The 66,248-nt window shown below is 37.7% G+C and overlaps 1 protein-coding gene across 1 annotated transcript; it reads left to right on the top strand.

Annotated features, from left to right (window-relative positions):
- The first annotated feature begins 5,627 nt into the window (after positions 1-5,627).
- Positions 5,628-61,721, top strand: LOC113236305. Its single transcript, XM_026472316.1, has 4 exons — positions 5,628-5,838; positions 40,229-40,267; positions 61,004-61,189; positions 61,494-61,721. Exons 3-4 carry the CDS (start codon positions 61,019-61,021, stop codon positions 61,719-61,721), a joined length of 399 nt encoding a protein of 132 aa, XP_026328101.1. The 5' UTR covers positions 5,628-5,838; positions 40,229-40,267; positions 61,004-61,018.
- Positions 61,722-66,248: the final 4,527 nt, after the last annotated feature.

Genomic DNA, 66,248 nt, shown 5'->3' with positions numbered 1-66,248 from the left:
CTATGTTCAGCCAGCAATTCTACTCATAGAGTACAGCCTAGTCTACAGTACCAAGGACGGGAATGAACGCCGCTGCTGCCGCTGTTTCAATACTTTATACAAAAGTACCTACCGACAATAAGACAGTTATTAAAGACTGTTAACACTAGTTGCTATTTAAAGAAATTTCTTACTGCTTACTAGATTAAGTACATACACTGGAGTGCAGGGGTTTGTTTATGTTCACACAAAAAACCAGTTCTACACGTAAGTATTTTATGATTTCTTAAAATACATTTCGTTGACTTAAACTACGTTTACTTTTCAAGCAATCACCAAAATTCAACTGCAAATTCTCATTTGGTGTAACAAACACCGGAAGCCTTGTTTATTTAGCATAATAAAAGGAATTGTCTCAATTTTACGCCTCAACGTGTCAAGTACCGCGAAACTCCAGAAGTTGTAGAGCAAAGTAAAGTTATCGTATTGAGAGTAGAATGTGACCCGAAGGATAAATTTCACCGCAACTCAATAATAGAGCAACAACATCTCTTATATTTTTTTATTACTTAATCGCCGCTGGCCAGAAACGTCGCGGTCGGGCTGAGTCAACACCCTCAACCCTCTTGACCGGCTTGACTCGGGAATAGGTCGCGACACGGCCGCAGCTTTTCATTCCTGACCTCTTTATTGCTCTCAATGAGGAGTGATACTTTATTCAATTCGTAAATAAACGTTTACAGGGGCCTCCTCATTACTCACTACACATTGCTAAAATTGTCGTCATCTTGTAAGTTTTCCTTTCGAACGTCTATAGTGCGCCTACAAAATTTTCAAACAATTTCACAGGTGTACATGTATGGCAACGGAGGTATTTAAGGCTCACTTTTATTAAAATAAAATAGTATTACACACATCGAGATTAAGAGAAAATCTCGTTAAATATAACAGGCCTCGTTTATTTAGGTATTTGATAGGATGAGGAATATGAAATATTGAATATTTATGGAACTGTAATCTTGGGGCTTACTAAACAATTCTATTAAGGCTCACATACGAAATAAACATTCTGAGATAAATAACAGGATGAAGATCGATACCTACAAATCGTAAGTCTTATCGATAACGTATAAACTATACATCGTGCAATATTATTATTTCAATCAACTGGAAAATAATAAGTCATGGGGACATTTATACATAAAATGTGCTAAACATTTTGAATCAACTAAAAGATTTTTTGCCCATATTATATGTACGTATTTTGTACTTTATACTACATATTTCGTTTATCGTTGTATATATTCTCTGGGAATTCGGCACTATGTCTATGAGCGTCTCGGAGTGAATGCGAAGCGGAGGGAATGTATAAACTTCATTAAACCAAGAAATGTAGGTCGCCACTGCACCATGACAGTGGCTATGGTGAAACAATGTCAAATTAGCATTGCATCTCCATACAGGGTGCATTTACAACATGCGACTGCCCTTAGCGTTATTCATTTTTGCGCCCTGCCCTTGTAAAAGCTATTTTCAAGCGAAAGACTAAAGATACAACGAAATGATATGATGTGAGTATGATACGAAGTAACTTTTTGTATTTTTTATTTTGTTTATTTATTCTTCTTATTTTTGAGCGTCATAATTTTATTTTTGTATCTATGTGTTGTAGTGTTATGATAAATGTATATCCTATTCTATTCTATTCTATTCTGATAGATTACAGTGGGATATATCGGCCCACTGCCTTAATATCGTCGCGGCGGCGACAGCACAAGAGCTGGTTCGAGGCCGTGTCGATTTATGACAACGTGCAGATGCAAATGTGTCGCGGAAAATGGGGTCACTATGACGTGACGAGTTGACGTTTTGTTTTAATTATAATGAGAGAGTTTACGCCATAATACAAGCGGAAAGTTTGAAGAAAACCTCTGGTTGTGTTTTGTTGAATTTGAGCTGGTCTCATTAGTTAGTGGTCCCATTATATAATGCGCTGAACACATACGCATCATCTTCAGCTTAGCTCAGTCCACTGCTGGACATAGGCCTCTCCAAATAGATTAATAACAGCATTGACTCGAACCTTAATGGTTTTTAAATGTTGTAAAATTGTGATTGTAATATACCTAAGTAGTTGATTGGAAATAAATTAAAAAAAAAAAAAAAAAATGTGCACCATTTTGCCTGGTTCTCAGTTTGTCGCAACCATCTGTTGCCAGCAACCTTTTGCAGATCGTTATTCGTCATCGTAATATGTCGCTACACCAAACTACACTCAAGAACTCGTTTGCCCCATCTATTATCGGTTCTCCGACAGACATGACCGGTCCACTGCCACTTCAGCTGGCTTGTTCTACCAGCTATGTCGACGGCCTTGGTGAAAACATATGCAATGGGGCGTGACCAAAAAAAAGGCATTTGTTTATCCACAAAACATAGAAATCACAATAATCATAGACTAATAAAGTACAATTAAGTAATGTGGTTAAAAAGGTTACAGAGTCAGCGTTGCCGATTCTCAGTTTTCACCTGCAGATGTTCGCATGAGGCACCAGGCTGATGTGCTGAGTCTACACCAACTAAATATTAATAAGTAAAATGTTTATTGTCGTCTGCTAAAAACTACGTAACCCGGTTTTGGTGGAAATCCCTTTTTACTTTTCAAGCGCAATATCGGGCATTTAAAACTTAAAATATAATTTGCAGATCTTTTAGAATCAGATTTTGATTCATTTATTTCTCAAATATAACATGACAGTTAGAAATTGCACTACATGTCAAAGTATAAAAAATTATATTGAGATCGTCAGACAAAAATGAAATTATAAGAAAAATACAGAATAATTAGAAAGTAACAATTCATTAAGTAATATTGTTGTCATTAAATTACATATCAAATATCATTCTCCATCAAGGATCGTCGTAAGTTGATATAATCATAGATTGTAATTATTTATAGCAATTCTGTTTTTTGTTACTCAAAAGTTCACATTAATGGAGGTTACGAGGTTTACAAATTCAGCAAAGGTTTATACCTAAAAGTTATACCTAAAATTTTAAATTTCGTGCTGCTAGTGGTTTTAATTGGGGACCTCAACTTCTGTACTTCTGTAGGAGCCATTGCTTAGATAGTTTTTTAAATTGTAATCTGGGTTTAAGGCGATCATCACAATGCACCGCGCGTCGCGACGGCGCGCGAGACGCGGAATCACGCGCGCGGTGGCGGAGACGCAGGTCTGCGTCAACGCGCGGTGGCAGCGGTCGAGCGGCCCCGCGCCACTTAAAGTACTCGCTTCGCAGTTGACAGCCGTAGTGATTGTGTATGTAGCCGAGATCTTTCTTTGACAAGAATCAAATCTCAAATCATTTATTGCTTTAAATGTGGTAAGTAGGTCAAATTCTAGATGGTAACGTTTACAGACTAATAATAATAATAATAACGCACACACTCAACATAGCCCGCACTAGGGAAACCCTGTGTCGCGGGTGCCGTGGACACACACATAGACAACCACAAATTACACCCAAACTCACGAGAGAAATAAATGTAGGCCTTACACATATTTCTCCCGGCCTGGGAATCGAACCCAGGACCTCTGCATGGCAGTCCGGTATGGTAACCGTTCGGCCACGGAAGCAGTTGTATAATGTATCACACATTTAGCCATTTCTGACATGCAATATATAAAATATGAGTCAATGCAACATAATGTGTAATGACTAATGTAATAATGCTAAATTAAAAGCTGTGTCTCTAATTAATTACATTTTACGTTATACATACAAATAATAATTTCAAATAATTGTTTTTTTTTACATTTTACAATACCACTTAGAACCTTTTCTTAAATTATTAGTCAAATTATGAAACTACTTTAATTATAAATATGAAAATAGCAATATAATTTACTTATTCAAAATTTCATTTACACTGTAATAAGTTTTTTCTTTCAACCCCTGTTTTAATAAACTCTTAAACCTATTTAGCAGTTGTGATTTTAGTAAATCTGCCAAACTATTATAAACTTTGAGTATTGATAAACTCTGACGTCAGTACTGTACTGAGCTCTGTCCTCGCGGTCGACACGAAGCCGTGGAGCCGTCGGGCGGTGGTCGCAAAAAAAAACAAATGTTCATGTTTTGGCTCGGCTTCCGCTCCCACGGCAGTGCGCGCTACTCTAGCCTGCGTCCCGCACCCCGTCCGCGCCATGCACGATTGAGGACTCACGAGCACTCCAGAAAACCTCAAAGTTTATTGCACCAGTCCTTGCTGTTGTGCCGGTTCACATTAACACTATCAATTCCTACTGGAAAATGGTATTCTCAAAGCTGGATTTATGATCATAGTCCACCACTACGGCTTAATGCGGGATTAATATTTCTTAATGCATTGGGAGAAATATAAATCAAGACGTGAACCAATTCAGAAAGTTCAAATCAACAAGACAAGTCGTAGTAAGCATAAACGTAATAAATAAGTTACATCAGTTTGACGATCGCTGTGTTTTGTTGCGTGTATGTATACTTATATTGAAGTTATGTTCGCTTTTGGGAAGCGAACAGCGGCGCGGCAGTGCGTCGAGAGAGCAATGTGGACAATGTTAAGATTTCGTATATTTGTCGTTATTTATTGTTGTGTTAGTGTCAAGCGACTTCGAATATAGTAGCTGCTCTGAATTATATGCAACATGTAGTGGTGCCATCAAAACACAGCAAACAAGGTTTTGTGCTTTGGTATTTGTTGTGTGTATGTTGAGTGTGTGCGTTATTATTGGTCACAGTTCAGGTGATGATGATATGTCCGTCGTTGTAAGCACAGACTGGAGTAGATGACATCCATACGACTGAATGAAAAGAATGAAATGATTCCCTTCCCCCCCAGCAGGATGCGTGGCTACGACAACGGCTTTCGGAACACCGTATCGAAGGTTGTAGCGTGTCCGATATTAACATTTCACCAAAATTGACGGGCTAAGACGGCTGGGCTGGTGACGCGTGATGTTTGCTTTATTGTTTTATGTAATCTGCTAACATAGTTTTAAGTTTTTAACTGTATCCAACGAAATGGATAAGTGAATGTAATGAATAAATTGATTATTGAATTTAAAAATAAAGGAATCAATAGATAGAATAGTACGAGTGATCTGAAAATCAGATATTATCTGTCCCTAATTTATCTTCTCGCTGCCACCATCTCCATCGACTACTTTTTGCTAGGTAGTTTTAAACTGCTTTAAACAAATATACAAACTTATTTAGAAAAGTATTTTTAGTAGGTTCTGTATTAATAAATAGATTAATATAAATTATACCTTAGGCAGGTAATATTCTTATATTTTTAAAGATGCTAAATCATACATGTGAACTTTAAGATGATCAACATAAAGGATGAAATACTTCCACATAACTTCATTCCATCCCTTTCAAAGAAGTAATATCCAATAAAAAGGCATCAGCTAATCTGCTGCTGCGGAATCCAGGTAGCGATTTGTCATCGTTGGCTCGAGGGATACTACAAGGTACTCACTTTGTTTTGTTTGCAGAAAGCTGGGACGGCCGCCGGCCGGCCGAAGAACTGCAGCTCCACGCATAGGTACCTTCCGACGACAACAGGCAAGTTAGCATAGCAGGCGGTGGATGGTGGTGCGGGTGCGGAGTGCGGCCCAGTGCGGGTGCAGGCATATCGCACGCAGAGACCGCGCGGGGCGCACGTCGTCGTCAACACTCGGCCGTACTCGCATCGAAACTATTCTCGCGGATTCAGTTGCTCCAAATTAATTAATGGTGAGAGTTTGTGTATGACTGTGGAACTGTGCATTTCTTTGGAAACGTAAGAAACAACGCTGCTGTTCATTTTTGGTGAGTTTTGTTCATTTGATTGTTTTGCCGGTATTTAAAGTTATGTTAAATGTTTTGCAAACATAGTATATTATACATATACTATGCATATGTTATACAAATATGTATATTTAAGAAAAAGACTGAAATAATAAGCTCACTAAAGTTTTGTAATTGTTATGGAATTTATTTATTACCACATTTTTTGTGTAATTGAGGGTAGGAATATCTTAATACATATTTCAATTGTGTGTATCAACCTGCATGCGTCCGGACACGGGTCTCTTCTTCATAAACACCTAATCATAATGTATACATACTTAATGAAAACAAATGTAATTTTATTTAGGTTACTACACAAAAGATGTCTAAATATTTCAAAACCCACAACATACGTGTTATGAATTCCCAATTTACAACTAGGGTATTGCATAATCGTTAGCTCACTTAAATGTTAGGTTCATGTGAATTAACTTTAATCTTTTTCCGTCATTACTAATAGCCGGCACTTACAGCTCTGAATATTTAAAGTCCACTGAATTAACTAACGATCGCGTCTAAATCACCAGCCGCTTTCGCGAAATTCCTGCGCCGCGCCGCAGTGACCGCACCAACAACAGCAGACACTGGAAAAATGTTAATTAGATCACACCTCATCAAACTTCGATTTAAATCTTACAAAAATACTGAAATGATACAAAGTTAATTGAACTCGTCTTTTACCTATCTTATCTTGTACCTAGACTATTGCCAATATTCGTTTGTTCAGATAGCACGAAGAAAAACACAACATTCCCTACTATTTTTTCAAAAACTGACTCCCTTTCAATGATAAGACGACTTTGGTATTTTACATAGTGTCTCTTCGTTCGTGGGGTCAAAATTACAGCCGATGCTAGTAATTACTTTCTTTCGCAATGTTTAGTTTTAAAAACAACGTAAATTCCCTTTAAGAATTGTCATTGCATTTTTGTGTGTTGTGAAAACGCCCCAAGAACGAGATGTGCCCTTTTGTTATCGTCCGATGCACTTTTGTTTCATTGTGTCTTTTTTACTTTTGTTGATTAGTAGAGGTACTCGTACATACCTCAATATCTTACTTACAATTTTCTGCAACTCTAATGTTGTATTAACAACTGCCAATGCAACGGATTATGACGAAAATAGCAACAACGAATGAGTGAATAAAGTACGTTTCTATGTGTAATGTTTGACCGGAAACAGATTAACTATGGGTACCTACTTATTTTGTTACTGTCAGTCAACTCTACACGACTTATGTTTCCACAAATAAATAAGTTACGAAATTGTAATTAGTTTCAAGTTATTCATTACAAATAAACACTTTCTATGTATAAACTAGAATATTCGTAAATGGAAGTCCATTGATATCGACAGAACTACAAAAGTGATTAACTAATGACCGAGGAAAATACTAATTGCGATATTACCCAACAACCGACGATCGACCAACGGCACACTGACGATGCCACATTAACCCGAATAATATTAATCTTCACGACGCAAAACACGTCTAATTTGTATGTATGATATGATTATGTGACCCTTGAGCAACCGAAGGTTACCTACTTTTTATTCCATGATTGATTTTTTTTTTAATTTATCGAAGCTTTTATCAGTGCAAAAATTCTACATCACTTCATAACACTGATTTAGGGTCGTATTCCAGAACTCTACTCAATGCTCAAGTCAGAACTTGAGTATGATTTAAAGCACTGCAAATACGATCCTAATGGCAAGGACTTGAGTATGGTTTCTTCGTATGACTTTTTCGCCATTAGGGTCGTATTTCCAATGCTTTAACTCATACTCAAGTCCTGACTTGAGCATCGAGTAGAGTTCTGAAATACGACCCTTAAACTGGCGACTCCTGGATTGTATGTCCTGTGTAATGCATTTGTAACGGATGAACATACTTTTTAAATAGCGGACTTCGCATATCCAGTTGTTTCTAGAAAATGGTATTTATGATAATATTTTACAATGCAAGAGACAGTGCGTCAGTTGCGTCGATTCTTTTTGTAGAGAGAAAAACGTTTCGGTGAATTATTATTTTAAACCAGTTTTGTGATTTATACAAAAAAATAGTCTCACAAATAAATGGTTTATTGCCTTCACGTATCGAAAGGGACGTGCCGTGACCCGTTACAGCGCAGCGGGAGGCTAAAGCCTATAATTTGTAATGAAGTGTTTAGCAATAAGCTGCTTATCTCTTCTTTGTGTTCACTTCCCTCAAAATTACGTCAAGTCCCTAATCAGGATCAACTTTAAATAAACCCGCTTAAGTTACTGATGATCTAATTAACTACAAGATCGTTTAATTAATCTTGATTTCCCGCCTATAATTTCATTGCAATCGTTGCTGCTTGCACTGCTGCGTTCGCGCATTTCTGTCAACGATGACGTGAGGCTATTTGCGAAATTTCCTTTCGCATTAAAATTTGTCGTCGCGTTCGTTCGTCGCGCGCGCATGCTGATCGTGCACTAAATAGTAGGGATTTGATTTTCCTACGGTCATTATAGTACGGGCCACACTTAGCCCAAGCTATTAAAGTATGTCAAACTTTTATTGTACGTAAACACAAAAGAGTGTTAAAAAAATCCATTTTATTGGAAATTGTATGTCACAATTTAAACTGCACCTGTAAAATATATACATATATATGAATATTGTAGTTTTGATTGAATATTTAATTAAGTTTGACGATGTCACTTTGGTGATAGCACATGTCATATGAATTTGCAAAGGTACAAAATGCGAGTTGAATCTTATTTTATTACTATGTGGTTTGACCAAACCACTATTGCGAATTTGCGACTCGCTGCGTTGGAACGAACTCGTTGCAAGTCGCAGGCGCATCGTGTATTGCAGTGGTCAGCGGCAATGGCGAGTGGCACACATGTTAATTGCAACCTCATTGACGTAAACGGTTGAACTACAAAATGCGCCAATTACTTTCCACTACGCGTACAGGTCACTTTATTAACCGATTCGTCGCAAAGCCCGAGTCATCGAAAACGCTAGTAAAATGAATTAACTTATTTAAGTAGCTGCTTTTCTCGCGATCGTCGGTGGCGAAACTTTTGTTCTCCGTTGGAGAAAGGTTGCTTCTTAATCGTGAGGTCGGCGGTTCAAAATCCTGCAGTGGCATATATACCTACGACTATAATTTCTAACTCACGTACATTTGTGAATGTATGGTCACAATATCTTGTGCCAACGCGGTGAGGGAGAGCAGCGGCGTGAGGAAGCCTGTATGTTGAACAACTAGTACTACTTCTAAACTTTAGTAAACTGGCTCTGTGGCCGAACGGTTACCATGCCGGACTGCCACGCAGAGGTCCCAAATTCGATTCCCGGGTCGGGAGAAATATTTGCATGGCCTACATTTATTTCTCTCGTGAGTTTGGGTGTAATTTGTGGTTGTCTATGTGTGTGTCCATGGCACCCGCGACACAGGGTTTCCCTAGTGCGGGGCTATGTTGAGTGTGTGCGTTATTATTATTATTATAGTACACTTTAGTAGCAGTAGCGCTCCTTGTCAAACAATTCGTCCCGGCAGTACTTAACTGCCACCTTACCTATTTCGCCGCCAAGCTGCAATGCTCACATTACTGCGTTCTGGTTTTGAAGGGTAAGGGTGCTGGTGAAATTGCAGGCACATGGGACTTGTCAACTTATGTGTCAGGGTGACGGACGCAGTGGCAGTGCCTCTAAGATCTTCGCGATTTAAAGCTCTGAGTGGCATTGCAACTGTTACGGACAGGCGTGTCGCTTACCACCAGGCGCACGGACTTGTTCGTCCCGTCACTTGGTATTATAAAAGCTTTTCAAAGGTTTTTCACTAATATTTTAAATTGTTTCTTAAAAATTTTAATTATTATTTAATTATTATTAATTGTTTCTTAAATAAAGTGTTTTAATAAATAAAAAAAAAAGGTTCGCCGCCATTGGAAAACGTATGAAGTCCCCAGCCCGCACAGCTGGTGTGGTGATGTTCTTAACCTCTTCTCAGAGAGACTCGTGCCCAGCAGTGGGACGTATAACGAGTTGATGACGTCTCGGGATAACAAATAATGTAAGCGTAATGCAGGATGAATTACAAGTACACAAGAGTTCGCGGAAGCCAAACGCGATGCGTTGGGTACCCGTACCCCTGGCGTAACAGGTTTTTTAGCAAACAGTACGATACGAATAACGTTTTAAACTAGTTAGAATAAAGAGGGTTAATTACTTACATAACGTCAAAGCAACGCGGAGGTAGGCATTTAATTAAAATAAAATGAAAAATTAATGAAAAAAAAACACAGTTTGTGTCGGCCTCGACACCGCGGTTCTTGCTAGTCATTGTTTGTTATAGAACCTTACAACTTCCGTTGATCTGAATATGTGCCGATTTAAATATGACTAAAATAATTTGGGATCTGACATCAAATACCAATTATAGTAAGCTATGTCAATAAAAATTTAAAATATTTTCATATTTGCAACCAGCCGGTGTCACGCTTCGAAACGCATCAAATTCAATTTATTCATTGATATTGTATTAAGTAGGTACTCGGTACAAGCAAAAAAACATCGACCACAAAAAATATGGCTGACTTGATTTCGTTGATCCGCCTGAGGCGGTTGATTGATAAACTTTTTATCCATTCAATAAAATATCAATTTGATTTGTTTTTTTTTGGGTTATGTACTTACTGTCGCGTGCATTTATTATTATTAACAAACACCAAAAAATGTCTACTCCCTTATCAAACAAAAGTCAATTAAATTTGTGTAATATTTCGTTGAAACGTTAATTGTATGAGAAATTTTTACAAGGACAGAATATTATGTTATCATTTAATTTTAATTAAAATGACAGGAGAGGTACATTGCTTGACAACTTGTGCCGAGCCAACCCACACAAGTATCATGGTCATTATGAATATTTGATCATCACTATAAATCGAAGTAAGATTGTTTGGATTCATTTAATGCAAATAGCTTTAACGAGCAATTAGTGCATATTTAAACCTTTGAATTGTTCTCCTGGGGTGAATAAATTAAATTATTAATTAACGTAAATAACCATATCCAGCGCATATTTTGTATAATAACAATACTTTTTGTATTCCGTCTCCATTATTAATGTAACTTAGGTTATGGACTAGATTTTCTTTTAAGTGTTTTAAATTTAGTCATCGTGATAAAATTATTTATCGTTCAGTTTTAATTCAATTAAAGAACTTGCTCTTCGCTGGACGAGATTGCTCTGATAAAAATAAAGGCTGCATCACATCAGCCCACGTCGCGTCAGTCGTCCGTCCGTCAGAAAACATGTAAATGCAGTAGGTGATAAGCCCAGCCGCTGTAACCTCGGCCTTCGCTATTTTATCACAATTTCATTCTATTAATTATGCAATATAAAGATTGAAATCGTTGTACCTAACATGTAATGTACACTTGACACTATGGACTTTGGGCCGTTCTTATCGCAAGCGGCGTAGAGTTGTATTTAATTTAATTGTTATGTATCAAGCTTGACACGCTCTTAACTCTGTAGACTAATGAAGTTTATGTTACGTGATGACAAAGTTGTTTTATAACATCAGAGAGTAACTAACGACACAAAAATCTTCACAACAATAGAGTAAACAAACGCAGGCGACTTTGCTGAATGACAAACGACGGCCCGCCCACGGCGCCGCCCGCGCACTTTCCGCCTTGCACGTGCCGCTTGAGCTGTTAGAAAGAAAATGATCCAAATACAAAACCAAAGCCAGTTACACCATTCAGCCTTTCTTAGTATCAAGTAATCTTTTCCGGATAAGTTTAATGTACTTCGTTTCCCTGCAGCTCCAATCCTTACATATAGACAACCATAGCTCGTTTGAAGTAACGTTTGCTTGAATTACCTAAGCATACACGATATCTTTACCGAGATGGTTACGACCATGAATACGACGTGTAAATATACGAGGACCACAAAAACGATTCCTGTCATGTGGATTATCTAAATTCGTGAATGCGTCGTGCAATTACATTCGTGTACATAAATAAACTGTAACCGCTTCCGCATTGATCTAATCGTTTTCGGAAATAAGTTTTGTTGAAATTGCAGTCTGTTTTGTGCCCGATGACGATGATGCTACGATAATGTGTGCTCTGAGTTGGGACATGTAATTCCGTATAATCGTCGCCGTCGATGCGACGTTTTGCGTCGACATTGAGTCGATTATCGTGTGACCTCCGCCCGTGGGAAATCACGGTACATTATGATATCAGTACTTATACGTAATCACTTGTTTACTGTATGCAGTTAAATACACTCAAGCGACATTAATTAATTTTTAAATATCTATAATTTATTGAGCCACTGGGGTATGTTTTAACAATCATCATCTTCGTCATTCTATTAATTACCTGGAAGGCGAATATTGGACCAAATATGCAATTCCAAAGAATACTGTAGTTCGGTCTACGCTTCTGGACCTCCTGTTTAGAACAAAAGCCGTAGTATCGTTATTATTAGGTTAAGTGTTAATGATTTCTATTTAAAAGTCAGGACAATTACATTTTTATTTTGTTATCTTATCCTAGTACCGAGTAGTCAATTATACTACTAATATAAACTGCCTCTGTGCCCGAACGGTTATCAGGCTGGACTGCCACGCAAGAGGTCTCGGGTTCGATTCTCGAACCGGGAGAAATATTCATATGGCCTACATTTATTTCTTTCGTGAGTTTGGGCGTAATTTGTGGTTGTCACGTGAGAGTCCATGGCACCTGAGACACAGGGCCACCCCAATGCGGGTCTATGAGTGTGTACGTTATTGGTCCACATAATCGAGGAGGTGTTCTACGTTTAGTTGGTCTATTTAAATCTTATTTTTAATCCACATGTTTCATAACCACTTTTAATTTTTTTTTTGTCATTCTAAAATCGTAACATTAATTTTGACCACGTCTGCGCACGCGCCGGAAATCATTCTAAACTGTGGTTCCGCGCATTTTAATGTCATCTTTTCGAACTATTCATTCCCGTGTTATATGTCTTTGACAAAAAGCTAGACAAATGTCGCGTCTCCGGGTTAAAATTGACTTTATCAATGATCTTTATTTCTTTGTGCGTTCGTTTACTGCTATTAACAAAAGCAAGGATTTCACTTCGGAACGTCCATCGGACGGCTAAGTATTACTAGTAGCGGAGTTTTATTTGTATGTAACATTCAATTCAATACAGGCGAAAGAATAAAACGTATTTTAAATGCTCTACCTTTAACTTACCCAGGGTAGATAACATCATGGAAGGCCGCGGCGTGGGCCTGAGTTCCCAGAGACGTTTCCAACGTTTCCCTTTTTTGAAAGTCCAAGCCTTGGCGGAAGTACCTGCCAGCTCTCTGGCCAACGGAGCTTTTTATGTTTTGAATTATCAATTTGTAAACGTTTAATTTTTATTGTTTTTTTACACCACTCGCACGGTTTACTTCATCTAAGTGTGAAACTATCAACTCAGTTTTTGATACTGTTAATTTATAGCTCGGAGTGGTTTCATATCTTTCTTAATGAAATGTTTTATGTCTTCCTCTGCTCTTAGTGTGCTTATGAAACAGTATGGGGGACTATTTTGATAAATGTTTCCTGGAATTAGCAAGTCGTAAATACACAAAACATTAAAAATAAACATACTTGTTTCACTGACATGTGGATCTTGTGCAAACGCAATAGGGTTTATGTGTGTACTTGAATGTTCGTCGACACAAGTTCGTCGACCGATGGCTAGTTCATTGTCTGTGCCCTATTAACGGATTTGGGTCACCGTGTGTGCCGATGCCGTCGCACTGTCTGCGGAGCTTCGCAGATACATACCTACTCACACATTAACTTTTTAAGAAGTTAATTCAGCACTAATATACTATGTTTGAAATAAATTTCTCTTCTCGTTAATAATTAAACCTAGAATACTTTTGCTTTTGGATAGTAAGTACATGTAGCAAGTAGTAAGTGTATCTGTGGTGTAACACGGGTATTTTGAACGCTACATCTGCCGGCGCCGCGTTCTCGCGTGTGCACGTGTCGTCGACTATTCAACATTAATATCTGACTTGACCTACCTCCGCGTCCTGCCGGTCGCCTTGGACCTCATTTACTGTCTATTACTTCGTATCCAGAGTACATAAAATACCTAATTTTGTTGTAGTTATAACCTAAAATATTTGTGCTACAATGAACCACACCGATCGTGATTGTCGAAGTCAAGTCGCGTTGCGACCAGCGACACATCGCAAACTATCCGCTATCTGAGCCGCGTCGCTACGTTATGCGTTACCGTGCCGCAGTCAGCTGTGCAAATGAGTCTTTACAGCGCCCGTTCGATTATTGGTTTAAGTGTTGTGTTTAAGTCTTTCTTCACTCCTTCAAAAACATCACGATAAAGATTTTAAGTGATTGTAATTCAAATTTAGTGCTATTTTATTTAGGGAATATTTTTGCTTATTTCATATAATATACATGTAGGTACTATGCCATAATATAGAGATAAAAATTCGCTTTCTAAATATGTAATGTACCATACTAATGAAAAAACCATCCTCATTTATCTTGACAACTTTAATGATTATTTTCTTATGAAAAAAGCAACAAACTCGATTGAATTCTATACTTGTGCAACGTGCACTCAATCAGAGGTCGCGGTGAATCGGTAATCAGTGTGTTTATTAGATAAGGGCCCGCCCACATGACGTTAAAGTCGCTTTATTTAATATTTAGATATGTTTTATAGATCGTATTGCGTTTCTGTTAAAATTCATGTTAGAAGTTCTATGAAATCGCCCACGAACGTCAATTGTGTGGACGCTGACGAGCTTACGAACAAATGAATCGATCAAGGTGTGTGCTGGTTGACAGCTTGGGAGTGAGTACACATAATCATGAGTGCACGACGAAGGGACCTCAAAAAATAGTAATTTAAAGCCTTTTAAGCGGTTAGGCTAATTGTGAGAAAGCAGAAATATTTGTAAAAATATTTTGTAAATTAATGGTCGAGTCAAGGTATTTAGATATAGTTCTACATCGATGAAAGAAACTTAAATAAGCCTGCGTCTTCTTGACTCTTTGGATGATTGGAATAAACCTTGGTGTGTTTCACTGCGATGAGACCAACTGGACATTTAAGTAGTAAACTATTGTAACCTGTTATGACGCAAACAAATGACTGAAACGAATAATTTTATGTAAAATGTGAGATAGACACGAAGCAAGCAATCGCTAATGATATCGACTCGACTCTGGTCAGCGACTTGTCAAAAGGCACGACTGAGACGTTTCATTTTCGAATTCGGACAGGAAAGCGGTTCACGTTTGACTGTCGTTGTTATAATATAAATGCATAAGGGAATGCATTATACGAATATTCTACAGTGATACTAACTGATTGAACCTTGTACGACCCTGCTATGATATTACTCATCGACCAAATCGTTGTCTAATTTTCATAAATAATATCAAACAGGCTTAGATTACTATTTACTTGAAAGTTTGAAACGATTGTCATTTCCTTTAATCACTATTTAAAGCCGTTTCTTATAAATAGAAACGGTTTTATTCAGGATTAGTAATTAATAAAGATGAGTCTTGCAGACACGTAGTACTGAACTCTGTGAAAGTCGTGTCCTACTGCTGAAGTAAATTGGCGCTATTTATCTCAGGACAGAGTGATCAATCTTGGTTTATATGAAGCCAGTGGCCGATGCGCCCGATTGCCGCTTATCGAATGAAATTGAAAACCAACGTTCGACGTAGCTTTGCGTGCTACCTAGTGAATGGGAGTGATTTTCATAAAGCTCCATAGTTCAAGTACTATGGGAACCTCGAAAAAGTAGCAGTAGAGCTCCTTGTGAAAGAGTTCATGCCGAGACATACTACCCCCTTTACTGTTTCTGCCGCCAAACATGTAATGTTACCATTACTGCGTTCCGGTTATAAAGGGTAAGTGTGGTGGTGAAATTTCAGGTGCATAGGACTTGTCAATTTATGTCTCGGGGTGACGGGCGCAGTAACAGTGCGCCTTACATCTTTGCGATTGAAAGCTTTGAGTGGTTCTGCAACTGTTATGGACAGGTGCGTCGTTTACCACTAGACGCCCGACTTGTTCGTCCCGTCACTTCTTATTATAAAAAAAGTCATCGCAGAGACAGCATCGCAGTAATCCTGCACTTCGACATCGTCTGTTATTAACTTAATGTCTTCTGTAGTGCCCACGCGCATTCGCAGCCTCTTCACCGCACACAAGAACCGCCCACTCTGCTGCGATGTATTGTCTCCCGAGCGCTGAAAAACCACTTGCCGCCCAAATCGATTGGTGTTGCGTTTACATTGACTTAGTTATTTTTTAAAAACCCATTAACATTATTGTTCAGTGGCAATTAAAGATGGTAATTAAAATAATTAAGCGAACAGTCTAAAATTTTATTAAAATTTAGTGCAACAATGTGCAAGCGTCTTCCGTCTTTATTACACAATAACGTAGGTACACACATAATATTATTCAGGAAATATTGCAATGGTATTTGTGTTACATTACCCATCTATTTTATTCTTGAAATCTTGTGCAATCAGCACGCAACATTACTATTTGATTAAAATTGTGTTTGGATGTGTTAATGAGTTCACGTTATAAATTCAATTCAAAAACACTGCTGCACAGCTGCTATAAATAGTTATGTACAAAAGTGACATTTCTATGCACATCAAAAGGGCGAGCTCGTTCCAACGTAGATTAGATTCGTTCTATCTAGTTGTCTACATAATTAAAAAAAAGTAGTAAGCATAGATAGGATATTTTTTTCCATGAAGGAAACATTATTTTATTTTTAAAAGTTAGTAAAACTGCATTTAAAGATTTTTAGAGCGTAAAAGTTACTTGCCTCATTTTTGGGAATAGAACCGACAAAATATGAAAAATAAAACATCCGGAATTTCAAAGACGCCGAACGACAGGGTAAATTGTAAGGATTTGTTCCTTAATAAATAACATTGCATCTTAATTTAAGCGAACACCGTGCAATTGTACGATTCAATAAAAAAGCAACAAACTTGAAAGTGACAATTCATATGTGGTATTTGCTTTCGACAATATTTAAAGTACTTTCCCTGTGTGTGCCTTAGCCGTGGGTACAATATATTCACATAGGTATAGGTGATCAAACTAGCTGCGTTTACTGATCAGTTGTAAACGCAGCACCACTCAAGGCGTGATTAATAAGAAGTGACGTATAATACTAATACGTCTGTGGAACAGCTAGAGTCGTAACATTAGTAATAGTTACGTGCGGATTGGCGCAGCGCTATTGTTGCGTTTGCGCCGGACTTGCAATAATTATGCCACACTTTACTCTTATTATGCCAAATTCAATTACGTGGGCAACGCATTCACCGACCCGACCCATGAATACAATCCTACCATTACTGTTGATTGTAAATAAATCTCCATTAGTAAAATCTAGAATAAGCAGATATTTGGCAGCAAGGTTGTGCAATCGAACACCACACAATGAACCCAGCAGTTATTCTACGGAATCGTTTAGTCTCTCAGTAATATCCTATACTTTGCATTGCATTGGTTTGGTTTAAATACTTGAACCACGAATTACGTTGGGTAATGTTCTTTCGTTTCTGCCTTAGCTAAGATATTTCTCCGATCACCTTTGGGGAACTGCCTTGATAATTTCCAACTTGTCTATCTAATCAATCGTACATCTCTTGCATTCCCTGTTTGATTCGGCCGCGCCCTTCGCTTTGGTTCACTGCTGTGTCACTCACTGGAACTTTAGTTGGACATCGAAGCGTGCACCACCGTACGCACCTCAAGTCGTGTTTTCAACTGCGTGTAGATTCGATACGAGGCCTTGCATTGTGATTAATTAATAGCCATAATAGAATGAAGACTTAAATAACTACGCAAAATATTTTGAACTACTTCGACATTATCAGCTTCGTTCTGCGTTTATTGAATTAGATTGAACGACCGGGATTACCGTCATTGTCTAAACCCCGTAAAATAAAAAACAAAATCGGACTTAACGATTGCTTACCTGCATAAAGTGGATATACCTATCCAAAATGCAGTGCAGTTTATAAGTCTACATAACTCTAGTTTCATATCTAAGAGGTGCATTTATGTCCTCACATGTCGGTTCGTTGATGTAGGATATAGACGAATAATTGAATTAACATCTAATCTAAGACGTGATCTCGGTTTGCTCGATACTCATTAAGTTAACATCCCAGGGTGTTTTTATACATACCATAATATTATGTTACATATTATAACTTATTCCATGGTTAGTGTTGGATAGTCTTTTTTATGTAACAAATCACTTAACGATTTTATTGTTTCCGACTCCGAAAGGCTGAATTATTCTTATGAATTGTTTTTAAATTAAACTTACGGGCTAAGTAGTTAACCTGTCATCAAAGTCCTTTAGCTACGATAATTTGAACTCAGTTTTTATAATTACCTATAGCAATGGATGAATGGAATTTATACCCACATTAGTTTTGAATACGCGATCTAACTGTCACAGTGATTATGCGTCGCATCTGAATATGATATCTTGTTACATTTTTATTTTGGTTTTTTAACCATCCGAGAAAGTTGCCATTGCATTGACCGTGTGCTCTCGATGTCAGTCCAATATGAAATCGGAATTGGAGCCAGGGCGCTTTCTTTGCGTATCTAATAAGACAATTTTTTTTTGTAGTGAGAGGATTCTCACGATATCGTCTCCGTACTTCTCAACCACCACGCGGTTTGTCTTGGAATTTTATGAAGAGTTCTGGGAGCAGTTCTAAGTTAATTAATACCTTCTCCAGACGTCTTAAAGCTGCGAAAGTAACTAGTAACTAAGACATTTTTAGAACCCATTAATCGGTTCCGCTTATAATAGTGCATTTTGTGACAAAGTTAAGGGCATGAAGCGCGGAAAGTGAGCTAGTAGCAGTAGTAGTTAGCTTGCGCGGGGCCACTCCACGGAGTTCCGTAGATCTTCTGGCGCACTAAGTGACGGAGACGGAATGTGCTGGCCCACAGATTGACACGGTGTTTTTCGAAGCATTTTGACAATTGTTTTACTTGTGGATCGCCTACACATATACTTAGATCATTTGATCTTTTGTTGTGCATGCCTGATGCACAGGGAGGACAGCGCCAAGGATCCTCATTCCCCGAAGCAATGTATCGGTGTATATGTCAAGTATAGGCAGAACCGAAATTAGATAATTTGTAATATTAATTTATATGTGATTTCAATTGATATTAATGATAACTAATTTATATGGAACATTTTCCTAAAACTCACACTAAGCACAACTGGAAACATTAAACATTCACTCGTTCACACTTTCTTCAAAGTAGCTTCCCGAGAGCGTCGTGAGTCTTTCATGATTTGTTGCACTTCTTCAAACACTTTAAGCTTTTGTTGTTGAGTGGATTAAGAATATTTTGCCCAACCAACGCTATTGAAAATTTTGACGCAACCGCGTTTGAATACTGCTGCGTTAGCTCTGCAGAGCACGTTCTAACGCTTACGTCTATCACCTTAGGAACTAATCGGATTGGTTATAAAACCCTTACGCAGCAAATTTTGTTACTTGACTCATAATAGAATCAATCGCGGACTGGTTTGGTCCAGTTGATATTTGTTACTTAAATGTTTAGTAAACTAATGTTCTTTCTTGTACTATTGTGAAATTAAATCATAACTTGGAAGCTGTTATTTATTTACAATTATTTATTTACTCGTGTTACGTTGACTATTTATGTATAAACAAAAACCACCATTTCTTGCCACTATTTCAATCGTCCATCAACTTTTCGTCTCAACGAATGGCACTTCCGCTCTACGCCGAGCGAACCGTAACCAGTAGTGAACACCCCATCGCTGTTGCCACTGCGGCGACGGCGCAGCTAAAAATAGCATTTTGTGCATTACCAGAGTTCCTTTAAAGGCAACTTGCTAGTTCATAATGGACGGAGGAAACAGGCGGCACGCTCGCTATGCTCGTTTTTGTAGGGAGGAAATTCGCTACTCTCGCGTTTTGTGGTGAAACAAGCCAGGCGTGTTTCGTTCAAATGTTTGTTTATAAGTTCGTTCAACTAACACTCAGCTCAGTCTTCCCGCATGTGAAGTAGACGCATAAATTACAACACATTTTACCTTACAACTACCGTACATAATCTAGCTTCTGTGTCGAAAGCCAAGATTATCCAATTGGAATTAATTTTACCTAAGCCAATGTTAAAATGTTACGACGTCCGTTAAAATGAGGTTTCGTGCCTATTGTCGATATAAGCTACAAATTAATATCAGTCATTTGCAACCTCACACGCGTAATGTTATCGACGTCTGCGCATTCTCCGTGCGACGCGGCGTCGACGCTGAACTGAATAGCTCCCATATTGTTATCCATTGTTCTTCTTGAGCCATCACTTGAGCTAACAACGACCTATAGCCGACGATGCACTGTGACATTGATTGTGTTATTGAGCGATTAAAACTTCAATGATAAACAATTCGTAAAATCCTACACACTTTTTTCAATCACAAGTATAACGAGTACATATCTACTGTGAATTTACATTTAATATATTCTTTATTGCATCAAATAAATACAACAGAAATATTGATTTAGCATTGGTATCATCACATTTATATCAGTGTAAATAATTCTATAAAAGTGTGTTGCAATTTTAAAGTAATTTAAATTTTCTCCCGGAAGTCGCTGCTTCAGGATACCGTACGTGCTTGAACATACACACATCTATCCGTGCTTCCAGTGTACTTCGAAGTACAAAACTGGCACAGATCACAGTATTGCCCGCATCCTGCGACTATTATGTTGTCGCCCACTCAAATGATTTAAATTGATACTTTATTATCATGTGATTAATGAATTCACTATCTAAAAAAAAAGCAAAGACGTAACAGATACTTGGTACAGATTTAAAACAACACTAGAGAAAGCTTTTTAATAGTCAACTTATGAACACGTTCACTTCAATAATAATTTAAAGGAGGTACGAGTAGGTATATAGGGAATCTTTTACTGTTTTCTTTCTTTCAATACTCGTTAATTTCTTTAAACTCGCATACTTAATTTCACTATTTTTAAACAGCTTCGTATTCGGTGAAGAGTCTCCGATGCCTAATGGGTTTTCCAATTGTTAATTACCAGAAGCTATCTTAAATTCGGACATAAATATATTGTGTGCCACTGCACAATATATTCACCACCCACTTTATTCACCAAAAGTCCTGTAGGCATTTGTTATTTTTAATGTGATATTGCTATCCTATTATATAATAATAAAATATACTTGACAACACATTTTTAGTCTTAACATTTTACTCCGCTTTTAAACTATCTCTTAATTTTTATTTTTGTTTCTATTCCATTTATTTCATTAATTCAACCATAGTTTTTTCCCTAATGCCATTTTTTATTTTTTATTTATTTTAGTATCTATAAATACGTAATTTTAAGATTCAACATGAGAATAGTTAATCTATTATTATTGATACAAGTTACTTTCTGTTACACTCGGCACAAACGGTAATTTATCATTATAGATGTGTAAAACCCTCTTAGTTAAACAGTTGCAATCAATCGAATTCAACTAGATAAAACTTACAATTTGCAGCAAATTTAGGTTCTAGTTAATTAATTCGTTTTAGCCGTCCACATTCGAAACGCTTCGTTTACGAAGCCTCACAATAGCAACACCGGCGCAGCTTTGTATGAAATGTCTAGTGTTGATTGATGCCCACTTGCAACTTATTACGTCTGTGTTCTCGTTTCATCGTAAGGCTTCACAGAGGGCTTCGCAATTTGAATTACTGCAATCTTGATACAAATCTATCAGAATCTTAATTGATATTGGCAAATGGGCTGCGCTGGGCTGTGAATCAACAACAACGAACCATTCTCTCCTTTAAAAAAAATTAAACCCAGTAAACCCAATAATAATAATAAGCAGGCGAGCTTATTTATTATAAATTATGAGTCTCGTTCATAATGAGTCTTATTTTGAAACCGTCGTCGTCTGCGTTTGGCCATAGGTACGCGTGGCGGCAGGCAACGACGACGCACAGTGCTCCCAAATTGATAATTCATAAGAATAATTTATGGAGTATCGAGCAAATTTTTTTTATGTGATAGATAATAACATTCCTAACAACTTTTATTCTTGTATAATTTCTTAAAAAGTTGATAGTTTTGGAAAAAAATTATAATTATTTTTTTGTACGGAAAAATATACATTTTATTTGTTATCTCGATATATACGAAAATGTAATGTGCGTGGGTTACTTAGAGTATAGTAAGTAATCCGTTTACATGTACCTGCGGCTTTACGAGTAAAAAGGTGCAAAATTTTAGATTTGTTATTTATTTTTTAAATGACTTCAAAAAAAGGAAGAGGTTCTCAATTCGACTGTATGTTTTTTTTTGTATGTATGTTACGCGATAACTCCGGTGTTTGTGAACAGATTTTCATGATTCTTTTTTGTTGGAAAGAAGGTACCTCCATAGTGGTCCCATGTAATTTTCAAGAAAATCATCCACCTCTAAGGATGGCTGATCGTGAACATGAAGATTCATTTTTATAAATAGCTCCTAAATTTTATTATAAGGAGCAATTACTCTAATGCTTGATTTTGCTCCAGTAGGGAATGAATCCGGGTTTGCGCACTTTCCGGTAACCGATTTCAATAAAACTTGGTAATTATATGTAATTCCACGGGCTTTTGAGGTCGGTTTTTTAGTACTCTGTACTGTTTAACACAATATACCAGTTTCTACTTAACTTTCGTGTAATTGTTACAACATTCTCTAAATTACACTAAAATTTTTTTTTTTTTAAAAAAAGTACATAAAAAAGTTAGCAATTTTGCCGCAACTTACAAAGCGCAACGGCACATCAGACTACACATTTTTGTTCGAAAATCGCCTCCATTGCAACGGAACAAGATACGTCAATGTGTAGCTTGATGTTCTGGCGTGTGTACATGTAGACGGATTATTTTTTCTATATAGAAAATGATTGGAACTATACTGTAAGTAAGCCACGCACATTATATATTATTTTGAGATATAAAATAAAATGTATATTTCTCCATATAAAAACATAATAATTTTTTTTCTCCGAAACTATCAACTTTCAAGAAATTATACAAGAATAAAAATTGAGGAATGTTATTATCTATGACAAAAATTAGCTCGATACTCCACAAGTTATTCCTATGTCCAAGAATTATCAATTTGGGCCCACTGTGCGACGGCGCGGCTGAGCGGCGGCGGGCGTCTGCGGCAGGAAGGAACAATGCATGCATAATACGAAATATTTATGTTTTGTGTGCAATCTATTACACAAAACTTGAACTCGCGCTTTAGTGGCGGTTGTTTCGAATGTTCGACGAGACATGAGCATAGGATATGTGATTTTTTTTCTAACTAAACCTTTTTGCATCGTTTTGGCTCTTCGTATCAAACATGCAAAAGGTTAGTTGAAATTAAGATATTGAAATGTTAGGCGCACTTAAGGTATTGAAAACACGCTTATGCGTGTAATAATATTATCAATATTGTATACTTCACTAACCCCGGTTACATATATGACATTACCCTGACAGATATACGTAGGTCGGTTCTCGTATGACATAGGTGAGTCAGTTTGTCTGCAGTGTGTCTGGCGAGGCGGGTGGGGGAACACTGCATAGACATTTCTTCTCGTGTAGGGTGCACTTGAGCGACTCAAAGGCAGGGTTCGTCAATTGCGTTGTATGGGAATGATAATCGACGCGAACGGCTAGGTCTGCGTGTGTGCAATGCTGCCGTCAATGCACTATTGCTCTAGCCTAGCGTAACAAACCAATGATGCATTGTAATGTAAAAAAAATATTTTTAAGAAAAGGGTCCAAGGACATTTTTTGGACTTTTTTCGGCGAATAATTTTAAAAGATACATTTAACGTTTGTACATTTACTTTGTACATTTATGCTGAAGAAGTTTGTATTGAATAATTGTATCTAATTATATCCTAGATCATTGTACTATGCAAAACAAGTTTTCTTTAATTTGTTTTATTTTATGTTTTTTATCTAGTTTCCTATGATTTTTATTGTACCTAATTCAATTATAAAACACAGTGGGATCTACAGTTTTGGTTTGACATGATAGTCCTGGCGTCAGTCGTCTTGAAAGGTTGTTGTTACAAGCGGTCAAATGAGCGTGGAAAATTTGACAACGCTATTTGTTATACACTTTATTTACACTTAATTCATGTAAGGTTTTACGCAATTCAAGTACTTTTCACCGACATACTTATATTTACACAAACCGGTGACTAATTTGAAAATATTTTATAATGAAATAATTAAACTCAATCCTATAACCTTTAACAATCGAAACTATATCACAAAGACAAAACAAAACGTCTCTGGACTTTATTGGCCATCATTTTACATGTGTACTGTTTACTTTATGACAATTATATATTTTTCATATTATTCGCTAAAATCGATATTTGTAGAACTTTGTCAACATAATATTTCATCGATGTCGTCACTTCGGTTTCCACAAAATGGAAGAATAACAAGTCGTATTTATTTAGCTGACATTATTATATTTTCTCTTCGTATTGACATCGCACTAGCCTTTTATCGAGGCTCGAGGATGATAGAAACAGCGACTTATGTTTCGCTCAGACACTTTTTCAAGATCAGGCATACAGAACGAAGGAAATTATGGATTATTGTAAAAACAATAAGCCTAGTTCGTGTCCACTACATCAATTTACTGAAATGTAGAGGAAAGACAAACTCGTCAAGCCGCTGCGAAGATGTCAGAAAAACATATTCTACATAATTTAGGTACCTACCTTTTCTAGGACAAGGCTGAAAATGGTTGAGAAAGATGAGACTATTGTTAAAAACACACACAGGTGATGCAGAAGATCCATGGATCATAATGAATGCGAAATAGCGTATTGTTCGTAGAGCGATATTTTGTGTCAAGAGCGGCCGTGGGTTGGTACGGCTGATCAAACTTGCTTGTATGTGGTTCGCGGGAATAACAAATGCCTAGGTCATATAGCACGTGGAGTCTTTGCAGTCTAAATGTAATAACAAGGCTTTCATTCACGTTCAACTTTCATTGGCTTTAAATTTATGTAACTAACCATAAAAGTAATCTTAAACCTAGGTCCGTTACACTGGGCGGTGTGTAATAAAGGCTTATTCTCGTGTCTGTCCGTTAAAACCGGAGGAGCAACACAATTTCGCGAAACCTATCTATATTGTCGAACACACTTGGCACTGTGTGGCTATGGGAGACTAGTGGATCACTAGGATGGCACATAACAACTAACCCGCCGTACGCCGACCTTGATAGCTCTCATTCTTCACTGCGACGTCGTTGCTCTGATCTACTAGTTAAAACTTGTTCGTGATAATTTGTTTAAATAATTACCAATTTGTGTTTTTCATCTAAAAATTTATGAATTAAGGAATTATTCATACGGATACGCTAAGTCTAAAGTCTAATACTTCCAAGCGAAATGTATGCTGCTGCAAATCCCTTTTAAAAATACTATGCAACATGTAAGATAAATAAATTAGACACATTGTAATAAAACAGTACATCTGTATCGCATTTATTACACCCTAATAAATTAGCTCGTAACTTAATGGCTACGTTAACGAAGTAACTTGCTAACGTCTGTCGGTCTCTATCTCGGAGATTGTCAAAACCCTACCAATATTAAGATTTTTGAACTTTCCACTTCCGGATTCCGTCGGCTCCGTAAAGTGCGACGCCGATTCAACAAGCGTTCTGCTCATTTGTCGACACTACTGCATATTCTACATAAACATACATTTTTCTTTGTAGTCAAGGAAATTCGTGTGCCATCGTCAGGGTTTGTGTCGCGATTGAATACACAATTTTACTTTTACAACACGTTACGATGACGTTTAGGTGTTGGGTGGTGTCCATCCGCGATTCCTGACTGTTCCGTATTCAAAAAAAGTATGTTGGAGCCGCTTTGAACTGTAAAAACTTGTTGTAAGTAACCGCAGTTCATAACGTTATGCAAGAAAACGTTCCGAGAAATTATAAACACGTTGTCGGAAAACCAACTTCGACCGTTCAGGTTTAAAATCTCAAAATAGCGTATTCCAAATAAGCTGATGTTTTTAACCACATCACTCCGCGCGTCTAATGTTTGCTTCAACCAATGTACATGAGTTTAACTTTTAAGTTAGTGATTATAGGGACGATTTTGAAACGCATGGTGTGAGACATCCTGACAGTGAATGAGATCAAAGTAGCTTCAAACGATTTGCTCGCTTGGCGAAGTTGCCTATTCCCTTCTTAGTAAGTAAGTACATTTCAAGTATTTCTGGCGATGCCTAGTTTTACAGAGAACGGGAAGGAATGCAAAATATTATGTTGAATTAATACGACAATTTCGCTTTGGTGAATGATGACAAAAACCTGGTAGTAAAGTCCGAGCAGCGTGATTCGGCTCCGCTGTTTCAACTTTTTTGTCTGTGTTGTGATCCTCCCAGAACGCCATGGTCTACAAGAATGTGCTCTCGTATAATTGTTAGTCATACTATTTATTTTCTGGTCGTTAGATAACGACCGACATTAAAATTCAAAAATAAAATTGCTATTACATTAATTTTAGTGTGTACATGCTTTCAAAAGTATTGCCACTGTTGGCTTGACTTCATAAAATATGGCAAGTCAGCAATTGCCGGTGGCCAAGCGCAGGCGCGGGCGCGGGCGCGGCGTCGCCGGCAGGCGCGGTGCTGCGTTATACGACCGTGTTCACGCACGTCTAGACGGAATTGTGTTTACCTGTACATTTTACGGGCCCATAGGGAGCTACGATATGATATTGTACGCTACTATTACAATGCGTTATTCTTACCTATGTATTTATAATACAATGGTAGGTACAAAAGGGAGTCTGCTTACATCGCAATCTTCAAAATTGAAACTTTAAAAATATTGCCTATGTATGTATCGTAACATCATCATTTTTGTTATCCTCTACATCTTTATTTCATGATATTTCAAATACAATTTTTTTTCTAACGATTCACCTTCTACAGTATTTGTTTAACTCCTCTTCAAAATAACAAGAACAATGTCGTTAAGTCGCACATGAACGGTGCGCGGGCGCACTTGGGGGTGCTAAGTTTAGATCGAGCTATGTGAGACACGCGCATACTTGCCTCAATCAATGCTTCACTTACGTCCACTCCTTCGCTGTTCTCTTTGGATTCTCTGTTGGGATTACTGTGTCAGTTCTATTTTATATCACTCACTATCCAGTATAAATCTCATCCTTATGGGCAATAATACTATTCTTGTGGTTTTCTTGCCACTCTCGATCGAGTTCGGGTTAATTTTGAATGTATCCTCGTAACTTAGCATGTCAAATAGTCAATAATGTTGTGGAAATTGCTCTTGTAAATCTGAGGACTTGACGTGTTTCGTCAGCGCACGTTACTTCATGTCGATACCTGACTTTATGCGATGCAAATTGTATCAATTAATATTAATTTCTCAATTAGTTTCGACTGCAGTCATATTTATTTCTTTTATTTTGTCCTGAATGCTCAATTCCTCATTTAGTAACTTTACTTGTATGACTCAACTTGGAATATTTACTGTTTACAACAATAAATTGTGAATATTGTGTACACTTCGCGGTGTTTAAGCCAATTGTATGTGCATACCTACTTGTACCTATGGTTTGAAATCTGTCATTCAACTGTTTCTTGTTTTTCAACATTGTTAAAAGTGGGTGTATCAAAAGGCGTGTCAAATTTCTTTAAACTACTCGTTCACTCATTTCTTTATAAAGGGTTTTTCAACAAGACCTATGTTTTGTAAATCAAAATAAGACTATAAATTTAGATGTCGATGATTTAAATTTTTATAATATTAAAAAGTAAGGTTTGGCAATTATGAATGAAAAATGATATCTGATAAATGTCCACTCGATTCTTTCATCAAAGTATTTAATCACTTTTTGACAAAATGGTGGTTCTATTTCGCTAATAACTCACGAACTTTGAGCTTTAAGGCTGCAATCGATTCGATTGACTCCGCATAGACTCTGTCTTTAACATGACCCCATAAAAAATAATCCAGCGGTCTTAAATCACATGATCGAGCGGGCTACTTAACGGCTGAATTTCGTGAAATTATGCGATCGAGAAATTTCATTTGCGATAAATTAATTGTTTCGGTGGCTGTGTGACTTGTGTGGCACAGTCTTGTTGAACCCACGTGTTAGTGATATCCATATCATCAATAATAGCGTAAATCCATTGACCGTAACCGGATTTTCAGCGAATTTTCGAAAAAAAAAACGGCCCAATGCCAACGGCACAAGTCACACAGCCACCGAAACAATGAATTTAAAAAAAAAAAAAACGAAATTTTCGATTGCAGCCTTAAAACTCAAAGTTCGTGAAGTTATTAACGAAATAGACCCACCATTTTGTCAAAAAGTGATTAAATACTTTGAAGAAAGAATCGACATCTGTAACTGTGGTCGTGGTGGACATTTATCAGATTTCATTTTTCATTCATAATTGCCAAATCTTACTTTTTTAATACTATAAAAATTTAAATCATCGACATCTAAATTTATTGTCTTATTTTGGTGTACAAAACAAAGTTCTTGTTGAAAAACTTTGTACGTTCATGCGACTTCCCAGTGTATGATCCTTCTATGCACAATTATATATAGTTTTGGGTGGGCCAGTTTGCTTTTATTCTATGTGCATGCACAAAATTGATTTTACATTGGGCTCTAGCAAGTAATCTAGAAATTAGAGCATTAAAATATTTTATACTTATGAAGTAATAAGTATACTTAGACTCGAAATTCAAAAAACCAATGAAAACGAGGATTATACGTATATAACAGTAAGTCTTTAAAAACTCCATGAATCAATGATGAGATACGTACAAAAATTATCTCAAGCAATGTTTTTTAGGAGTAAACTTTTTTATTACAACGACAATCGTTGTGACTTATCGTATCGTAAAAAAACATCGAAAATACAGTGATATAAGGATATATGCGTGATAGCCCTTAACGACCGTGTCGACTGTTATTGCTCGTGAGTATCGCCTGCTCTAATTGCCACATCGAAAATGGTCCTTCTAGAAGCTGTATATCATGTGATGTGTGGCTGTGTTATGCATTAAAATAGTTATGTTCGTGGCCATAAAATTCCATGGGAACGGTTAAAATAGTCGTTGAATGAGAACCATATATCACGTCAAATGTTTTATAAATTGTAAAACCTACAAGAACCTGTCAGATTAATTCAATCATAAATAAGGAACAAGCGATAGCCAGTTGATTCAGCGCAATGATTTGGAGAGTTCTAATTTTAAGGTCACATTTAGATAAGTTTAGAACTGTAAATAGCAAAATTAATCCTTTTGATATATTTTGTGAAATACAATTGATACTAATACAGTTAGCTGTAGATATATTTTACAGCTATAAAAAAGCCAACGGCAACCTATCGTTTGGTGATAGAGAACGCTTCCCAGACCCCACTTAAAACTTTACATTCGACAAAATATTACAAGCTTACATCGTCTGTCGTGGGAACATGCTCCATTCCTCTCAAGACGATTATGGATCAATTCCACTTTAAATTTAGCATCGATGAGGGTGGTATTATATTGAATAAACAAATATTTATCATTGAAAATTAAAGGGCGTACCAGATTTTATTTTATTTTAAGTAAGGGTAGAACGAATGACGAGTCCTTTGTAATTCGAACTGCCGCCGGTGGTCCAGTACAACATTACGACAACTTCTTATTATTACACCCAAATTTATGGGACTACATAAAAGTTAAACGCGCGCGATGCTGCTTTTTATGTGACAACTAACTCATTATCCATTACGTGTGATATATCTGCCTCAACCCTTCTCATTGAGAATTTACCCTCCAATAAAATTTGCGGTACTATTTGTAGTTTTTTTATACGTCCTTCCATTAGGCGTAATATTGATTGTTCAAAGTGAAGAATAATTCTCGTCTGCTCTAAGTTTAGGGGAGGACCTGCGCTTTGCGGGCGCCTGCTATCTCTTTCATTCGCGTAGAGAAAGGGGTGGGAGTGAGTGAGAGGTCGATAAGCTAGATTGATTCACGTGGTGCGGATGCTGTGTAGAGTTAATGTTGAAGGGGACCAAGGATTAAGAGTTTATTTTGTTTTTTTTAAAATTATTGCGTACTCGTACAAGATTACGGAAATTCGATTAAACATTCACATTATAAATTAATATTGAAGGTTCACAATGTAGTAAAACGGCAGATCGTGGGAAATTACGTGTCAGATTGTTGTGACATTGGCATAGTTTCACGTTGAAAGCAAGTTTAAACGTTTTCCTTTTTTCGATCACCGATATCGGTGCCGGTTTGGAGCGTTGCAGTAATCTGCATAATTCCAATGCCGAGCTGTGGCAGCGCTTTGAAGCACCGCGAAGCCGCGAGGCCACTGCAGCCACGGGCCGCGAGCTTTGTAGCCACCTGCTGAACTTGACCTTCCTCTGGCGCGATGTGACATGCTGCCGGCCAAGAACACATGGCACTCGCCCGCCGTCGGGAGGCTGGGGTGGCCAACTGCTGGCGCATTTTGTTGATGCTGCAGTTTTCCACTGTGTAGAGTATGTTAGAGTTGTAAAACGCGTTCCACATGTAATTTACTTTATCATTCAAAGACTCGACGTCGTTTAAAGTACTTAAACTTTTTTCATTAACCTGAAATATTTGCTATTACTTTGCTAATATCAGCAAATCTCAACGCATTGACGCATTTTTCCTCCTAAGTTGGTCACACCGCCGAACCGCCGTGCAATGTATCCGCTCTCGTTTCCTTCAGTAATACAGTGCCGCGTAGCGCACTCTGACCACGCATTGCAGCGTGCAGCGTGCACCGTGCACCGTGCATAGCGAGCGCACTGTGTCGCACCGTACGCGCGAGCCGCGAAACAAACGCATCGTTCCGTCCGGTTGTGAACGTGGTTAGTGATTGGTTAGGTTAGTTAGACAATCCAAATCTATAATTCTAAGATATTCATCGTCTCCAATATTATATTTGAGGGCTGCTGGAAAATTCGAGGTGAGGTACGATATATAATTATTGGACTATTACTTTGGAAAAGGTATTTTGTTTGTATTTTGCTGGATTAAATTCGTAACTCGCCGACTTTTGCCTCGCCGACGGCGACGCCGACCAACCATAAGAAGATCAGCTGACTCGAGTATGACTCTAAATTAATAGCGAAATAGAAGTTATATAGATAGTTAAATATTAAAAACTACTTATCAGATAGTAAATTTACTCATGTTTACACAAAAACACATGTTTTTCATGTAAACATTAAATTGGATGCCTCGGTAAAACTATTTTGAATTTTTGTTTTTCAGTAAACTTATACGTAATTTTACTCTTTACTGCGTTATAGCATAACTTGTAAGAAAACCAAACCAACGTATGCCAGATAACCAGCAACAATTTCAGGCGTACTGTGCAAATAAGGAACGTAGAGAAAAGTTTTTTGTTATACAGGGCTTTCAACCGGGTTATCGGATCTTATTAACTTACCTGACAAGGGTTGGTATGTATACTTTTGAACATTATCACTGGTGGGTTATGTTGGGGGTTTAAGGTATGAAATTTAAGTTGTAAAGTTTCAGTTATTAAGTTTCAAAGTGGCCAAGCGTTTTTGGTTTGCTCAATTCCACATTGGCACTTTTAAACTGACAAATAAGTTTCGTCGACGACTAGGTCTTAACGTTAATTACGATTATAAGCTATTGTTTAAGCTCTCATACAAACTGTGGAGGAATTATGCCAATATATTAAAATAACATTTTACAGAAATGGGCACTAATCTTATAATCCCCAGTATATTGTTATTGTTGTTAAGAAATTTAAAGAAACTTGGGACTCATTTAAACTCTAAAATTATCAGCGAAGCCTCACTTGTTCGTTACACCGAACTTGCCCATTTTGCACATGTATATTTTTGATGGGATATTTTCTCCGCACAGATTACAGTGATAAGCGAGTGACGTAGTCCGCGATAACGCTGCATCACCTTTGATTGGCTTGCGCCTTGGAAGTCTCAAGGTAAAGTTTGCTTCTCTTACAACACCAGTGTTTAATCTACATAGCTAACGTCTTGACGTAAAATAAGTGACGTCTCGTGAACTGTTATATATCTAGTTGAAAGTGACTATGCTGCCACTAATTGATTACTATCAAATGATGTCAATTCGACAAAATCTTAAGAAATTGTAAGTGGTTGGCAATTAGTTGAATTGCTCGCGATTGGGAAAGAGATTTCCGGTAAAAAGAATCGCGTATTAGGTAAGTAACCCACTTTTAAAACTGCCGTACACATGCCAGTTGTGTATTTGTCGGAAGTCGTACTACGGATTCAATAATACTCTTTATACTCATAACTCTTTCTTGACAAAAATAAAATGAAAAACCAGAGCCGAACTAATGGGTGGAATGAGCCCTCAATAGAGACCTTCCTGTGAATTCTTCATGTCTAATGATGATAGGGCGTCCTCAGACATGCGTGATATTGACACGACACTTATAGGAAAACCATTTACGAACCATACACAATTTCCCTGAAGAAGCAAAAGGGTGATTAAAACAATGAGATAAGAGAACAGATTATCGAAAATACTGTACAATCAATGTAAAGTTGAACGAGAGCAAAATGTTCAGAAATTGTTTGATTCTGTTTGGGGCAGCTGTTGATGACCCGATCGCGCACGGCGTCCGCTCGACATAATAAATCGCCTGAACAATACCCCACTGGTGGGAATACGACTTACCATGACCGAATGTGGAGTACATAAGCCTATGTACAAAATGTTATGCGAGTTAAAACAACGAGACGCTTGTTCTGATATCGACACGACTTGTGATTTATGATTGTATTATACTAGGGACAGGAAATAGTCATTCGCATTTCGTTCGGTAACGAGCGCATGGAGCTACTTCTTCAAAACACTATTTACGAGACCACATTTTATTATGTCACCAGTAACATATATACTCATGGCGTAGATCTTTTCTTGAAACGTCCCTTCCCCATAGTCAGGTTATAAGTATGTAATAATAATAACGCACACACTCAACATAGCCCCGCACTAGGGAAACCCTGTGTTGCGAGTGCCATGGCCACACACATAGACAACCACAAATTACACCCAAACTCACTAGCGAAATAAATGTAGAAACAAATATTTCTCCCGGCCCGGGAATCGAATGACAACCGTTTGGCCACCGAGGCATGTAATAAGTTCAATGATAACTAGAGCTCCGAATCTCATAACAATATTTGACAGACGTTGTGGAGGTGGAGAGCTAGAAGGTCGGGGTGGAAAGAAACTGAGAGTGTTAAGATGTGGTAAAGTGAGCAATGTAAGTGAGAAGATGAAGATAGGAGAAGATGGAGATACGGAGTTCGGAGTACGGAGAGACTCTTGGTGACTGAGGACAGAGGTACAGAACCGAAGAGCAGCGAGGTTGTAAGAACCAGAGGGCAGGGAGGAATGATGACGAGATGGCGGTGATAGTGCAGTAGTGGATTATATCTCTTTGTACTCGGAGGTGGAGTTCTACTTCATCATGAGCGTCGGCTTTAGTTACTCCTGCCGCTCCAAGCTCCCTTGGTGAAGGTGAGGCACAAAGCCCAGGTAGGAGTAGCGTAAACGTGAAGACCAGGTTTAGCGTGAGGCAATCGGGGATTATTACGATTAGGACGATTACTATTAAAGTAATCTGTGATCATACTTAGGTTTAAATTGTTTTTTTCACACAAAAATTCTTTAAAAAGTGTAGTTCTTTTTTTCTCCCTGTTTCTCCCTGTGGATTCCATAGAACGATGTCTATTTGCTTCTTTGGCAACGTAACGTAAGCTGCAGTCATTAAATAGCCAAATCAAACTGCGATCAAGAATGGCTAATAAAGCAATATTTTCATTGTTAATCGACAAAACACCCACACGCGTCGTATTGAGAGAATCGATTTGATTGATGTTTCGAAATTCGGCTAATAGGTATTGATTGAATCGACGTGGAAAGCCGTGTCGAATTTTATTACAAAATTGCCTGTTGAAATGGTGGCTGATCTTGTGCAGCTCATGCGTTGAATTAAGTTTATCAGTTGCTAAAATTTTACAATTAAGTACCGAACGGGACAAGAGGAAACAAGAGGTTTAAAGGGATTATGAAACACAATACACGATATTTGATTAAAATTAAAAACCGTAATATGATAACCAATTACTTTATTTGCAATTTTCAGTAACTAACAAAGGTAGGAGTAAAACATAATGAAGTAAACGAATGATAGTGAAATTTCAGAATAAGAAAATAAGTAGTGTATATTAAGTGTCGAAATCAAGATTTGTGTTTTTACGAGTAAGTGTGCCAAGAAAAGGAAACTATGGTAGTTGAAACCTCAAAATGCAAGAACCTCGATAATTTTGTGTCGGTCGAGTCGCTCAGCGTGGAATTTGAATTGGCCTCTACTATAGCATCGTCTTGCGATCAACGAAGGCAGCTGGCACCGTGACTAGCGGACCGCTGTTACACACAGGATCATTTGAAACCGGCTTTCACGCTATTTAGCAATACCTAGTTTTCAAAAAATAATAGAGAGGAATATGACCACGGACCCCAGGCTCCTTCGACAATTGATAGCTAATTCATCATAAAAGGTATAAGTACTGTTTTGCTAGACGGGCCGTTAACAACAGCACTCGCGGACTGTCGACATCAAAACCTTTATCCACAAGACATTTGTTTGAATGATTAACGCTGGAACAGGGGTGTACGAATAAGTCACACAAACACATGCTTATGAGCATTATCGGCACCGTCGCCAGTTCGCTTTATATAAATAATGAAACGCTGATCAGTGGGGCGTTAGGCTGTAACTGGGCGCGCGCCTGTGGACGGCGCGGCGACGAGACGTTGGCGGAACGGAGACGACCCGCTCTAACTAGTACTACACTAATTACCAGTCCGCTATATTTGGTACAGTTATTACTATGTCGGATCGTTTCGTTTGGAGTGGGTTAGGGTAATCAGCTATTAAGTTTCCTCCCTGTGCAATAAAGCTGTGCTCAAAATGAGCACATCTGTCATTTTGGGAGTTAAAACAATTTAACATGGACTATAAAGCACACGAAGAAAAAGTATAAATGTTATAAATTCGTAAACACTACAAACATTTTTTTAATTTGTATTCATCTGTTAAACTTTTAATTTTAGTAGATCTTTTTCGTCCTTTGAGATTTGTCTTACTAAATTGCGATTAGGCAACCCTAGCGCGGCACCTGTTAATCGCACGTAATGACCAATTAAAGTAATCTCGTGAACTAATCGCCGCGTAACACGAACACGGCAGCCATCGCCAGCCGCTCGCCGATTCGTTGTCACGCCGGTGTTGGCGGCTAGATCATAGTCTATTTGTTCGTTACTATTATAGACTTCTCGTTACGAGACCGTTGACTGGTAAACGTATCGATATTAAATCGTGGATTTGTCAAGTCGTAAGGCAATGATAATACCCTCCTAGGGGGCATCTACGAAAACTATCAAAGCAAACTACGTTAGTTCGTATAACAATTTTTTGTGGGTTCTTATTATCTAGAAAACAAAGTTAGGCGAATTTTCTTAAATTGATATATCAAATAAACGCCAGCAACAAAATCAAAGTTATCAAACTTTCGCTTTCACTACGATTTGCACTTTCCGTTGCGGCACTCACAGACTGAGACTTGCCCAAACCTAATCACAATAATATAACGTTTACTAAGTAAACAACACAAAGAAAATAATTTAAATTACAAGACACAAAGGAATATCTGAGAAGTCTTATGTTTCTAATTCTCATCTATGCGAGCTTTATTTTACCAAGAACCTTTTGTAACAGTACTGTATATTCGCGGGTGTTTGACAAGACTTCCGTCCACTTCTCGCTGGTTCACGTTTATTGACCATAGCTTAGCGAAATTTTTTTTTTGTTTCGTTTTTTTTCTTTCAACCGTGACATTGGTAAAATCATCATTTCCCATAATGATAGAGCCATAAAAATAAAAGTGAAGTGAAGTGACCATCTGAGTTCTAAAGTTCTGAGACAATACAATCAAAGTGGTTTAACGAGTTAGATAATTAAGAAGTTCTTAATTGATTTATGTAGGCTATGATTGCCCTGAGAGTAACCTTGGCGCGCAATATTGTTTCACATTTTAGACACGTTCTCGTTATTGTCAATGCGTTTTTTTTGAGCTAGGTACTAATTTTGCTTACAAAGTAGGTGTAAAAAACTATTATATGTATTTCATACACTAACTTAATGTAGATCTTGTATGAACATACGTTTTACAAAAAGCTATGTACATAATACTAATAAAATGCACGTAAAAAAAAGCTAACATTTTACTTTATTGTTTCCCTTCCCCATATTGAATCTTTCTCAATCTAATTAGTCCCAACGAGCAACGAATTAAACAATATAAACGACAACTCGATCGTCCACTACCTGCTCCATTTCATAGAATGACAATAGATACAAGGGGCAATTTTTTTAGGAAATTAAATTTATAGGAAATTTTATTTTCGATTTAGTTCTATCAATATCTGTAGACGAACTAAGGTCCAGGTTGTAGGAGATCGGATAACGGAGCTGAAATGCAACTGTGATTGTGGTAATGACAGGTGGAGTAAGGAATGATAGACTAACATGAGACGTTCTGCAACGTGATTGGTACACAGTGGATGACACAAACTACGGGAGTCCTACACCCATGAAGTCAGTCAGTCAGTTGTGATGATGATGATGATTAGTAATGTAGGAACTAATACAGACGATCATACTTCTTTATCATCCCAAAATTCATTGTTGCACATTTGCGTGCCGTAGCGACCTTTAATTGAGGAGATTGAGAGAACTCGATCACTCTCCGTGTCGCTGTTTCAACTTTGTTGTCGTCATGGTTGTCCTAATAAACAAGGAACCTTAATTTATTATATTATAATAGTATACTTTTAAGGTAGGCTTAACGGTGATTAGTAAACAATGTAAGTTCGCACGTTTCAGTACTCAGGTGAGCGACTATATGTGAACATGCATAATATTATTATTATTTATTTACGTAAAGAAGGAGGCAAACGAGCCGACACGCCACTTGATGGGAGCCGCTCATGGACAATTGCAACATCAGATGAGCTGCCTATGCGTTGCCAGCCAGCGCTTTTTGAAGAACCCCATGTCATAGCGCAAAGGGAACACTTCAGGAGGAAGATCATTCCACACCTTGCAGGTTCGAGGAAGAAACGAACGAGATGCCCGCGTGGTCTTACAATGCCAGGCATCTAAGATGTGGGGATGGACTCTACTGCTTTGGCGGGAGGTGCGATGGTAGAAACGAGACGGAGATTTACATCTCGTACGTCTGGTCGATGTAGTGTTTATATGAATAATTCATTTATGAGTGACAAATGGATGGACTGACAGCTAGTCCTTTCGAAATTGCACGTGTTTTCGTTAAAAACTTATTTTGATGCTTTTTGTTGCCACGTCTTGTTATGTAACTAGTAGTTTCTTCAGCTTTGATTATTTGTCTCTTTTTCAACCTTTGCCGTGTTTATGTAAGCGATGGAGTGCAATGGGGAAGCCCTGAATTTACTTACACTTCATTTTAGTTACATCCCAAATTTAGCCTTGGCTCCTAAACATATATGTATATATATAAGACTGTCATATCTTAACAATCTCGACGACGAGTTTGTTTAAGTAGAATATTAATTCAGAAATTTCATTTAAAGAATATGTGACAATCACAGACATTTTTCGTGCTTATTATTAAAGAAAAATTCCAACAGAATCTTTATGGAATACACCAGAGAAGAAGCTGGTTTTTTCTCGTCCTAGAAGGGGTCGCGATACTTGTTATTTGGTTTCAATGTACTAAATGAACATGATCTTAAGAAGATGAATGTACCATTAAAAAGGTGAACTATTAAATTAAGACATGAAGATTAGAAGTTGCCTGTAGATACTAATAGGAGCACAAAAGTTAGATTAGCTTAGCAACTATTAATCCATAAGTCTATAGTCATAGTCTCTCGGGGTCAAGAGACTAACCTAGCAGCCGTTACATTTACTACTCTGAAGTGTATTTTCAACAAAACGAAACGGAAAGTAAAATACGGAAATAAGAACAGGTTCGAGGTTTTCTTAATGAACTCTAGCTTTTAACATAGCTGTAATCAAGATAGAAATGCGGTGATGCCGGTTCACTTAGTTCACGCCTACGACGTAACTCGTTAAGCATTTTTGTAGTTAGACGGAAAAGTCCTAAAGTTATGGTATTATTAACGTTTTCACCATGCTAGTGGTGACCGACCTCTTGAAGACTTTTTTGAGCGAGCTGCTCTAACAACAAATTATCAAAATGTGAATCTGCCTCCATATGCACAAGCATGTCATCTCATATATACTCATAAACCCACGGACTAGACTCGCTCGATCCGCATCAAGTCCACATTTGTGTTTACTACTCTGCGCGGCTGTTATCGGTTCAGTTTCACTCTCGTGGAGCGCACGAACCGCGCTTGCGCTGCTGCGCCACCGTCACGGTCAAGGCGATCGACACCTACACAGCGTGTTTACATTGCTCTCTGCGATGCAGTGCTGCCATTGCCGAATAGCTTGATGTCTCTTGATGTATCTTCTTAACATTTAGAAATTTCTCTTGGTTTGTGGAAATGTTTCAGTTTTTTTTCATCTATTCTCTATATATATCTTTTATCTATTGCTTCAATTGTTTTCTTATTGATGGAATTAGGCCATTGAAATATTTTATGAACTTTCGCTTGTGAACCTGAACTATATAAGTCACTTTCTGTTTTCCACTATGTTGCTATTCATAAAAAACTGTTTGGTACTATTGAATTAGAGGTAGCAGTAAGTATTGCCGCGTTAATTTGCGAAGTCGACAAAGCGCTGTGACACTTCGCTCTCCTCTCCGTGATATCTATATACTTCTCCTCGCGTCTGATCATCTGCGACCAAACATCTGTCAATTGCCCGCAGTCGTCTTCTGTTGTGGCAGGATCCGTTGATATTATGTTAATCCCATTGCGCTCTCTTGATCTGGTTTTTGAAAATCAATTTCATTACATTTACCGTCGTTATTGTATATTGCAAATTACAACTACTAGTGTCGTAGTTGTAATTTGCAATATACAAGTACTTTTCAATTTTCAACTTGCGTACATTATGTTTTCTAAGTAGCTTTACTCGACAGACTTAATTGCAAGAATTCTTACCAACATCAAATTACTTTGAAATTTTCGTCTTTCACAAGGTGAAGGTCAATGCGTAACTTTCGCTTTATAGGATGAGGATGAGCAAAGTGATGACCGCGACGGCGGAGAAGGTGTCCGCTGCTCCGCGCGGGTGCCACGGCATTCGTCGCCTACACTCAAAGCGATCGGCCTCAATGTAAAATAAATATGCAAATCATAGTCGATGTGTTACTTATTAGCTTTCCCATGAATTAATAAAATTTATATTCCTACTTCTACTCATTAACAAAGTTAACAAATACTAATTGATATGGTTTCCAAAGAGTATACAAATTATCAAAATCGACAGCAACTGTAGAGCCAATTTTTTCCTACTTCCTTTGCCTCCTAGCTTTGTACGAAATAAAGTGAAAATTCCAACGCCATGAATGACGCGTTTGACAATTTCATTCCAGTTCCTCGACACGTCTCGTGTTGCACATGCAAACTAGTTTTTATAGGACTAAGACTTCGATTTCAATTCGATAGGGAAACGGTAGTATTGGAAACCATATCGCACAATATCGGTATCGCGGTGGCAAATATCCGATGTCGTGAATGGCGGCGACCGACGACCGGAGAAAGCCGCGGGTTACGACTCCAATTCTACTCTGATAATTTCCGACTTTCCGGTCAATGGCTTGTTGGCATATTGATCAATATCATCATAACAATATTCTGCAATTTGTGAAATTACAATGCTAATATAATTGAATTGTGGAAAGATTTATCCTTACAATTTCTATTTTGCTTGAAATTACGATCGTGTTTAATTTTGAATTCTACTGCATAAATTTAAGTAGATTATTTCACAAGCAAACATAACAATGCGCTCTTTTAAACTTGTGGAGCTATTAAACAAAAATGCAAATCAATAATACTAAATTTAATTTAATTTTGTTACAGCCCTAACGTCCGGAGATGCGCTCGAGTCTGCTCTGAAACGTGAGTTTACGATTGTTTGCTTAGTTATTTCCACTTTTAATCAATCTGAATTCATTCTCTACGACTGCGCACGTGGTGATACACTTTTTTAGTCCTAGTTTGATTTTAGATTTCATTTACGAAATAATATTGGAAAATATTATTATTAATTCTTAGCAATGTAAAGAAAGTTTATAAACAGTTGCGGCGATTAGTTTAAGACCACTAAATTTTCTTAAAACTGTCAACATAAATAACACTTTCGCCGTCGTCATTGACGTTTGATGGTCGACAAATCGACAGCGACAATGTTGCCAACACTTAACCGACGAACAAAATACTTACTCTCTAAATACTACTTAAAATAGTCTCAAATTGTTTGCGAGATCTATTAAGTTGAAATTAAACCCATTGAAGGATAAAGACTTAAATAATGTACTTTCAAGAAAACAGTAACAACTTTACGTTTTTTTAGTATAAATGCATAGCCAGATAGATACCTATTGGTTTCTGTGGTACATAATTGTAGTGTTTGCCCTTTAATGTTGATTGTTATACAATGAATGTGCGCCATAAACTCGAAGAGAAATTGTCCACCATACTCGTTGTTATTACGACGGTATAGTTAAAGTTTAACTGCCGAGTATGGAATATTTATAGCTCACAGTCATGGGCATGGCACAGGCGACGGCGGCTCGGCGGCGCGACGCAACGCGTTGTAAGGCTGCTATCAGGCGAACTGCATGTGCGACGTCGATAGAGACATAAATGCGTGCAGTTGAAACTGACTGCTAGCACTTACCGTTGCGCGCCTTACGCGGCAGCTCAGTGTATTTGTCTGTGCCAAAATGAAGGCACAGACGATACTTGCACCTTGTCACTGTGTTCAGAACAATCGTGGTTCCAAATCGTCGCCTTACTTTCTCGAACTCGTATCTTAAAACACAAAGTAACTGAAATGCAAAAATGGATTGTATATACAAATGTTGCAAGTTGCAAGATTTCACATCACATTTCCTTCATATTCACGCACTGGCTTTTGCCTTTTCTTAAAGTAATGCATCCAAATTCCATCCATCCAACCCTTGATAAGAAATTTAAAATAAATAGAACGTTTTGCAATCTCCTGAATAATCACTCTTTATAACATGAAAGTGGCGACTAAATGCTGAGTTTACTTTTAACTAAGAAAATGAATAAATCACTATCGAAATATCGAAATCCTTAATTTAAATTTGTCGACAAATTCACGTCCGCATTTCCCGAGTGAAGGAGTGTGTGATAAAAAATGTAATCAAAGATAACATTACAACAAAATTCAAGAACTGTGGTATTACTTAATACGTCTACAATAGTTTCATCAATCGTGTTTTGTTTTACCATTACATTGATTAAACCCTCAAGTAATCTTTACCTTTTGCCGGTAATAAAGAATCAAGAACTTTCTGTTGTTTGATTCTCGAAATATCTGCAACCGAAGTCTCAATTGCATGCAGTCGAGCAGTCACGGCTGCATGCCTTAAGTGAAGACGTACAATCTGATGTCGATGCATGCAATCCATCTGTTAGCACCCGCGCCGTACGTTCGGTCCTTCATGGGTCCTTCGCACGGCCTTGTCACGGGGTTCATACGGCAGGAGTATCGTACGTGCCAGTTACCAGCATGTAAAAACTAAATATTATACTATCAGTAAATATTAAACAAATTCTACGGTCCAACAATGTGCCCTGTAAATTGTTTGCGTTGGTAAGCTACAACCGATCTTCGCTAGCGGAGAAATAGCTGAATTGATCACCCGTACGAAGTAAAACTGGGGTCTTAACTACTATACTTAAAGAGTTCGGTGAAATACCACTAGTGAAAGTGGAACCGACTCAATAATCTACAATGATACAATCTATCACAAAAGACTATAAAAATATTTGAATTTTTTAGTTAATCAATGGATGCTGATTTATTGTTATCGGCGTATCGGTTAACATACGTCTAAACTGATCAATAATCGATTCGAGCAAGCCACTGCGCGAGAAAGCCACTCGCCTTCATCATTGGCCGCCACGCTGTTTGTGGCTGATATTAAACAATTTGCAGAGTATAACTCGAGGAAAGAGACTAATTTCAACAATATTGGACCTTACAACATTTGAAAGCAACAACGATGATGAAGATTTTAAAGATTTAATACCAATCTCTCTCCGATCCCACCGCTAATCAATTTAAATGTTGATTAAAGTGAGATCTGCTTTCTTCGTTATTTCACATGGTTTAGTCGACAGTCACTCAATACACGTATTTTGGTAATACTAATAGATAGGTATAATGTGAACATCGTTTTATAGTAGACAACATTGGCATCGGACAATTTTGAGTTTGGTCTTCGAACATATGAAATGAAAAACTCAATCGTTCAATTCCCAATCAAGCCTTGCAATATTTCTCCTTGCTTGTTCATTATGAGGGATAGCATACAATTAAAGCAAGTAATTGACTCCGTGACAAGAATTCACAGTTCGTATGTTGTTTAATATTAATGATACAGTCGGTGTGGTCCTAAATATTTAGCATACCAACCAGGGAGCATATAATTTTACAAGCTGGAATAGTTGTTTATTTTTTACTGCAATTATTTAATTATGCGACGTACGCTCAGAGATAATTTCGGCTGTTATTTTTTATGTTATTGATTAAAGGTATTGCAACCTTGTGATATATTAACGGTCGTATTTGTGTTGTAAATGAATGGTGTAATGGTGGTTTCACCGATTTTATTGGTGCTATAAAATAATTGTGTTTATTGTCTTTCTCAAGGGTATAGGATCAAGTGCTAATAAATTTATAGATGATATAAGGAATGTTAAGCTTTCTATGAGATTACTGTCGGTGTATTATAATTTTAGCACCCTCTGGCACTCTTATTCGATTAGGGTTAGTACACCGATACTTAGATCTAATTCTCTCTTTTCATTAATTTATTTAATTATTGTATTGTCACAATTATGTTAAGTCAGTGGCTTGAAAATTACATGTGACACCCTGTAAGGGCACAGCAAAGCGTTGGGGGCACTAACTCATTGTAAAAGGAATAAAATTGTGATCATTAAATAAATCATTACAATTATACATGCGTAAGATAAAGTAAGAATGATATCGGAAGTATCTCAAATTAATTGCATAATAAATTATATTTTGTCGTTGAAAAATTCTTAAATAATATAATAACTTTTATTTATGAGGAATTCTTTTGTCACAATAAACAAGTGACTGGTATGATTGGGACTTGACTATGCGTCTTGACTTGTATCATATAAAATAAACAGATATGGCACGTACAGCTACACTTTTCAACTCGCTTTAATCACACTGTCGTTCGCAATGATACTTTTATTCCCCATAAAACTCTCAGTACAACAACGACTGACAACTTTCCATTCGTAAAGCTTCAAACGTCTCGCTCCGAAGTGCAATAAAACTGTCATAAAACCGATGACGCAACTACACTACCATTTTGATACTCATCTCGAGATTTAACAAGATACCTCTTTATTACAGCTCTAAATTAAATTATACCACTGAAACGTGTTGCCATGCACTACGCAAAATGTATTATCACGTATTACAATGCAATACGCAAATTTCGTAACAAAACCAACTTCACCTAACATAACCTATATACTATATTGATCGCTTAGCGGTTTCGCTGTATACAATATGACACCTCGTAAAGACCATAGGTATATAATATATTACAAAATTATTAAACTAAGTTTTTACCTCGCAACTTTAACGTTTTGGCTTGCAACTTTCCATTACGCAGCCTGAATAACGGCTAAGTTAATGTGTTAAACTGATTATCTGCGCGCGTACCCCGGCAAAGGTGTGACGCCATTTTGGGAACATTCAAGTAACTGCATTAAATAAGGAATGGGATTATTGAAGTACTTACACGCGGAAGCGCCACTAATTGTTGCCAACTTCCAAACTCAAATTTGCAGAATACGTGTAAGTAATCAAAAAAACTATAATCTCTTACTGACTTACTGTGTTATTCGTAATAGTACAATTCAAAAGAAACCAGAAATTATCTTTTAGAATTGCAATAATGTCCATATTTATGTAAAAATGAGTGAATACGAATGGAGTACCTAATAATATTTATGATGGCGAATAGTTATAATGGATGTACCGTGTCATTGCGTACAGTAGCATAAACGCCATGAAAAAATGCAAGTTAACAAATTGAAAGAAAATTAATAATTATTTATTGACATAGTACAATTAGTTCATAAAAACAACGTACAAGGTTAGCTTTATAGATGGTAATATAGAGAAATGTCAGTCATGTGAGGTAGCCCCCATTAATCACAACCAGGTGATTACCAACTCGTACTAGTTCAGGTACTTCTTCAGGTCTCCAGCTGCACTACACCTTCGTATCACTCTTGCTATTCACCTGTTAATTTAGCAAACTATTTAATGAATTGCAAGTTGAATATAAATGTGATCTTGATTTTTTGTAAATTTTTAAGCAAATTTATGGTTCACTAATGACAAAAACGCCGTTTAAACTTGGAAAATTAGGTACTTCGGTAGAATATGGATGTTTAGTAGGCACAATAATACTTAATTGTTTAACTTTAGCTCCTAATTAAATCTCCGAGTGCCTCTACTGTTTGAGCATTATATCGAAATTCGAAATTTTATTGTGTTTACTAGCACGGTAACTATGGCCCAGTGTAGATAGACGTGTCTACATTGTCTACATGTCTACATTCTACTAGAATGTGCAAGGTTGCATTTCCTAAACCGCGTCTTCAATGCGCTACCACTTTTATAGTAAGGCATTTGCCACTTTTTTTCCTTCAAGTTCAACTTTCATTTGCAATGATGCAATAGCTTTTCTCGTCTGCAATCTCGTCAAGTAACTAGTCAGTGCGTAGGAGAACTTTCCTCCTCATTTAAATTGACCGTTTAGCTAATCCTTACGTGAATATTATCAGATCTCGGCGCCGTCGCACTCGACTCGCCAATTGCTTACAATGAGTTGTGGGTGTGCACTCTGCATAATCTCACTACACCAATTTCACGCCAACAAGAACATAGAAATTTTCTTTTTATGCAATTCTTACCGCTCCAGTTGACTCGACTATTCCAATTTTCAAAATTATCAACCGCACTTTCTTTTGACGACTTGTCGGCGTCGATTGAAACCTGGCATTCCGTTTATTCAAATTACGGACTTGGTACATTATTCAAACATCGAAAAACCGACTTCATCAATTTTAATGAAGTGTGTAACTTGTACGTCGGCAATTAAGTAATTTTCGTACATCACACGAGTCTCTTGAACGACGTGTGCACTTGAGACGTCAACTACGCGTACAGTCGAGAGCTCATGCACAGCTCTCAGAGCAAACAGAGCTAACGAGCCTAGGTAACATCACGACGAGTTTCATTGAGCGACAGTAACAGCGCGAGCGTGTGGGCCGCGCAGCGAGCATTTTGAGTGGTCAACATGCTCACTCATTTAATTACAGGTCGAAATGATGCAACGGTTCCGCTTTCCGTGCTAACTGTCCGAATTAATCACGAGCACTTTCACGCGCGCGCGCATGTTCGCCCCGCACATGAGGGGGCGGCGGCGATCGGCGCGTGAGTTATGGCCACCCGTTTTTAGTGGCTGCTTTATGGGGACAGGTGTGGCGTAAGACCAAACTGAGATGGAACTTCCTTACTGCAATTGCTAAGTGCATACTTACCCATGTAGGTAGGGAAGAGCAGGACTGAACGTTCCGATTTTCAAATAACTTGCAGTTTTATACTGAAAATGAAGGATTTGATTTTCAGCATAAAAATATTATATATATTTTTTTTTCTTTTTTGTAATAGTATAGTCACTTCTACTAATATCTCAATAGTCTTTTTCATAGAGGCAAATTTTTGACAAATTTCGGAGCGGAACATTCAGTCCTGCTTTGGGGCGCGTTGTTCCGCCCTTGAGGCAAATTGTTCCGCCTAGACTATGACAGAGTAACAAAGATTTTCTTTAATAAAACCATCTTTTTTATAATTGTATGCATGTATATTATGCGCAACTACATTCTTATTCATCAGTAATATTATTATTCATCGCTCATTTCTTCATCTGAATCACAGTTGAGACACACATAAGTGACTCTATCATCTCGTCTAAATATTTGACATGAGTCTCTTTGTAGTTTCGCATTCTTAAAACAAAGAAAAAAGGTCATAAAAATTTTAAGTATGATTGCAGGTCAATTGGGGAAGTTGTTCCTAGGAACAACCAGCCCCTCGAGGGAGGAACTTAGAGCCCCAAATTACGTTTTTATATCAATCAAAAAAATACTCAAACAATAAGATTCCTTACTAATGTCACTACAATTTAGAAAAGTTACATGTGAATCCGCCCATAATAAACAAGGACAGACCAAACAATTTAAACAAGAAAAAATTCACTTGCGTGATGTTTTGACAGATCCACACACATAGCCACACTTCCGTCGTCGCCGGAGTAACTGAAATGGCTGCCGGCAACACATGTGAAGCGCGTCGTTAAAGCGTCAGTAGGGTTAGCACAACAGGACGCGACTTGCGCGAGAGCGACATAAGCGTGAGATGTGTATACGAGAATAGCAGTATTATCGCGCTTTATATCGCACTCGAGCAAGCCGCGCCCTAGCTAGCCCTACTGACGCTTTAACGACGCGCTTCACATGTGTTGCTACATATTTTCCTTGCAAAATTATTGCTGTGAGAACAACTTACCCCGGGAACTGCTGGTAGTTCCGGGGTAAGTTCGAAAGCAGGGGAAACCGGGGCTGGCCCCGGTCTCCCCTACTTTCGGCATGAAACGAAGAATAATTTTTACATAATAGTACCTAATGCGCTTCCGTTCCCATTAATGAATACCTATCAATGTTTACTTTATATTTTCGTGCTAATAGTAACCAAAACTAATTGTAATTTGTACAACAAAATTGATTAAACTATATCAATTTGTTAAAGCTGTAATGAGCACAAGGCGACAACTAAATTAAAATAATACAAACCAAACACTCGATATAGTACTTAAAAGCCGTTCACGTCTCACGCCTGTTCGACACTTGGTTGCCATTTAATCTGTAATTTGCTGCAACTTGCGGATTTTATGTGACAAGGTCATTGTACTCCGCAAGAGTAACATCATTTAAGTAATGCTTTAATGTATTTATTATAGAAAAATCAATTAAGTATCTTCAATGTCAGATTGCGATGATGGCACTAATTGTATTGAATCATAATTAATATTTGATGATAATCAGTCACTGTGAAATAATGTCTTCTAATATTGATATAATTGTTTCTGTTTCGTTTTACCTTAAGTGGGTTTTAATTTGCTCAGTTCTTCAACATGTGTCCTACTTACTTGCGTTGTTATCGGTTTGATCTTAATTTCATCGATAACGGATGTGAGTCAATCATTGAAGCTTGTTCTTTATAAAAGTATAGAATTTAGATTTTGACTTTTCAATTTAGAATTTTAGTATACTGGTAATTACGTTAACAATACTTGCAAAAATGTTCCTGTTTTTTGAGAAGATCAAACAGATATAAAAGTTTCTAATTAAATACCACACATTGCTTGTTATTAACATTGGTACACTTGATGGTTGTTGTCCGTTAAGTTTGTCGCGAGTTATTCACGTCATTGTGGCTATCATCATAACAGATGATTGCCGCGGCGCAGGCGCAACCGAAGGAGCGCTCAACTATGATGGATGTATATCAATAGATAGGCTGATAACAAACATGATTTATTGAGATTAACTTAACGGCGCATCGAACCGGCGCTCGTGTTGGTTTTGCTAATGTTTGCTACCTTGTTATGTTACAAAATTTATTTTCAATTCCTCATTTACCATAAGACAACCGTCAGCTGACCAGGGAACTGTAAATGCGAAGCAAACATTACTTGCGTGGCACTTTTATTTTGTTTTTGTATAGGATATTCAGAGAACTCGGAATGTCTACAATTTTACTCAAAAATTCATAGATATATATACTTATATGTGTTTGGTAGGATTCGTCAACAAGCCTACTATGATAGAACATACAAACTTGAATTTCTTAAAAGTACATTATTTTCCTCATTAATAAACGGAAGAAAGTTTCCCGCCTCTATCATTCCTGTGGAGTCTCTCACAAAACACGTAATTTGGTGTTACTAGCCAAACTACCATCACGGCGCGCGGCGGCGTGTGCGCATCTCTGTTCTTATATGTCAATCAAGTCTTATATGTGTACATTTATAGTCGATAACACATGTATCGAACTTTTTTCTTATTCTCTAATATTAAAACAATAATGTGAAAAAAAAAACGTTTTGCTGTAGAATTTATACTTGTACCTACAGCCTGTTTACAAGTCGAACTTAGTAGTTGAAAAAAAAAAAAAACAAAAAGCATCAGTAAAGGAAGATGTAGGTCAGAGGGAGGACGGCACCAGTCAGTTCTGCTCCGATTTGTGCTTTAACCGCGTCAGAGCATTTCCATAACGGTGGTTAAATTCCAGTCATAACGTCTTCACAGCGTTAACAAGCTTACCATTTTATCTACATGTTCGACACATAAACTGCGTAGTGGTCAAATAGGCAAAAAATATGAATCTTAGAAGTCCCGAACTAATTTAGCAAACGCCCCACTTGATATGAAACTCAAGAAGTCGGGACAAAAAACACACCATAACAATGAGCGCCATATGTTACCAAATTCGCCTACTCGATTCAACTGATCTTGACTGATAGAAAAAAAACTTCAAGTTAATTGAGGCGGCAAAAAGTTGGCCATCTGCCCACGCGTGGGCCACTAACGTTAAGTAATACTGTTGTTATGTCATTGCGGGATTTGCGTTTTTTATGGGTTCACTTGTGTTATAATTTTATAGAATGTATAGCCATAGCTACTTGCAATAGTTTGAGTTTTACTAAAAAAGACAATGGTTCCAATTGCAAGTTCACTTGTGAACACGTTTGACTGCTCGTAATAAAACTTCAAATATAAGGCTCAACTCAAAAAAAAAACAGGTTGCGCGGGTTCCGGAGAATTCTCGTCTTGTGAATTCAACTGTCTCATGTCTAAGTTCTATATTTACACAATTGTCATAAATCATAAGGAGTTTCGCTTCCACATATATATGGCGAGCGGCTAAGGAGTGGAATTCCCTTCCTGCGGACATATTCCCCGAACGCTATAACTTGGACTTTGTGTAGAAAAAAAGGTCATAACACTTCTTTTCTAAAACCTCCATTTTACACCACCATAAAACCATAAATGCTACAATAGTTAAAGTGGTAACTGTATCTCGAGTCTCAGTAATAATCCTAGTACCATGACAATTGCAATTTTAAAAAAATAATTATTTATTTATTAATTACTTCGTCCGCGGCGACACAGGGTTAGGTCATCTCGTTACGTCAAAGAAAGTACATAATCATTATAATAGCTATGATTTATTTAAAAAGCACACATTACCTTAGAGCCGTTTTGTCTTATGGTCAGGTGATATATAGATACAGTTGCTGTTTACACATCTCTCTCGCACTTCTAAAGTTTTTGTTCGTATTCACGTGTAAAATCCCTCTATTTCTATTATATGTACCAAAATTCAAAACAAGAATGTAGTTTACCAGGTAGCCGCCGAAGTACATTGAACTAAGAGCACCTAATAACTGTGGGCATTATGTACCCCCCATCATCACGCCGTCGTCGACGTCGACACGCATACAAACGGAAGCCCACATCTAGTTACCCACATTCAGCTCGTTCGCAATTATTATGTGGACACACGCCGCACTGCCGTCGTTTTGTTGCTGCTGCCGCCGCGACCGGGGCAATAGGTTACAGGCTCTGACAGAGGACAGATTTGAGGAAATGCACTTGAGGCTTTAATGTTTTTTAGAACAGGTATGTTGGAAGACTCACCTTGACCATTAAAACTGCGTAACACATTTTTAACATAAACCTTTGCACATTACTCAAGAAATTTTTTTATAATATTTATTGTGTCCAAAACAGTGTTACTACTCTTCCACCAACGACTTCAATGGTCATTTGGTTTTTCTCACATTCATCCTTTCCGGCGTTTGGTTGTGATATCTCTGTTCCACGCCGTTAAAGTCTGCCCCCAGTCTTGCTTTATGACTATCACTACCACATAACACCGTCAGCGTTCCAGAAACGTCGGAAAACTTATTGAATGCGCCGGCGCTGGCATCAGGGCAATAGGTTACTTGTTCACCGACTCAATGTACAGTTATGCGACAACGATCGCTTCATTCTGGATGCACATTCTTGCTCGCTGCACTGAAGCTTGAAGAGTGACCAAAAGTTGTAGACAGTGATCGATCTAACGCGGTCGTGTTGATCACTTATCGGTATGACTGAGTTTTTATATTTGATATCTTGATAGGTTAGTTCAGTTATAAAAGTCGACGGTAATACACTTAGGGTCGTATTCCAGAACTCTACTCAATGCTCAAGTCAGGATTTGAGCAGACTTGAGTATGATTTCAAGCACTGGAAATACGACCCTAATGGCAAGGACATGAGTGTGATTTCTAGTGCTTTGAATCATACTCAAGTCCTGACTTGAGTATTGAGTAGAGTTCTAGAATAGGACCCCTAGTTTTAAAGCTTATTATTCATTGCTATAATTTGTATATGTGCCGATTAACATAGACATGAGCAGGGAATTCTAGTACTTAGCATCAGTAAAGAAAGGTTTCAAAAAGAACTTCTCCCAAGTTAAAATTAATGGCATAACCTTTAACGGTCAGTCAATATAGACAACGGAGTGGCGCACCATTACGGTGTACAATTAGTAATTGTATCCGAAACAACAACAATTTGTCAAGCATCAACAATTTCACTTTCCCATTAGCGTTACACAACTGATCATGTCGTTCAGTACAAGCGCTACTTGACAATTGGGTGTGTTTGAATACTTAAAAAACAACATAACATAAGTGATGTTACTTATAAAGTGTGCAACGATCATGAAAAGCTGAAAAGTGACGAAATATTTGCGTCTCAAATGCCGGAGTGGCTTTCAGTTTGCATAAATACATCATATTTTTATTTTAAGATGTTGCCTTCAATATGACGAATTGTACGCGTTGCTGCCCTCAACATGATTCATGTAACGTTTTTGGATTCACTTTTATCTGTTTATTACATCATATGTCTTACACTATGCCACTTTATCCCTCATTTAGTTACCTTTGCTGATCCGCTTACGTGGGCGATCATTCATCCTCACGCCTCGTACATCACTTCTTTAACCCCCTCACAAAGGCCTCTCACGTGCGTGAAGAGCGAACAGTGGGCGTGATATAATGGCTCAAGCACTTTCTTCGTCTGTTTGTCCAGCAGATTGCGATTTGTTGTGTTTGCTTTCGATCGCCTTATAGGTAATGGAATAGATTTCTCTACTCTCTATTGCTTGTCAACTAGCGAAGTCCAGGTACAGCGATAAGATAACTTCCGATTATTCGTCATACCTACTTATTCTGATTTTTCATTCTCAGTACGTGTACATACCTATAGGTATTTATATGACTTCCGTATATACAGCTCGTTTCAAGTTTCCTATTTAATTGAAATTTATGAATGACGCAACCCTCGAAGAATCCTTCGCCCACGTCATCATCGCGTAATTAAAAACGATCCTTCGCGAAAACCAGTATTCAATATACGTATCATCATAGCCTATCCTGTTAAACCGTAACCACATATACTCGATATCCAGTGGGCCGTAAAGCCCCTGCCATTTATAGTTTGTGCTCCTCAATGGATCAGATCGCAGAAGGGCGGGGAGGAGAGGTGAGGTGGGGAGTGCAGGGCTGCTTCCGTTGCACACAATTGCTTTGCCCTTTGGACGATGGTGTAAGCTGCAACATGACGTGAAGTGGTATATCTATGCCGTAATGCAGCTGTGAAAGTGTCACTTTTTTAATCCGTTCAGTATTACTGAGCTACAAAATGTGACGTTATTTAGAGTCAAGGTAAGGCGAGGCCTCTTTGGGATTGATCATCTGTAAATACATGTTTGATTGACTTTCATTCAATAACACTGTATAAATTAAAAAAGGTGGATTTATAGACTCGATACTGAAACATCACTTATTGCGGTCACACTTTTCGTAAGATTGTTGTGCAACTTCAATGCAGCAAACGCTCGCCTCTCATTACTCGCCCCATATTCAGCTCAATGCACCGCACACTTCATAAATTGTTCAACAAACACCGCGCCAGTGCAACGCATACAACAACTCGTTCCGGCAAGCCATTGCTCTATTTACTGGCTACCTGCAGATACTCCTACCTCAGACATAATGGGTCATATTTTAAAATTCTGATTGTTGTAAGCAAGCACGAAACACAGTTCTAAGATAATTTTAGATTGTTATTTTCAAAGATACCACATACATACGTTCCCACTTTTCCCCTCCTGTCATCATCAACGTCGTGGTTCCTGTCAGGATGTGTATTTTTAAGTGGCTTTGTCGCCCCTCTCACTCTAAGCGCCCCGCAACCCCGCGAGCGCCATTCATATGATACTTACCAGAGTCGATGTTCTCACTTCATTTTCTTTCTATTTCGAGATACTTTGCATCTGCACTTGCTGCAGTAGAATCAGTAAGTTGAAACTAAGCTGATTGCGTGTTAAAGGCACACGACATACGTACTCGCTCAATTATTTTTAAATTTATCAAGCTCCAACTGACAGGACACTGCTAGACGTCCGCAGAGCAGGCTCCTTCCACGGGTGTAGCCAATTTTGGAGTATATTTTCCAAAATTGACTACTACTCAATTTTGGAGAATATACTTTTAATAATCCGTTGCGTGCGGAGTGACTAAATACATTTATATTTACAAATATTTTCGCATTTAGTTGTGGTTTATTGTATGCAAGTGATAAAATAGCATATTTTAACACTTTTATACTAAAACTTGCGAAGAACATTTCCACGAGTACAACACGGGAGGCATTTTCGTATTTTTCCCGGGGGCGCACAGAGTCACGGCTGCGGTCGCCGCGACACCGAAACACAGTGAAATTGCCTTAACGACGTCAATTCCGACAAACGTTCGCATAGCAGACACGATGGACGAAAGTCATAAACGGACAACCCATAGCATCGTGGAGGACATTGATGCTAATGGAATCTACTTGGTATCCACATCTACCGCCTATTTTCAAATTTCACAGTGTAGCGCTCAAGACATCATCAAAAGTTACGTCTACTATAATAATCATGACAGTAAAACTGCCATGAAGAGGAGTATCCCAGCCAGCGCGGCAGGCTTGTTACTCATCTCGTATTTTGATTTTCATTTCAACGTGAGATATAACTATTTTGTATTAGGAATACTTTGTTTTTTGTTGTTTTATCTCATTAATCCACAAATGCACATTTGCATTTTTTAAATTAGCACTAGTTCGATTTCTACTATGTCCACCCTTGGATTATATGGAAAATTCCAGTTCGTTCCCAATTACAACCAATGTATGTGCGATGATGTGAACTATTACATTATACACAGCAATAGCTTTCAATTGTTGACGTCCTGGTAGCTTCTTGAGTTGATGCCATTTCAAATGTTTTATTAAGTGGAACCATCATGTTATTATGTTAATTTAATAATTTGCATCGATAAATATTTTAATTTACTATAACATTGCACCAGGTCTTGATACAGATTAAGCAAGCCATTTGACAAAGTGTGAATGATTTATGCCCGGTTAAAAAACCTCAATTATGTTGCCAGATCCTTAATTTTTCACATCTATCAGGGACCGATCCCAGCTCCCAAGTCCTGTGACTGAGAAACCCGTCGCGGCTGATTAGCCAATTGCGGCGAGTGCATTGCTCCCGGCGTTTTCCCTGCATCTACAATTCTACACCAAGACTGAGCGGGCGCATATATGCCGCCTTGTTCGGCAAATGGCCATTCTTCTTACCAGACTGGTACCTTCGGGCTGCCTTTTTGCCGTTAATTAAGTTGAAAAGCCTAATTAACTTGATTATGCGTTGTGGATTGTTTCTTTAACAATTAGAAACTACGATGATGACGATGGAAGATTTTGTAAAGAATCAAGAACTAATAATAAGTAAGAGATACATGTGACGACCGGCACAGGTGGTCGAAAAGCAAATTGAATATTGCGAAATGTAGCTAACTGTAATACAAGGAGTTACTGAAAATAAACGCAGAATATACAGAGAAAATTAATCATATTTAGCAAACAAACAAGAGCTTGTTTAAGTCACAATTCTACTAAACTTTTCTTTAAACTTCCGAAAGAAACATTAAGAATACGCTAAAAACTTAGAATGCTGTAGGGCTAAAAACGTAATTACTACACGCCTTAAGAATCAGCTTAATGAATACCATATTGGTTATAGTAGGGCTGGCACGAGTTGCACGAGAGCGACATACAGCCCGGGATCTCTATACGAGAGTAGCTGTATCTCGCGTTTTACGTCGCTCTCACGCAAATCGTGCTCGTTCGTGCTAGCCCTACAGATTTACTTTTTAACTCTCAATTTTAATTAAAAGTATATATTACCGTTCGACCTGCGAAGGCGACGCCTCCAATTTTATAGGAACGCGGAAACGAATCTGATTGATACACATAGGTTAGAAGTCTTAGCTTCGTTTCGCTTTACGATCGCCTTTGACTCAGTTGCTTTTTTTTATAAACGCGGAAGGGACAATTAATTTCCGTCACCACTACCTAATTCATCTTCAACACATTAACTGCCTTCGTGGCCAAACGGTTATCATGCTGGTCTGCCACGCAGAGGTTCCGAGCTCGATTCCCAGGCCGGTAGAAATATTTGTATGGCCTAAATTTATTTATTTCGTGAGTTTAGGTGTAATGTATGGTTATCTATGTGTGTATCTGTGTGTCCATGATACTCGCGATACAGGGTTTCTCTAATGCGGGGCTATGAGCGTGTTTAATTTCTTTTTTCAAATATTATTGCAATATCATAACATATTTTATCTTTTTACATGAATGTGCACCAAAGTTTATGACTTGTATAAGTTCGTTAAATGGGTCATGTAGGTAGGTACAACAAAAATAACAAAAGTTTTTTGGTGAAAATTTAGCAGAAACATTTTACGGAAATTTCAGTTTTCCTTCGGATGTCTCCGTATTTTTAATTGTCCAAAAAAGTTTTCGGTAACTTTGTAAATAACGCAATAGTATTATTTAGAATTTAAAAAAGATTACCTTTATTACTCCCCGGTCACTATTACGCAGTGGCGTTACCACAGAAGACGTAACTATTTTGACGAAGTTACTCTACAATACATTACAATACATAAGCAGATGAATCGCTCACTTCAGAAGATAAGCCCACCAATAGGAGGTCTTACGGTGCGTAGCATATTATCAGCAACCGGCAATTTTCTGCGCCTGCGCCGCACTTGCTCTACTTGACCTATTCGTTTGCGCGTGGGCAAACTTAGCTCAATATTTGCATCGCGTACTTAGTACCTTGATATAATACCAATAAACAAATCACTTTAATAAAACATTTATATGGTATTGGAAGTATGCACATTGAACCCATTACCTCAAGACGAGAATGTTTGAATACTTGATTCCATTACAGCCATTCGGAAGAAAGAACACTAAGGACATTTGTAATTTTTTCAAATACAACATACCAGACACTTCATTTCAAATATAATGTTCCAGAGCCCCATATTAGTACTACTTAATTAATGTCCTGGTACACCTATCGAATCTCTACATTAATGAAAATTACACCAGCACTCGTAACTATAAGCTATATTTTAAAACACCTATAATTACTTTCACATGTAACAAAACGGTTACGCGAGTTCAATAAAAAAATGTTTTGAATAATCTTCTTCATTGCATTGCCAGAAAAATGTTATATCGCGTGCGATTTTGTTCGAAAAACATTCAGTCGAGTTTCAACTCTAATTTATAGTGCTAAAGGTGCTATAGGAGTTGGTCCTGCCAGGCTTAGATATCATGCAAAACGATTGTCCCAATTGTGAAGATCGATTTTTATTATCATTTCCGCGGTGGAAGCGCGCGGGCGGTGCCGGCCCGTCCCAGGGATCTGGTGTCTCCAGTCAAATTACATAATCGCCGTAGGAAGGAGGTACCCTACTTACCTCGAAGGCAGACGCTATAAATGCTTTATGTACTAGCAAGAATATTAAATGAACACATTTCATTGCATTGTTCCTTCCCTGTCCGTGTGGCGCACCCTGGGCAACAATCGGCAAGTATCTTACGTCGATTGGTGAATCCTTTCACCACGATGGCAAGCGTTATTTGTATGCCATCGATACATAAGGAGATGCATTGTATGTCATATGCATTTATTTCATAATTGCAGACATTTTCTTAATTCGTGGCTTTTAAATATGACTGCTCGTCGGCAGCTACACCTCTCTATGTTGCTGTTCGGTGTAGTGAAAACCGAGACACCTGAGTATCTCTACCGCAAACTTCGTTGGTCTCTAAACTGTTTTAAATACAAGGTTCGGGCTATCGTTCCTGCTCACCGCACAGCAGCTTTCAGATGAACTTTCAGGTTTGCGTCATCCAAGTGCTGGAATGATCTACCCCCTCCTCTTCGTGACACTTCTAGTAGGAATGCTTTTAAGCGCAAGCTTAAGGCTGTTCTGCTGGGAAATCAAAAGGGATTCTGTTAACTTTTTCCAGCACCTATTTATTTATACTTTTTATACACATTGGTTATATAATATATTAGTTGCTTGATGTAGGTATAGTGTATATGTATTAATTATTATAATGTATTTTCATAGTTATACATAAATTATTTGGAAGTATTTAAACATACACAACACACACACCCACACTCACATACACAAACACACACACCCACACTCACTCACACACACACCCACCCACACACACACACACACACACACACACACACACACACACACACACACATATATATACACATATACACACACACACACACAGACACACACACCTGTTACTGTTTAATATATACATACATATAATTATTTTACTGTTATATTCAAGTACCTAAGTATGATTGCATATGTTGCTCCATAACCTCACTTGGATCTGAAAATCAGTGCAGGGAACGCGTTGCGTTTTCCAGCAAATACTGAGTTTGTGACCCTTTTGTTACCGCGGCTGGCACCACACAAAGTATCTCAATATTTAGTGTTCTTTTTATTATTTGTGTGAATAGTTCCTGTTTTAATTTTATCAAATTTTTGTATATACATTTTTGATTTGTGTTTGTTTTTGTTTTTCTTTCGTAACTATTTATTTATGTTTAACGTTGAATGTTTTGATCGTGTTTTATTTTAGTTCTGTTTTGTTCCGTTTTTTCTTTTTTTGTCTTTTGTCTTCTGTGGTGTCATTGTGGTATACAAATAAATGTATTTTCTTTCTTTCTTTCACTTTTAAAAACTAAGTACACACATCAAAAAAAGTTTGCGATCACTTCGAAAAACTGAAATCTTTTTAGTTACTGTAGATTATGTTATGATTTTTTCTTCTTTTTAGATTCTTTATTTAAAAATAAATTATAACATAAAACAATGACCCCGTTCAATTGTTTTTTCATATAAAAAGGCTTTCAGTCCTACCTTACGCTCATTCAGAAATCTGATTTAGTCAATTATAAGCGATTCAAGATATTTTTCGCGGAAAGTTGTGATTGAAAAAATGCCAAGAGGATTATCAGAGGTTTTACGAGCTAGAATAGTAACTTTGAGGGAAGAGGATACACCACGAGAGTAATAGCACGCAGACTTGCTATATCCCAATCCTGTGTCTTGGCTACGTTGCAGAGGTATCACGGAATGGGGAATTTAGCTGACCGACCCCGCAGCGGTCGCCCAACTGTTTTGACAGCTGCCCAAAAGCGCTATATTAGATTGCTGGCAGCCCGTGATCCAACAATCAACGCCACTAAAATAAAAGCAGAAGTCAGGGCCGCCTCTGGGCTTGAAGTTAGCACGCAGACCGTTTGCAATAGCTTGCACCAGGCTGGATTACGAGCACGGAGGTCTTGGCGAGCTCCGCTCAATTCCCGGCAACGTCAACAACGAAGATTGCAGTGGGCTAGACTTCGGCAAAATGAAGAAGGTGAGGACGAAAACATTTGGCAAAACTGTCTCTTCGTTGACGAATCCCGAATCAGCACTCATCCAGATAACCGACGTGTCCGTGTCTGGAGAAGACCAGGCGACCATGAAAGACAAAGAACTGCCACTGGAACAGTTCAGCAAGGCGGAAAATCGGTGTCCTTTTGGGGTGGCATTATGATTGGAGCTAGAACGCCTTTGATCCAGTATCGGGGCTTCATGACAGCAGACATGTACAAAGCAGTTGCTATTGATGATATCGTCAGACCATTCCGAGTAAACCATGGGCACCAATTTGTACTGGTCGATGATAATGCGCCCGCACATCGAGCTCAACGAGTCAATGCAGCTCTTCAAGAATACGATATCACACGATTAGACTGGCCTGCCGGCTCGCCCGACTTAAACCCAATAGAGCACGCGTGGGATGCTCTTAAACGAGCAGTATGGAACCGTGAGCCACATCCCCAGACAGTTCCAGAGCTCAGGGAAGCCGCTATTGAAGAATGGGATAGGTTACCTCAGGAAATGCTGGGTAACTTGATCCTCAGCATGCCCAGGAGGATCTTCGCATGTATTCGAGCCAGGGGAGGAGTTATTTTATATTGAATTCACACCTTTTAATAATAAATTGTTGTTTAAGTTTAATTAAACAGTCTTTTTCTTTCTATGAAATTTCTATCACTATTACATTATGATTAATGGCTCATTTTTTTAAATAAATAATAAAAAATAGTTTTATATTTTAATTTCAAACAGGGTATTCCTATTTAAAGAAAGCATACAACATAGATTTTTCTTGATAAAGTTAAATTTAAAGAATTATAGGAGATTATGCTATTGATCGCAAACTTTTTTTGATGTGTGTATATTCATATGTTAGATTTTAACATAAAAAGACGTTCTCACGTAAGTGGTATCGTTAGATTAAGCTATAATAAACTTTGAAATTAGCCATTGATCTTATGCCATAATCAGCGAATGTCGTAAAACCCACCTCGCTTCCCCACTGTATTAGTCTCCGCTACTCACGTTCCACGAGCTCGCTTGGCGCTCACGACCTCCTTTATATGGGAGGTCCTCACATCTCGCCGCTGCCAACTTTACAGTCGGCTTCGTTACACCCTATGAACCAAATTAAGTATCTACCGTCTCTTAGCTAGTATATAATAATGTCGGAACTTGGGACTTATTATTTTGTTAAAATTTTAAGTGCCTTTAATAACAAAAGACATTGACAAAAAAACATTATTGGAATTAACGAATGAGAAAAATGCTCGCAAGAATTGCACTGTAATAATAATAGTATGCGAATTTTTAGCATATTCGTATTTACATTATACATATACATATACATTGTATTTGCATTGTTGAACTTGCCGTGACTGTTGTACACTTGGTGAGGTTCAAGGTTCGTCTCCTTATACGGAAACCGGATGTTCTCAGTGGTTGATTATGTGATGATAGAGAGGATAGCCCATACGTCGCACCACTACTACTGTCTCGTGAAGATGTATTGCATACTATTTGCAAAATGCCTTAAAAGTTGTCTATTGTACGTACTACTTAGGATGAAAACAACCCCAATCTAATGAGCAAATAAATTTAGATTTTTCACATCACCATTTTAATGCTAGTCGTCTCACACCCAAAGAGCAACAATAGAAATTTCATTTTTTAGCAAGCACCAATAAAGTTTGACATGAAAAATTATAGCATTGTTACAAATTGAAGCTGAAAATACAATCATGTTTTCATTCATTTAGAGATGTTTAATTAAAACACACGAAGGTGTTTTTTGTTATTACCATCAGACTGAACTTCGCTCGACTTTAAAATAATAACCTGTCATTGTTCAAATCCATCGGAGGTTCGCTTTTGTATCTTAATTGCTGGCTGTCAAAACGACCTCACGCTGCTGCCTTCTCATTACCGCTGCCTCCTTATTTAAACGCCGATTCTAGTAAGAGCCCTTGTCAGAGATGTAAATTAGGCATTTCCAAGATTCTAAGCCTCATTAATGTGCCGAAGGTCGCAGATCGCCGACAAACTCATTGTGGCGTGGATATGACAAAAAACATTCGGGCTGAGTTTTAATATTAGACCAATCAGATTTCTTCAGTTGTCTATTGAGTTGAGAAGAACAGCGGGAGGTAATTCGGAGTCGTAGCGGTTTTGTGTCGAAATCTTAAAATTATAATTTGGTTTTCGATTCTGTAATGATTTATTTGGAAACTTGGGCGCTCACCCATTCGCACAATTAGCTCTCATTTAAGTATTTATTGTGGTGTTTCGGAGACAAATGCCAAAAATGTTTTTTTTTGCAAGCAGATAGGACTTTTGAAAAGGATTTTTTAAATTTAATTAAATAAGCTAGAAAAGCTGTTCCAGAGAATTTATTATGAAGAATTTAAAAAAAATACTTTTGAATACAAACTAATGAGTTTTGCTGTTCAATTTCAAATTCAAAACCAAACTTTTGCCTCTAATATCGGAAGACAGGCTGATGTAGTTAATTAGTATTTTAATAAATTTCTTCTTGTTGTAGACCAAAGCCATCGGCATGGCGTATCGGTGTGGCCCAACGGCCATCGGGAACCGCTCCTCGTGGGCACCGCTCTCGTCTCCTGTGGAAAAAACCTTCGACCGCCCTCTCAGCGGCAACTTCGACAGGATATTCAATGCGTTTGAAAGAACCAACGCTTTTGAGTACGTCAGGAACTCAGTAGAAAAGGTATACTTACTTTTTATTACTTCTTATTGCTGTGGTAGATGTCATTCCTATTACTATTTTTTTTACAGCAAATCATCATTGCCTCCAGGTTTGTTTACTGTATTAAAGCATAGGTGGAGAACCAACGTCATCACAGGTACAGGAAATTTACGTTGGTCTTTCATCGGCAAAACATTTGTAAGGAGTGTTAAGGATACTTTCTCACTCCGAAATGTAGCCAAGCCGCTTAGTATCAGGTTTTGATTGAAAGTTTGTGTTTGTATGTCTAATAAACTCTATTGAAATCTTTTATTTTTCATAAAAGGAAGAGCGTCACATCGGTCATGGGGACATCGTGGTGAATAGAAAGATGAGCAGCAGTTTCGAGCGGGCGGATTGCGCGCTGGCAGCGCAAACACCCTGCTCCGAGGATGAAGACTTCTACAGAGAGAAGATCCTATATTCGCAGGCGAGACAGCTGTTTCCGCTTCAGGAGGATCTGGCTGACTGGATCAATAAGACTATTGGTGAGTTGCAAGCAGAGTGGCGTTAAGTTGAAAGAGAGGTTCAGCAAATGTGGGAGGTTCCTTGCAATATTATGACAATGAGTTATTCTTGGAACAATATCCAACTTGTCTTTTAAGCTACCATTAAATTGCCATTGTCAACCGTGACCATGGGACCTGTAAAGGGCCCGAAACGTCGGTTTGTTTGAAAAAACAAATATACGCGATTTAAATCCGCAAAAATAGTTTCATTCCTACCATTAAAATTTGTCAAAAATCTCAAAAGATATTGTCACATCTCTTACTTTACATATAGCTATGGTCACACCACAGTTCCCGATAAGTCGGTGATAACAAACGTTAATAAGTGAATCGGAAGATGAAGATGTATATATTGGAACACACCAATTCAAAATTTCAGAGATTAGTGTCTTTAAGACTCGTAGCTACCGACATTATAAAAACAACACACTTCGTGACAAGAGCCAGGAAAGAATTCTATTTCTTTGTGGTAAAACCGGACATCCTAAAAACAAAACTAGTGGAAAGCGTTGTAGATCTGTGCAGCTCAGTTATGCGCGATGTGTACGCGTACGCAGTAATTATCTTCAGTGTAAAGGTGGGGACGCACGAACCAATGAACACATCCCAATCGTAAAGTGAACGTTACAGAAACTATGTACCTAATTTATATTTATTTCATTTTCACTTTATGAGAAAAATTTGGGCGCCTGAGAATATATCTGAAGGGAAGACTAATTTCCATGGCAATACCACCTTGGACTCAATTAATGAACCGTTCCAAAAAGCCATCCGTTCGGAATACCTATAACTTGAACTACAAATATTCTTTTTTGTCCCCTGTGTAGGTTATTGGTCTGTGTATTCCATTTGTCTGAGCCTACCCTAACCGGCAGCGTCACATTCATATTGCACACGTGTGTGGAGGAGCGTGAAAATCGCAATTTTTTCAGTTTCTCCTTTGCGCACAGCTCATGCGTCAATCTCACGTTTTACAGCGCGTACCCATCGTCATTAAACATTAATGTGTTAGGTATAGTTACAATTGTTATATATACAATACCAATCCCAGTCCTATTGTTTAATCACTATAGATGCCAAAAGGACGTAGTCGCTTAAGAAAAATTTGGTATGATGTTTTAAAGGCCTCAATGTTGGGACGTGAAAATTATATGCAGACCTGGGGTTATGGTTGGTTCATTCATTAAACCCTTCGAAAAAAAAAAGTCAAGATTGTCAGAACTTTTTGTTTCTTATATTTTAAGTGTGAATTTTCGACACAATATCTTCTCGTTATTGCAATGTTTTGTGTAATGAGTTAATGACCTCTGTTTGCAGAAGGCAATTTCCAGCCATTTCAAATTTCTTTGTTCCCTTTTGTGAACAATGTATGTAGATATATTTTAGACTGCCTTCAGAGAGAATTAACGCACATTTCCGCAGGAATTGCTGTAAAAGAATTAACAATTTGTCCTTTTGATGTCCAACTACTTTAATTCCTCTAAGTGGTTTCTTATAAATATGTCATGTAGCTCCGAAGCAGTCTCTAACATGTCGCAGTATTTTTTTATTACTTTATGTCATTCAAATAAACAAGGCGGATAACAACAATAGAGCCACCATAATAAATGGAACTAGTGTTGGATCATCGGTCCATATCGAGACCTCAAAGCATGCGGGAGAGGCTACTGTAACACGTTTGATGATAAGAATCATTGCGAACTTATTGAAGACAACGCCACCTACAAACACATTTCCGAGTCCCTTAGGAACTGAAAATGTGCCGGTCTCGTTTAGCAAGCTATGTATACTTAAGAGCTTTGATTTCAACGTCATGTCGTAGTCTCGCAGTTGTCAGATGGCCGTTCAAGTCGTGGGTGTCCGCTAATGAATGGAACCGTGGAGCCATAACTGGTTCTTATAATAGCCAATTTATTAAAAATTAGCTTCAACATTTATCTGCATCCGGTTATTTTGGCCCACTCGGTGACAGACACTGATTGTTTTTTTTTTGTATATTTTTAATTATACTAGAAATTTTAAATAAATTAAGCACGAAGGTCATTAAAATTTGTGTTTAAAATATCTATATTATGTAAAACCAACACAATTGTACTTTTTACAAGCATCTGCACAAGTCTAAGACATAATACATATAATATATATAAGTTACAAATTGGCTTACGTTCTTCATTCTTCTTTATACGCGAGTGGGTAACAAACCATCTCAACGTAATATCGCGCTAGTTTCTAAAGAAAGTTGGCAGGAAGAAAATTTCAACGGAACATAAAATTTTAATTCCATCAGGTTTTAACCACAAATATTGCACACGGGTTGGTCACATTAGACCGACAGAAATTGGCGCACGTAACCTAAGGAAACAATTTATTTAGGTACTGGGACTACGTGCCATAACAGATACGGCGAAAATGAAAATTGAATAGAAATATCATATGAAAGTTAATATGAAGGTTGTTGTGGTGTAAGTTGAGAAATGTATAGTAAGGTTAGACGACATTTGGGATAAGCGTATTGTTAGGGCAATTTACTAAATGGTCCCCATATGTACCTGGGAGATAGGGTTTAGAGAAACTAACATTTTTACTGGCGTCACAGTATATTTAGGGAAATGTTATTTTATGTTAAGGAGTATAGCCATTTTCTCACGAAAAGTAGCATTCAAGTAACAATCGTCTTCACAAAATAGCAATTACTACGCTTGTACGCATAATAAGTCTTATTAATATTCAAATGTTGTCCTGGTATATGAGATTTAAAACTATCGCGAAACTAAAAATCTACCTATACAAAAAGCATAAAAATATGATAAAACTTTATATAAATAGGTACAGCTTCCGCGTACTGTTCCGTCCCGCTGTTTTAGCTTGCTTCTATCTGTGGCATTTGAAATTAATATTATAAATGGTAAATGTGACCAAATCTAAATCTATAAAGCGCAACCCTTAGAGTGTCTTACTCAATTTCCTCAGGGAATCTGCTTCATGACTGAGTAAGTGTTGAATCAATTTAACGATTTCATGTGTCATTTGCTTACGTATGACTTAAGTGTATTATTTTAAATTTGCATAGTAAACAAATGTTAGGTACATTACTTATCTAATAACTGTAAATTATTGCTAATTTATGGTTTCCATACACGGCAGTGCAATGTTGTAGTCGCATGCGCATAGCGTGAGATTCGTCACCTCCGCCTACAATCGTTGTGTTTACGATTGTCGCGGTTTCTTCACTTCAGACCGAAGCTTTGACGTGAAGTCATAGTTTAAGCACAGCCTACAATTATAACCTAATCCAGAACAAAGGCGTAGTAGACACAATGACCATAATCATTATTAAGATCGCTAATTTGCATCACTTTTCAAAGACTAAATACCTAGTACGGTTCTAGAAATATTTAACAACACTAAAACTTCATGCATAGGTATAAATCTTATAAATATAGGTATCAATCTTTTTAATGTAAAATAATTAGACGAATATTAGACCGCAATCTCACTTGAGCGATAATATAAAAGTAATTTTGAAAACTCATCACAAATAATATAGTTCCTATTGAGGGAAGCTAAGACATGTGTGTCGCTATTCTCAAGGCTTACGACTGTACTTCACATTTACGACGAATATCTTCGCGCTGTGAAGCAATCGTACTAACGTTTGACACGATGCCTCATAAATATAGTATTTTGGTCACAAGTACTTAAACACGCCTCCGTCTTATACTTTCTGTAACCCGTACATAATAAAGACGTTTAATAATACACTTATCAATCTAAATTTGTATGGTACTATGACAGCATGCAATGAATTATTACTACAAATGCACAGTCAAGAGCCGTTTTTGGCCATGATTTTCAATATCGTACTAAGACTTTCCCATGGCGAGAACAAAAGCCCCGGCAGTCGTAGCCGTCGTCGTCGGCGATATTCATAACAACGTAATGCAAGTAATTGTTGGCGCATTATCGGCTCTTAAACCAACATTTGCCGTCACGAACATGATAGTAGACGCATGTGGTAATCCCCCTCACATGTCTCTACTATCTCTTTGAAGTTCGTCTCAAATTACTGCTACAACTTCATTTCAATATCAACCATCTGCGTCTTGTAACAAGCTTGAAATTGCCATCCCGTGTTTCAAAAATTATGATAAATGCAACGTTTAGCACATCATTTCACGTTTTCATGCTTCACTTCGTGATTCGTCTAGGTAGGTAATTTTACTGCATTATCTTACTGTACAACTTTCGCCAGATCTTTAATAAGCTTACATTTTTAAATTAGTAAATGATTTATACACAATAAACCATAATGGCCCCAAACTTGAACCTTGAGGTATCCCAGCCCGAATTTAGCATGCATTACCGAACAATGTTACCAATTCGTGTTGTATCATGAATTCATAACAGTGCGTTACACATAATTAGTAGCGGTGGGTTGTGAATCACGAATGTTAGTAAACACGGCGAAGTGCGTAGCGCTGAGTGCGCTGCGTGATCTATTGCTGCGCCGGCGCTGGTCGACCTGCATAACA

Source organism: Hyposmocoma kahamanoa, unplaced genomic scaffold (genome assembly GCF_003589595.1).
Source record: "Hyposmocoma kahamanoa isolate Upper Pololo Valley unplaced genomic scaffold, ASM358959v1 91, whole genome shotgun sequence".
In the NCBI taxonomy this organism is placed as follows: domain Eukaryota; kingdom Metazoa; phylum Arthropoda; class Insecta; order Lepidoptera; family Cosmopterigidae; genus Hyposmocoma; species Hyposmocoma kahamanoa.
Note: the sequence above shows the minus strand (reverse complement) of the source record. Positions and strands in the feature narration are given on the sequence as shown.

What these genes read in the sequence shown, in the direction of transcription:
- LOC113236305 (XM_026472316.1), top strand. Translation starts at nt 61,019, where the DNA reads ATGGCGTATCGGTGTGGCCCAACGGCCATCGGGAACCGCTCCTCGTGG. An exon ending in TCAGGAACTCAGTAGAAAAG is followed by an intron (nt 61,190 to 61,493) that starts GTATACTTACTT and finishes TTTTCATAAAAG; the next exon opens with GAAGAGCGTCACATCGGTCA.